The sequence below is a fragment of the Humulus lupulus genome, chromosome 8 (genome assembly GCF_963169125.1).
Source record: "Humulus lupulus chromosome 8, drHumLupu1.1, whole genome shotgun sequence".
NCBI lineage: Eukaryota > Viridiplantae > Streptophyta > Magnoliopsida > Rosales > Cannabaceae > Humulus > Humulus lupulus.
In genome coordinates this window covers 19222447-19294535 of record NC_084800.1, presented here as the reverse complement: position 1 = coordinate 19294535, position 72089 = coordinate 19222447, and the positions used below count along the sequence as shown (strand labels likewise).

The following is a 72089-nucleotide window of genomic DNA, read 5'->3' as shown; positions in this document are numbered from 1 at the left end:
CCAGTAGTTTCTGATCAGCTCTCCATTTAACCAAGCAAGCTTGTAGGTGCCAGGTGGCAAGACTTGCTCAATTTGATACGGTCCTTCCCAGTTTGGTCCTAGTACGCCAGCTGCCGAGTCTCTGACGAACACCTTCCTGAGGACCAAATCTCCAACCTGGAAATTTCGATCTCGAACTTTGGAATTGAAGTAGCGCGCCATTTTTTGCTGATGAGCAACAACTCTCAGGCTTGCCTTCTCTCATCTCTCCTCGAGGAAATCCAAAGATTCTGCTAGCAATTGATGATTCTCCTCCTGGTTGTACATGGTCCTTCGATGAGATGGTGGGTCTACTTCAACAGGTAACATGGCTTCATACCCATATGCCAAAGAAAATGGGGTATGGCTAGTTGCTGTCCGGGCAGTAGTCCTGTATGACCAAAGGACTTCTGGCAATTCTTCCGCCCAAGCACCCTTAGCTTGCTCCAGACGCTTTTTCAGAGTGTCCTTCAGAGTTTTGTTTACGGCTTCAACCTGCCCATTGGCTTGTGGATGGGCTACCAAGGACAAACTTTTTGTGATACCATGCCGAGTGCAAAAATCGGTAAATATGTCACTGTCAAATTGGGTGCCGTTATCAGACACTATCTTCTTGGGCAGACCATAGCGACATATTATATTCTTAACCACAAAGTCCAACACTTTCTTTGAGGTGAACGTGGCTAGTGGTTCGGCCTCAGTCCACTTAGTGAAATAATCCACTGCAACCACTGCAAACTGCACTCCTCTTTTCCCTTTGGGCAATTTCCCGATCAGATCAATGCCCCACACTACAAAAGGCCATGGGCTCGGCATTTGCTTTAAGACATTCGGAGGCGCCTTGGGCACTTTAGAAAATCTCTGGCACTTATCACACTTCTTCACATGCTCCATAGAATCCTCGTTCATTGTAGGCCAGAAAAATCCTTGCCGCAAAATCTTTTTGATAGACTCTGCCCCCCAGCATGATCTCCACAGAACCCTTCGTGCACTTTAGCTAATAAAATTTTTGACTGGTCGGGTGTTATGCACCTGAGTAGAGGTAGGGAGTACCCTCTTCTATATAACACTCCATCCATCATGGTGTACCTAGCAGCTTGCCTCATAATCTTCCTTGCTTCATTACGATTATCTGGGAGGGTTCCTTGCTCAAGGTAAGCAATGATGGGAGTCATCCAGGTGTCAGTTATCGTGATCGGCATGGCTTCTTGTTCATCAATGCTCGGCTCCGCCAAGTATTCCACCGGAACTATATTCAGAGTTTCGGCATCTTTTGCACTTGCTAGCTTTGCTATAGCATCCGCGTTAGAGTTCTGCTCTCGTGGTACTAACTTGATGGTGTACTCCTCAAATTGTGCTAGCAGATCCTTGGTCTTATTTAAGTATGCCATCATGCGTAGGCCCCTTGCTTGATATTCCCTCAAGACTTGGTAGACCACCAATTGGGAATCGTTGTTCACTTCCACTGAATGGGCATGCACATCTCTAGCCAGGCGCAAGCCTGCTAGGAGGGCTTCATACTCCGCCTCATTATTAGATGCATTAAATCCAAACCTTAATGCACAATGAATTCGGTGTTTCTCTAGCGTGACCAATATAATCCTAGCTCCTGAGTTATGCTCATTCGACGACCGATCAACAAAAAGTTGCCAAGTAGGAAGTTCATCTTTCTGCTCAATGACACGCTCTTGCTGGTCGGGAACATCAGTGATCCCGGTACATTCAGCAATGAAATATGCTAAAGCCTGACCCTTAATGGCAGATCTCGGTTGGTACTTGATTTCGAATTGGCCCAACTCAACTGCCCATTTAAGTAGCCGACTCCGGCTTCTGTAAGACTTGGCGTAGAGGCTGGTCAGTAAGGACTTTAATGGGGTGTGCCGGGAAATACGGCCGCAATTTTCGTGATGCAAGTACCAAGCAATAAGCCAACTTCTCGATCATGGGATACCGGGACTCTGCTCCTATCAACCGTTTACTAACATAGTATACCGGGTGCTGCACTCTATCCTCCTCTCGTACTAGGGCAGCACTAACAGCGTGCTCCGTGACTGCTAGGTATATAAAGAGGTCTTCTCCATCAACATGCTTCGAAAGAACAGGAGGTTGGGCCAAATGTTCCTTTATTGCTTGGAAAGCTTGCTCACATTCTACCGTCCACTCAAACTTCTTGCTCCCTCTAAGTAGGTTAAAAAATGGGACACACTTGTTCGTTGATTTAGAGACGAACCTGCTTAGAGCTGCAATCCGCCCAGTTAAGCTTTGCACATCCTTTATTCTGGCCGGAGACTTCATTTCTATGAGAGCCTTTATCTTTTCCGGGTTTGCTTCTATTCCTCAGGAGTTCACAATAAACCCAAGAAATTTTCCAAAACCCACTCCAAATGAGCACTTGAGGGGGTTTAACTTCATGATGTACTTTCTCAGTATTGCAAAGCACTCCTCCAAGTCTCGCACGTGCCCTTCAGCTTCCTTTTATTTCACCAGCATATCTTCTACGTACACCTCCATGCTATTGCCGATTAAGTCACGGAACATACCATTCACCAAACGCTGGTATGCTCTTCATCAGGAGGATGCATGCTGATCTGGTTGTACCCCGAATATGCATCCATGAAGGACAATGTTTCATGACCAGAGGTTGCATCTACCAACTGGTCTATTCTCGGTAAAGGAAAGCAATCCTTTGGGCATGCTTTGGTCAGGTCAGTAAAATCTACACAAGTCCTCCATTTTCCATTGGGTTTGGGCACCAACACTGGGTTTGAAACCCAGACAGGGTAATATGCTTCCCTTATAAACCCATTCTCCTTCAGCCGTTCTACCTCCTCCTTAAGAGCCTTTGCTCGATCTTTGTCAAGCAATCTCTTCTTCTGCTGCACCGCCGGATAGCTTTCATCCACGTTGAGCACGTGGCTGATCACAGTTGGTGAGATACCCACCATATCCTTGTGAGACCAGGCGAAGACATCTTGATTCCTTCGCAAGAATTCTACCAGTTGTGCTCTCACCTCTGTTTTCAAATTTTTTCCAATTTTGACCCCTCTGGTCGGGTCATTCTCATCTATCAGGACCTCCTCTAACTCCTTGGACGGTCCCACATCACTTTCATAATCCCCAAAGCGATGATCAAAGTCTCTTCCCTCGCTTTGGGCAACACCCTATTTGGTGACTTCATCACCGTATGGGGTTTTCTGCTCTTTTAAACCAAGAGTGCTCTCTTGGCCAAACTCCTCTAACATCTCTTCCTGATCGGTTACCACTGCAAAATTCAGGTTGACATCCATCTCGTCCACCTCCTCTCTCTCAGCACATACAATCATGTTGTTCTCCTTGGCCCCCTTCCTTTCTTTAGCTACCGAGGCATTATAGCACTCCCTAGCCTCCCTCTGGTCTCCTTGGATGCAGCCTATGCCCGCACTGGTCGGGAACTTCATGGAAAGGTGCCAGATTGAAACCACCGCATGTAAGTTTGTGAGCAGTGGTCGACCAATAACCACATTGTAGGCGGATGGGCAGTCAACAATCAAAAACTCGGTCATTACTGTCTCATGTTTGGGAGCCTCCCCCGTCGTAACTGGCAACTTGATAGTTCCAGCTGGTGACAATCCTTCTCCAGTGAACCCATAAATGACTTGAGAGCACGACTTCAAGTCATTGATAGATAACTTCATCCTCTCGAAGGATGACTTATAAATAATGTTCACAAAACTCCCTGTATCGACCAGACATCTCTTCACCGTCATATTTGCAATTTGGACTGTCACAACAAGAGGGTCATTGTGAGGATACCTCACGTGTCGAGCATCTTCTTCAGTGAAAGTGAGGGACTCACTTTCGTATCTTGGGTTCTTCGGTGGTTGTTCCTCCACTGTCATAACTTCGGAGGTTGATACTGCACCCAACTCATGACGAAGGGTGCGAGCATACCTCTCCCTCGCCTTATTGCTATCTCCAGCAAGATGTGGACCTCCACATATGGTATCTAGTGTGAAGTCCATAGGTTCAGGTTGCAAAGGTGGGGATCGTTGCCGCTTGAACCCAGGATTGTTGTTACTTCCCTCTCCCTGCGTCTTCTCTGCTCGATACTTCTTCAGCTTCCCCGACCGAAGGAGAAACTCTATCTCTTCTTTGAGATGATTGCACTCATTCGTGTCGTGACCATAGTCTCCATGGAAGCGACAGAACTTGTTCATATCACTTTTACTCATCTCCTTCTTGATAGGTGGGGGTTTCAGGTAAGGGACCTCTTGATGACTAGCCAAATAGATCTCCGCTCGGCTCGCCGAAAGAGTGGTGTAGTTGGTGAATCGAGGTTCATACTTCGTTGGCTTGTCGTTTGGTCCCGACTTGGCCTTCTTCTCATTGTGGCGGTCAGCCCCGTTATTCTCACGTTTCTTACCACCATTTTGATCATTTCCACCATTCTTGGGAGGATCCGTCGATCCACTCGGGTTGTTTAGGCCCTTCTCTCCCTTCTCAATCGCATCATCCAACTTCATGTATTTGTCCGCCTAGTCCAAAAATTGTTGTAATGTTGAAATTGGATTGCGATGAATGCTGTCCCACAAAGGACTCCGATAGATAATTCCAGAAGAAATTGCCACCATCTTCCCCTCATCTCCAACTGCAGTAGCTCGGTTAGCTTCTCTCATGAACCTTTGTATGTAGTTCTTGAGAGACTCATCTTTTCCTTGCTTAATATCTGCTAAGTGATTGGCATAAACAGGAGGGGTCCGAGCATCACTAAACTGCCTGCAAAACTCCTTTCTAAAACTTTCCCAAGAAGTGATGGAGTTAGGCTTAAACTTCCAATACCACTCCTGGGCAGTGTCGGACAATGTGGTGGGGAAGACTCTGCATCGATAGTCATCACTCACCCCGAGCAGCTCCATCTGATCTTTGAACTTCCCAACATGCCTTATTGGGTCTGCCTTTTCTGTATAAACTGGCAGTACCGGTGCTTTGTATTTCGCTGGTGGGTGAGCTGCTCTAATTCGAGCACAGAAAGGGTTGCCACTCCTGTGGTCTACCGGATCAATCGCAGATGGTCGTTTTGACAGACTCTGAATTGTTGCTGCAAAGCATCAAGCTGGGCTTGGATGGCTGGGGCCACTGCTAAGGACTCATTTTCGGGACCGCCTGGTCAGGCACTCCTATCCGGCAAACCAACATCGAGTATTTCTGTAATGCCCCGGATTCCCTATTATGGTTAATGGCTGGATTAGTACGCCGGGAGGGCCATAACTATTTAATTATGCCATTAAATGTGTTTATGCATGTTTATGAGAATTATATTATCATATGATGTTAAATGCATGCATGTGAGTCCACATGTGTTTACAGGGGTATTCTGGTAATTTGGCGCGTTGAGGGTATAATTGAATACTTGTTTGTATGATAATAATATATTGTGAGACCACATTATAATGTGGATTGGTTCGAGTATTCCGACATGAGACGATCTTTAAACATGATTTATCGGTTTGGTCATAACAGGTTTGAGCTCGGGGCTCGGGGTGAGTCTCGGGGTGATATTAAAGGTTATAGCGTTACCGAGGATTTTAGGGTAACGGGTTATGAAATATTGATGTTTGAGGATATTGAGATTAGCGGGAATTGGGAAGCGTTAATTATAATTAACGGGTTAAGCTAGAAGTACCAATTTTGCCCTTGGGGTGGCTTTGGAGGCTTAAGATGACATAAGGGGTATTTTGGTCTTTTTAGGGGTGGATATATATGATGTTTGATGGTTGAAGGCTGTAGAATAAAACAGAACAAAAACAGGGGTTTGCCTCTCCCTTACCCGTACCTCATCTCCTTCATTGCTCCTTTGGTGGTTTTGTGTTCTTGTTGATAATTCAAGCTAGGGAAACTTAAGGGCTGGGTTGGAGACTTGTGTTAGCTTGTGTGGAAGGTTCAAGACAAGTTTCAAGGTGAGTTTTTCCATTAATCACAGCTGGTACTCTATTTTTGTTTATAGTTTTCAATTCATGTTCTTGATGTGGGAAGTATGAATCAAATGAGGTTTTTGGTGTTAGTTGTTTGGGGTTTGGTGTGAGTGAGATAAGGTTGTTGTAAGGGGGTTTAATTTCATGTTTAGAGGAGGTTTTATGATGGTTTGAGAGGCTGGTTTGAGAGAAAAACGCACAGGGGGAAAATCTGGTTTGTGCGTGGGCTAGTTGCTGAACTGGGCTGGGTGCCGCGGCACAACTTTTGTGTGCCGTGGCCCATGCGCGTCTGGCAGATGGGGCTTGGGGGCGTGCCGCGGCACGGCTTTTTGGGGCCACGGCCCATAGGGCCAAATTTTGCTAAAAGTGGTTTTTAGCTTAGGGATTCAAACCATAGGCCTCGGGGTTGGACCTAGTACCCGGTTGGGTAGTATTTGAGGTCTCGGGGGCTGGGATTTGGTTTGGGAACCCTCAGTTATCATTTTTATTGATGAATCCTATATTTTTGGTTATGACCAGGTGACCGTCGAGGAATTTAAAGATTGATCGTTCTCAGGGGTCGTTCATATATTTATTCTCACTAAAACCAGAGGTAAGAAAACGGTGTTTTAGTACAGTTGCACCCTGTATAGATATATGACATGCGTGGTTTGATACTTGAGGCATGTTGGTTAATATATGTGGACATGGATTGCATATTAAATGATGTTGAACGTTGTTTACCTGTTTGAGACACTGACTAGTCAGGGACCGACTCTAAAGTCGAGAATCATGCATTGGATGGCTCTATAGCATTAATGCCAGACCGACCCTAGGGTCGAAAAACTTATAAGCGCTTGCCTGGCTTACAACCAGATGATTATAGCCAAGGTATATGACCCCGGTGACTGTTTGTCACATGGCTAAGGGACGTTGTCCATAGTTTCGACTCCAGATTCGTGAGGAAGGTTATGTTGGTGACTAATCACCATACACCTGTCCTAAACAACTTATGAAAGATTCATTTCTCAGTTAAGCCCTGGTGACCCTATCGTCACATGGCTAGAGGGAGCGATGCTCATTATTGTGACTTTTGGCTATTGTCACCTAGTTGTTGGACTGATAGTCCTGAATGGTTATTATGATCGTTGTTGATATTATATCATGTTTTATTATGTTTTCTTGCTGGGCCTTGGCTCATGGGAGCTATGTGGTGCAGGTAAAGGGAAGGAAAAGCTTGGCCAGCCTTGAGTGGAGAGCTTGGGCGGTGTGATGTACATACAGGGCCGCTTGACTGCCACGGTCAAGGAGTTCTCAGATGGACTAGGGGTTTACCCTATTTTTGCCGCTTAGGCCGGCGGGGATTGTATATTTGGAACTGTAGCAACTCTTTTGTAACATGAACTACTTGTAAACATTTCAAAAAGTCTCATGAGCAGTTTATTTACTTAATGAAAAGTACCCTTTCCTTTTTACTGGTTTTCCACCTTAACTTGTTAATAACACTTAGATCACGTTTTTTTAACCAAAGGACTCGGGTAGCGGGTCAAATTTCTGGTTCACCGTTCTCCGTAACTGTTCTGGGGTAGCCAGGGCGTTACAACTTGGTATCAGAGTAATGCCAAGGTTAGGGTTCCTGTAGACTGGCTGGGTATGTACACACATCGTCGAAGACAAGCTCGACTCACGGTTTGGTAACTATTTATGTGGTTACATGTATAATTGTGTAAATGTGATATATATGCTTTACCTGTGTGCATGAGATATTATGTTGAACCTGTGGCCTGAAATATCATATCTTCAGCAAATGTGTACTGATTAGTACTGAGATTGCTGGCACCTGCTTATTAGTATGGTTGTTTATGAGTTGTTATGTGATACATGCTGAGTGTTGAATGCCATGAACATGTATCTGATTGTGAATATTGAATGACTGTGGAATGTGATAAACGTCTGTTGTTCTTGGACCGTAAGGCGGCAAGAGGTTTAGTTATTACTACCTGACTGGCCGTATTGATTATTGTTTCAGTAAGGTATCAGTGACAGAATGAACCCAGAACAGATAGACACTGCAGCTGGCCAGAGTGGTTAGGGTCAGAGTAATGACAATAGTCAGGGTCTAGAGAATGACCAATCTCAGGTTCCACAGCCAGCACCTGCAAACTGGCAGCAGTTGTTTAATGATTTGCAGGCTATAGTGATAAAACAGGGAGAGGAGCTTCGTCTCCTAAGACAGCAACAAGTGCCAGTGGTAGCCAGTGTTGCAGAGGCACCTTCTGTGTCGTTGCCAGTTATTGGGTCACTGCCTGGGGTTGAAAACAGATTGAAACCTCTTTATGAGCGGTTCAGGAAACAACAACCTCCTGTGTTTGAAGGCAGTGCCGATCCTACCAAAGTTGAACAATGGATGAGCATGCTTACCACTATGCTTGACTTTATGAGGGTAGTTGGTAATGAGAGGGTGGCCTGTGCTGCCTATATGTTTCGGGAAGATGCCCGGATTTGGTGGGAAGTGATTGGCCAGACGAAGGATGTTAATCTCTTGAGCTGGGAGGAATTTCAGACCCTGTTCAATGAAAAGTATTACAATGACACCATTAGAGCGGTGAAGGCTGATGAATTTATGAGGCTACTTCAGGGAAACTTATCAGTGACCGAGTATGCCTTAAGGTTTGACCGTTTGGCTAAGTTTGCCAAGGAGTTGGTGCCCACTGATGGGACCAGGAGAGAGCGTTTCCTACAGGGGCTACAGCCTAGGTTAGCCCGAGATGTGCGCATCACCACTGTGGCAGGAGTGACTACTTATGCAAAGGTGGTGGAGAAGGCACTTACAGCTGAAACTGCAGAGATTAAGATCTGGCGTGAGAATGCGGCCAGAAGGGATTTCAGGAGGCCAGGTCCTCCATTTATGAGTTCTGGTAGGGGTGTTGGCCCCAGTGATCAGAAGAGGAAGGTTCCTGACACCTTCCCAGCTCCAGGTCCTGACAGGAGACCTCGTGGTGTTACCATAGGTCGTCCTGGGGGTAGTGAAGCCTGTAAGTCTTATCCTGAGTATCCTAGATGCAAGAGGCATCACTTGGGAGAGTGTAAAGCAAGGGCCTGCTTCTCTTGTGGAGCAGTGGGTCATCTGAAAAAGGATTGCCCTAAGGCAAGAAAGGAAGAGCCCAGGAGGGCAGACAGCTCGGCCCTAGCGCGAGTGTTTGCATTGACTCAGGCAGAAGCTGAGGCTTCCCCCTCAGTTGTTACAGGTCAGCTTCTTAGTGCAGGAACTTTTTATAATGTATTGATTGACTCAGGTGCTACGCATTCCTTTGTTGCTAGTAGCGTTATTGATAGATTGTGTAGACCTTGTGATTTCCATGCTGTGGGGTTTGGTACTTTGTTACCCACTGGGGAGCTGGTTGTATCCAGGAGGTGGGTCAGATCTTTGCCAGTGATAGTGGAGGGCAGAGAGTTGTCAGTGGATCTTATAGAGTTGGTTATGACTGACTTTGATATGATACTGGGTATGGACTGGTTAGCCAAGTATGGGGCAACCATTGATTGCAGAAGGAAGATGGTCACCTTTGAGCCTGAGGGTGAGGATCCTTTTGTATTTGTTGGTACTGTGCATGGACCCCGTATTCCTATGATTTCTGTATTGAGGGCTAGGGATTTATTGCAAGAAGGTTGCATTGGATTCTTAGCCAGTGTGGTTGATACCACTAAGGTTGTGCCAGTGAGACCAGAGGATACTAGACTTGTGTGTGAGTTTCTGGATGTGTTTCCAGAGGATTTGCCAGGGTTGCCACCACATAGAGAGATTGAGTTCGTTATAGAACTGGCCCCAGGGACGGAGCCAGTGTCTAGAGCACCATACAGGATGGCCCCAGCTGAGTTGAAAGAATTAAAGGTACAGCTGCAAGAGCTGTTGGATTTGGGTTTTATCAGACCTAGCTTTTCACCTTGGGGAGCGCCAGTTCTGTTCGTGAAGAAAAAAGATGGTTCTCTGAGGATGTGCATAGATTACAGGGAACTGAATAAGTTGACAATTAAGAACCAGTATCCTTTGCCAAGGATAGATGATCTGTTTGATCAGTTGCAGGGTAAGACGGTATTCTCTAAGATCGACCTTCGTTCTGGTTATCATCAGTTGAGGGTTAAGGAGGGAGACATACCGAAGACCGCTTTTCGCACTAGGTATGGGCATTATGAGTTTCTAGTTATGTCATTTGGATTGACTAATGCCCCTGCCGCTTTCATGGACATGATGAACAGGGTGTTCAAAGATTATTTGGACCAGTTTGTGATCGTCTTTATCGATGATATTCTGGTGTATTCTTGGACTGAGTCAGAGCATGAGCATCATCTGAGGTTGGTTCTATAGAGGTTGAGGGAACACAGATTGTTTGCAAAGTTCAAAAAATGTGAATTCTGGTTGTCTCAGGTGTCCTTCCTTGGGCACATTGTCAGTAAGGAGGGGATTAAAGTGGATCCATCAAAGATTGAAGCGGTCAGAGATTGGCCAAGGCCAAAGAATGCTTCTGAGGTTAGAAGTTTCCTTGGATTGGCAGGGTATTATAGGCGTTTTGTGGAGGGGTTCTCAAAGATTACTACTTCGTTGATTGAGCTGACACGCAAAGGTCAGAAGTTTGTGTGGTCAGACAAGTGTGAGAACAACTTCCAAGAGTTGAAACAGAGGTTGATTACAACTCCAGTTCTGAGTCTTCCAACGGACCAAGAGAAGTTTGTGATATACTGCGATGCTTCTCATCAGGGATTGGGCTGTGTCTTGATGCAATCAGAGAGAGTTATAGCTTATGCTTCTCGTCAGCTGAAGGAGTACGAGAAGAGGTATCCCACTCATGACTTAGAGTTGGCAGCGGTGGTTTTTGCTTTAAAGATATGGAGGCACTATCTCTATGGAGAGAAGTGTGAGATTTATACAGACCACAAAAGCCTGAAGTACTTCTTCACTCAGAAGGACTTGAACATGAGGCAAAGGCGTTGGCTGGAATTAGTGAAAGATTATGATTGTGAGATTCTGTATCACCCGGGGAAAGCCAACGTGGTAGCTGATGCTTTAAGCCGGAAGGGTCCGGGACAGGTTCATGGTATTAGACTGATAGCCAGAGAGTTAGCTGATGATATGACCAAAGCTGGTATAGAGTTGCTGGTGGGCCAGTTGGACAATGTTACTGTAACGCCCTGGCTACCCCAGAACAGTTACGGTGAACGGTGGACCGGAAATTTGACTCACTACCTGAGTCCTTTGGTCAAAAACGTGCTCTAAGTGTAATTAACGGGTTAAGGCATAAAACCAATAAAAAAGAAATGGAGATTTTTATTACAAACTGCTCTGCAGAGCTAAACGAAACGTTTACAAGCTGTTCTCAGTACAAAAAGGTCACTACTGTTGTAAAGTTACAATCCCGCCGACCTAAGCGGCAAAAATAGGGTAAACCCCCTAGTTCCTCTGAGAACACCTTGACCGTGGTGGTCAAGCGGCTGCATATGTACACACCACCACATCAGCTCTTCACTCAAGGCTAGGTGAGCTTCTCTTTCCCTTTACCTGCACCACATAGCACCCATGAGCCAAGGCCCAGCAAGAAAACACAATATAGCATTATCAAATGATTATCATTATAATCACACTGAGCGTAAAGCTTTCAAACAAATGGATAAACACCACATGAGGTTCTGACAAACCACATTGAGTGACTGCCATGCAAGTCACTAATTCAAGTGGGAGAGTGGCTGCTGAGTAAGCCACTAGCCTCCAAGCGCTTATTTCATTCATCGACCCCCGGGGTCGGTCTGGCATTAATGCTATTTGAGCCATTCAATGCTGATAATTGATTTGATCCAATCTTACTGACTTGCGTTACACACGCCAAAGCCGTCCTGACTAATAAGTCAGCTCATCGTGACCAATGCCCAATACCACTGCCGAACCTGACTAATAAGTCACAGCTTCACAGTGATACTAGCACCCTTGTCAAACCTGACTAATAAGTCAGTGCCATGCACAAATGAGCAACATATGCTAAGCATTCCATATATAATCCATGTCCATATTCTCACATTCAACATGCCTCAGGAATATCCACGCATGTCACACTTGGGGTGCAGTTTTCTTACCTCTGGTTCGAGCAAGAACGAATAAAAGAACAACCCTGAGAACGATCGACTTTTTGGTCCTTTAGCGGTTACCTGGTCATAACCAAATCATGGGATTCCATCAATAAAATGAATAATAAAAGGGTCCCAAACCAAAACCTAACCTCCGGGACCTCAAACACTACTCAACCGGGTAGTAGGTTCAATCCCGAGGCCTTAGGCTTGCATCCCCGAGCCAAAACACTCTCTTTGGCCAAAAATGCCTTAAGGGTCGCGGCCCTCCTTGGCCATGCCGCGGCCCGCCCCTCAAACAGAGGCGGCTAAACCCAGCAGCTCCCAAGGGCCGCGGCACACCCTGGCCATGCCGCGGCGCAACGCCCATTTCAGCCAAAACCCCTGTTTTTCTTCCTTTGCGTTTTCCCTTGAAACCAACCTTTCAAACCCAATTTAAACACCACCCAAACCTCTCTCAAACACCCATTAAAACCCCTAAACAACACTCAAACTCTCCCTCATCATAACCCAAGTAAAACACCTCAAGAACTCCCTTTGATTCCAATTTTCCACACCTAAATCAAGAGCTGAAATCCATGAACAAAAGCAGAGCAAAACCAGTAAAAATAAAGATCAAAGCTTACCTCAAGCTTGGTATTGAACCCTCTCCAATGGCTGAACTATGTCTACAACCTCAACCTCCAAGTTTCCTAGCTTATTTCCACACCTTGAGCTCAAAACTCCAAAGAGGAAGAAGAGAGAAATGAACCTACGGGAAGGAGAAGAAGCAAAACTCTGTTTTGGGTTCTGTTTCCCAGCCATCCATACATCATATATATCCTAAACACAAATGACCATTATACCCCTAGGTATAATAAAGCTTCTAAAACCAACTCAAGGGCATTTTTGACATTTTCCACCTACACCGTCAATGATAATTAACGCTTCCCAATTCCCGCTAATCTCAATATTCTCAAACACCAATATTTCACATTCCGTTACCCTTTGATACCCGGTAACACTCTAAACATTAAAAACACCCCGAGACTCACCCCGAGCCCCGAGCTTAAGCCCGTTATGACCAAACCGATAATTAACATTCCTTGATCGTCTCATGTAAAATAGCTCGAACAAACCCACATCATAATGTGGTCTCAAATTATATTACCAACATGTGAATAAATAATCAATTTACCCTCAACGGGTCAAATTACCATCACACCCCTATATAAAGAAATATGGACACATATGCATGCATTTCACATCATATCATAGTATAATCAACATATACATGCATTTAATCAATTAATAACATAATTAAGCAAGTACGGCCCTCCCGGCCTACTGTTCACGCCGTTAAATACATCGGAGAATTCGGGGCATTACAGTTACGCTACAGTCTACGCTGCTAGAAAGGATTAAAGAGGGTCAGTTGAGTGATCCACAGCTGATCAAGATTAGAGAGGATGTCTTGGCTGGAGTATCCAAGGATTATACAGTGTCTGATTTGGGGTTATTGAGATACAAGGGACGGATATGTGTTCCGTTAGACACTGCGTTGAGGCGGGAGATTCTGGACGAATCTCATACTACACCTTACTCTTTGCATCCAGGCACCACGAAGATGTACCAGGATGTAAGATCATTGTACTGGTGGCCAGGGATGAAGAGAGATGTGGTGGAATATGTGGCTAAGTGCTTGACATGTCAGCAGGTCAGGGTTGAGCATCAGAGGCCGGCAGGGTTACTGCAGCCTCTGGATATCCCAGAGTGGAAGTGGGAAGACATCACAATGGACTTTGTGGTGGGCTTGCCCAGGAAAGTTGGTCAGCACGATTCCATTTGTGTGATAGTGGATCGCTATACCAAGTCAGCTCACTTTCTACCAGTGAGGACTACTTATACTGTTGACCAGTATGCAGATCTCTATGTGAGAGAGATCGTGCGCCTCCATGGAGCTCCTAGGTCGATCGTGTCAGATCGGGACCCTACATTCACTTCCAAGTTCTGGAAGAGTTTACAGACAGCCATGGGTACATGACTGAAGTTCAGTACAGCTTATCATCCTCAGACAGATGGGCAATCTGAGAGGACGATCCAGATATTGGAAGACATGCTGCGGGCATGTGTGCTGGACTTTGGTGGATCGTGGAGTAAGTATCTGCCTTTGATAGAGTTCTCCTATAATAACAGTTATCAGTCTACCATTGGAGTTGCACCTTATGAGATGCTATATGGTAGGAAGTGTAGATCTCCAATTCATTGGGATGAGACAGGTGAAAGGAGATACTTAGGTCCTGAGGCAGTTCAGAGGACTAATGAGGCTATTGACAAGATTAGAGCTCGGATGCTTACTTCTCAGAGTAGACAGAAGAGCTATGCAGATCCCAAGCGCAGGAACGTGGAGTTCCAGGTAGGAGACTATGTCTTCCTTAGAGTCTCGCCATGGAAAGGGGTGAGAAGGTTTGGGAAGAAAGGCAAGCTGAGTCCCAGGTTTGTAGGTCCATTTGAGATCCTGGAGAGGATTGGTCAAGTGGCTTACAGGCTAGCTTTGCCTCCGGCGTTGTCGGCCGTGCATAATGTGTTTCATGTATCCGCCCTTCGGAGATATGTATCTGATGAGAGACATGTTTTGAGTTATGAAGATCTGGAGCTTGAACCAGATCTCTCCTTTGAGGAGCAGCCTGTTCGGATACTTGATCAGAAGGATAAAGTCCTCAGGAACAAGACAATACCTTTGGTTAAGGTGTTGTGGAGGAACAGCAAGGTCGAGGAGGCGACCTGGGAGCTGGAGTCTGATATGCAGAGTCAGTATCCCGAGCTGTTCAGGTAAATTTCGAGGACGAAATTTCTGTAAGGAGGGGATAGTTGTAATGCCCCGGATTCCCTATTATGGTTAATAGCTGGATTAGTAGGCCGGGAGGGCCATAACTGTTTAATTATGCCATTAAATGTGTTTATGCATGTTTATGAGAATTATATTATCATATGATGTTAAATACATGCATGTGAGTCCACATGTGTTTACAGGGGTATTCTGGTAATTTGGCCCGTTGAGGGTATAATTGAATACTTGTTTGTATGATAATGATATATTGTGAGACCACATTATAATGTGGATTGGTTCGAGTATTCCGACATGAGACGATCTTTAAACATGATTTATCGGTTTGGTCATAACAGGTTTGAGCTCAGGGCTCGGGGTGAGTCTCGGGGTGATATTAAAGGTTATAGCGTTACCGGGGATTTTAGGGTAACGGGTTATGAAATATTGATGTTTGAGGATATTGAGATTAGCGGGAATTGGGAAGCGTTAATTATAATTAACGGGTTAAGCTAGAAGTACCAATTTTGCCCTTGGGGTGGCTTTGGAGGCTTAAGATGACATAAGGGGTATTTTGGTCTTTTTAGGGGTGGATATATATGATGTTTGATGGTTGAAGGCTGTAGAATAAAACAGAACAAAAACAGGGGTTTGCCTCTCCCTTACCCATACCTCATCTCCTTCATTGCTCCTTTGGTGGTTTTGTGTTCTTGTTGATAATTCAAGCTAGGGAAACTTAAGGGCTGGGTTGGAGACTTGTGTTAGCTTGTGTGGAAGGTTCAAGACAAGTTTCAAGGTGAGTTTTGCCATTAATCACAGCTGGTACTCTGTTTTTGTTTATAGTTTTCAATTCATGTTCTTGATGTGGGAAGTATGAATCAAAGGAGGTTTTTGGTGTTAGTTGTTTGGGGTTTGGTGTGAGTGAGATAAGGTTGTTGTAAGGGGGTTTAATTTCATGTTTGGAGGAGGTTTTATGATGGTTTGAGAGGCTGGTTTGAGAGAAAAACGCACAGGGGGAAAATCTGGTTTGTGCGTGGGCTAGTTGCTGAACTGGGCTGGGTGCCGCGGCACAGCTTTTGTGTGCCGCGGCCCATGCGCGTCTGGCAGATGGGGCTTGGGGGCGTGCCGCGGCACGGCTTTTTGGGGCCGCGGCCCATAGGGCCAAATTTTTCTAAAAGTGGTTTTTAGCTTAGGGATTCAAACCATAGGCCTTGGGGTTGGACCTAGTACCCGGTTGGGTAGTATTTGAGGTCTCGGGGGCTGGGATTTGGTTTGGGAACCCTCAGTTATCATTTTTATTGATGAATCCTATATTTTTGGTTATGACCAGGTGACCGTCGAGGAATTTAAAGATTGATCGTTCTCAGGGGTCGTTCATATATTTATTCTCACTAAAACCAGAGGTAAGAAAACGGTGTTTTAGTACAGTTGCACCCTGTATAGATATATGACATGCGTGGTTTGATACTTGAGGCATGTTGGTTGATATATGTGGACATGGATTGCATATTAAATGCTGTTGAACGTTGTTTACCTGTTTGAGACACTGACTAGTCAGGGACCGACTCTAAAGTCGAGAATCATGCATTGAATGGCTCTATAGCATTTATGCCAGACCGACCCTAGGGTCGAGAAACTTATAAGCGCTTGCCTGGCTTACAACTAGATGATTATAGCCAAGGTATATGACCCCGGTGACTGTTTGTCACATGGCTAAGGGACGTTGTCCATAGTTTCGACTCCAGAGTCGTGAGGAAGGTTATGTTGGTGACTAATCACCATACACCTGTCCTAAACAACTTATGAAAGATTCATTTCTCAGTTAAGCCCTGGTGACCCTATCGTCACATGGCTAGAGGGAGCGATGCTCATTATTGTGACTTTTGGCTATTGTCACCTAGTTGTTGGATTGATAGTCCTGAATGGTTATTATGATCGTTGTTGATATTATATCATGTTTTATTATGTTTTCTTGCTGGGCCTTGGCTCGTGGGTGCTATGTGGTGCAGGTAAAGGGAAGGAAAAGCTTGGCCAGCCTTGAGTGGAGAGCTTGGGCGGTGTGATGTACATACGGGGCCGCTTGACTGCCACGGTCAAGGAGTTCTCAGAGGGACTAGGGGTTTACCCTATTTTTGCCGCTTAGGCCGGCGGGGATTGTATATTTGGAACTGTAGCAACTCTTTTGTAACATGAACTTCTTGTAAACATTTTAAAAAGGCTCATGAGCAGTTTATTTACTTAATGAAAAGTACCCTTTCCTTTTTACTGGTTTTCCACCTTAACCTGTTAATAACACTTAGATCACGTTTTTTAACCAAAGGACTCGGGTAGCGGGTCAAATTTCCGGTTCACCGTTCTCCGTAACTGTTCTGGGGTAGCTACAATTTCTACTCGACTGGTAGGTCGGATTGGCTCTTGCCCTTCGACCGGGACGGTCCTTCTTCTATCAGCAATGACGTCCCTTAGATCTTTCTGAGTAGTGTGCTTTCCCAATCGATCGAATACCGTACTCTGAGTCTTCTCAGAAGGTTTGCTGGGTGGAACATGCTCCTTGCTACTGCGCTGGTTGGGATGCAGTGGTGGCCTTCCTGTCTAAGCTGGGGGATCTTTTCCTCCTCAATGGTTGTCATTATTCTTCTCCTTCGACTGGTCAGTGTGATGACTGTCAACTTCATCACGCCCATGCCCATCTTTGAAGTAGGAAGTTTCTTTACCTCGAGGAGCTCTATTGTGCTCCTGCTCAGGAGGTGTTTTCTTGCTACCTGACTTATGACTTCCTGACCTGGAAGTCTCTGATCGGTGTGATAACTCTACAAAATAGAATTATTTTATCATATTTTACATGCTAATTGTTGCTTAGTTATTGAGTTTTTAATTAACTTATTAATTTTTTATGTAATTTTTAATTTATTAGTCTTATTGTAGTTTTCTAGATTTTTATATGTTTTTATAGATATTTTATTATAATATGTTGTAGTTTAATTATTTGAAATTTGTGTTGTTAGATTATAAGTTAAAAAGATGTGATGTTATTGAACTTAATTGTCAAAATAAATTAAATTTCAATTAGTATTTTCATGAACTTAATATGAGATATTTTATAATTGATATTTGATGCTAATTTAATATTTACTTATTTTGTAATATGTACTTTGCAATTTTTATGCTTGAAAAAGAAGAGAAAAGGAAATAAAAGTGGCATTTGTGAAGAGAAAATAGCAAATTTTGGCAAAAAGCCATCTCACTTCAGCCCCACGGATTGGGCCTCACAACCAGCCAGCAAGCTAGGCCCATGCCTGATACACGTCTGGCTATCTCCAGCCTCCACGCCACTGTCGACTCCAACATCGCACAATTCCAACTCTTCAGCAGCAACAACCTCATCCGTGTCCTCCAAGAAGTCGCCAGCTGTCCATTTCCTTCAACTTCCAAGCAAACCTCATCACTTCAGCAAAGCACCCAGCACGACCCAAGTCATCTCCCCAACATGCAATCAGCTGTGGCCCTTTTTTCTTCACCACAGCCAGCCCAATTGGGCCTCCTGCCCAGCGTGAAGCCCATTCGGCCCAGCCCCAAAGCCCAGCCGAAACCACCTGCCACCAACACCTTCAGCCACCTCTTGAGCCCATCATTTTGCATTTTGTCCCCTATGACAAAATTGCCAACTTTTTACCCTTTTGTCTGCACATTTTCACCACAACATCATCATTACACCCTATATTTTACCTCTACATACCATATTTATTTTATTTAATTAATTTAATCAATTTAATTAATTTAAATTGATTATTTTAATAATCTCATTTTGGCTATATATATGGAGTTTCAAGACTATTTTAGGGTGCTTAATTTTTTGTTACTATCTTCCTTTCTCCCATTTTCTCTCTACCATCCTCTCTTCCATTTTGGGTTTTTCAAGAGCATTTTGCAAGTATGTATGTCATTTATTTTATAATTTCTACTCTAGTTATGTGCTTCTAATTTTTTTCATAAGATTATTAAGATCATGATGAAGCAACTTGTAACTAGGTAATATTTATGTTGTATGTTGATTTCCCTTGTAATGCAACAAGTTTATGGATTTTTCTTCTTCATATATTTCTTTCATCTTAAATATCTTATATTTTAGATTGTTAGAACATATTTACACTCTGTTCTTCATTAGTGCATAAACATAATATTCTTTGTGTAAGATGTGTCATTAAATTGTACACATCCATGCTTAGAACAAAAATATTATGTTTTGCCTTATAAATAATGTTCATTGATTTATTTGTTATTTCATTAGATTGATTTACACTAAATGCTTTGAAATTATAATTTTTAAAAGTGAAGAAAAATCCTATCTTTTTATAAGAAATTTGTGCTTAAAATTATAAATCTTTTTGGAAAATGATAGTTTGAATTATTTTAACTATCACTAAAACTTGGGAATCAATATACTAATAAATATTATTAAACTTACATTTTGTGGATTCTAGTATCTTAATAATCGTTTCTTTTAACACTTATTTTCAAATCATTATTGCTCTATTTTTATTCTCTTAAATAGCTTTATTCTTCAATCTTTTATTTTATGTTCATAATATTAAAACTCATCAATCTTTGGAGCTAGGTTAGAATTTATTACTTTTGATTTAAAATAGTTTTCTCTTTTCGATTTTAGACAACTCCTTTGGGTTCGACATCCTTTCTTACACGATCACTATTCTATATGAACGATTCGTGCGCTTGCGATTTATAAATTTTTAAACATACCCGTTTTGGGTCCATTAGTGGCTCCTTGAGGGGATTCTGGAGTTCCCCCTTTGAGTTGAGGCAGTGTGCGACTTGACTCCATCTTCCTCGCGACTAGATGGGTTACTACCACCCCTGCTTGGTCCGCGAGAGTGGGGTCTATCAGTGTTCTTACGACCAGCTTCTGTGGTCCTTGCTCCTGGGGTGGCTGCCACTCTAGCTGCAGCTTGGGCATTGGCCCGGGTCAGCTGCGTAGCTGCCTCCAGAGCGAGTGCATCCTCGCGATGTCGCCTATCGGCCTCCTCCTGCTGTCGTCGGATCTCTTCACTCCTGGCGTCCATTTCCCGCCTTTGCTGCTCAAATGCAGCATTCTGCCTAGCCATTTCTTCAGCGAACGCCTCCTGTCTGGCATTGAACTGTGCCATCTCCTCCTAGAAGGCGCTCATGGCTTCCTGGAGCTCTTCAACCTCCGGGGTTACATCCTCGAGCACGACTCTAGGCTCAGTCTCACGATCTTGAAGGCTAGGACCTTCTGATCTGGCAGGCTCTTTAGAGGAGCTTGTCTTCTTGGAGGCTGCATTGGTGTTCTTAGGCGCCATAATATCTCAGGGACCGTCTGTCTTTCTCTTCAGGCTCTCAATGAAAGCACCAAAATGTTGACCGCGTTTTTGGCCAACGACGTGAGAACGTCAAAAACAATAAAACCTTCAAGAGAAATTAAACGACACAGACAATTTAATAGTGGTTCAGCCCCAATGTGATGATAATAGCCTAATCCACTTAGAGTTGTGATTATCTATCTACACTCAAGTTCAGATGAACCTGAATCAACTAAGTTTCTTCAGTGTAGATTACAAGAATACAGAAATTCTCTCAAATACAAGTACTTTCTCTCTCTAGAAAATTCAGATCAAAAGTCCAGAATTCCAAAAGTCCTCTTTATGATGCCATAAGCCTTGTATTTATAGGCTTAGGATCGCACAGATGATATCCCCCATAATCGGGATATTTTCTTATTCACATTTTATTTAAATTACAACAATATTCAAAATGTAACAGTACACTAAATTTGTGGGATAAATGAGAGATTCCCGCGCATGCCAAGACCGATTCTTATTGAAGCCGTTTCTGGGAATCTTGACGTAGTCCTGCTCTATCTAGTTGATCCATATCACCTTCAGTCTGGTTGGCCACACCTTTACTAGGCAGTCATGCAGTTGACTGGGCAGACATGCACTTAGCTGGGCAGACATGCACTTAGCTGGTCGGACATGGTAATGACCGATCGGCCAAGTTCATGCCTGGGCAGGCAAAGTCATGCATGGGGAGGCAAGGTCATTCCTGGGCAGACAAGGTCATTCCTAGGCAGACAAGCACGTGACTGGTCGGACAAGGTCATGCCTGGGCAGACAAGCACGTGACTGGTCGGACAAGGTCATGCCTGGTCGATCATGACACTTCTCAAACCAGTCTAAATTCTTCAATGGCCTACCGGGCTACTCTTAAGGCAGGTCACCCATCCATTCCTTGCCACTTGTCATTTTTATTGCCACATCATCATTTTCAAATTTTGGGGATAACAATCTATATAGAATTAGTCATGCTCTTTCTATGTATTTTATAAATAGTAAAAGTAATATTTGTGTTAGGTTTTATGTCCAATCTTTTATTGCATTATTGCCAATGGTATAATGTCATTTTTAGATTTCTCATAAGATTTATCTCATCTTTCCATGGTAAAGAATAATAATCACTTGAATATATTTTTGTAAAACATATTTGTGCTTCAATGTTAAATCTTCCCAATGAATAGTTGGGATGTGAACTTCTCATTTGTGTAACTTTTGTGAATCAAAGATCCAAATAAATAAGTATGCATATTGGTGACTCTTGATCCTTCCTACTTGTTACCTATTATTACATCACACTTTATTCGATCTTTATTTCTAATATTTAAATTTTAAAAACAACAAAAATATCACTTGTTCCATTTTCCTCACATTATTTATCTCTTAACTTTATTTCTTTGCCTCCTTGTGGAATCGACCGCCCGATCTATACTACAACCACCGCTTAGTGGATGCACGTTTTGGGCGTTAAACAACTATAGGTGTTCATATCTATGATTAACACTCCCACTCAATTATACTACCGAATTCCCAAGATGTAAGTATGGGGTAGTTCGCAGGGTAAGCTGGTAACAAACAAGTCAAAGAACTCAAATAATACACTCAGTTAGAATACTAACCATTCAGAATCGGGATTGAATTGACCTATGATCAACTATATGATATGATTAGAATATATAATAACGGTATGTTTACTTATCTCATCTATTGTAAATATTGGTTCAGTCCGATGTAACAAATACTTCTGATCTTATCTACTTTGTTAATATTATAGAAATAACATAACATTACAATGTGTAAGTATATCATATCATAGATTGACAAGTCAATGTAAATCATGTGCCCTAACTAGTTTTAGGACTAACTTATATTTGAACATATAATCATATTTATATTCCACTGTGATTATGTCACTATAAATACGATTAGCTACATGCTTGGTGTAACGTCCTTAATTTACTGTTAAGGCTAAGTGCCTGAATTACAGTGTCTGGAGGGCATAATGGGGTTTACATGTTGATTAATTGGTTAAATGTGTGACTACATGGCATACATGATCTATATATGATAATATGGATTTAAATGCATGTTTGCCTGTATTAAATATGCATGCGGGTCCATTCTTGATAATAAGGGCATATTTATAATTGATAACTCTACAAAATAGAGTTATTTTATCATTTTTTATGTGCTAATTGTTGTTTAATTCTTGAGTTTTTAATTAATTTATTAAGTTTTAAAGTAATTTTGAATTTATTAGTCTTATCATGATTTTATATATTTTTTTGTGTTTTTATAGTTATTTTGTTGTAGTTTAATTATTTAAATTATTGTTGTTTAGTTTGAGGTAAAAAAATGTTATATTATTGAACTTAAAATGTTAAATATAAATTAAGTTATAATTAATATTTTCAAATAATTAAATTGATTTATTTTATAGTTGAAAATATTTTATTATGATTTATTTTATATTTTGTAGGGAAATTATGGAATTTTGGGGCTTTGAAAAGTGAAGAAAGAAAGAAAAAATGGCATTTTTAAAAATGCCATAACCAAGCCCATGCTTCAGCCTCTGCCCAGGCCCGTGCCTTCCTTCAGCAGCTGCCTTCTCCACTTGGGCCGAACCAACAGCCAGGCCCGTGCCCCCTCTTGCCCAGCTCCTCCATTCTGCCTGGCTTCCCTTGCACCAACAGAACCCTCAGCCCGAAGACCACAGCAGCTCCATGTGCCAGCGAGACCCCAGCTGCCTGCCTCCATGTGCCAACGCCAACTGACCACTCAGCTCCTCACCAGCCAACCGTTTGCCTCCACCAAAGCTCCTAGCCGTCCCTTCCTCACTCAGCCAACACGCCCAGGCCCACACCCAGCTTTCCAACTGCCAGCCTAAGCCCATCAGTCACCCAACCAGCACTCCACCAAGCCCACCTGCACCAACCGAGACACACCCAGCACAATGCCATCAGCCTTCATTGCCCCCTTGCACCCCAAGTGCCACAAAGCTGCCATTTTCTATTTTTGAGCACAACAAAAGCACCTTGTCCCCTTGTCCCTTTTGTTTAAAAATACCACATTTTTACCCAACTTTTTCTACACATTTTACCCCATAACATCATCATTACACCCTATAATTTACTCCCATTTGCCATATTATAATTAATTCAATTAATTTAATCAATTTAATTAAATAAGGGAGTTTGAGTGCTCATTTGAGGAGAGAGGTTACACTACAATTTCTACACATTTCAAACCTCTCTATTCTCTTCATCTTCTTCTTCTTTTTGGTTAATTTTCTATGTATTTTTAGAGGAACAATTTGGGGGTTCATCCTCCAAATTTTCCTATTTATCTTTGTAATATTTAGTTTATATTTGCTATTCTAGTTATGAGTTTCTAATATTTTTAAGATTATGAAGGTGATGATGAAACAATATGTAACTAGATAATATTTATTTTGTATGTTGATTTCCCATTTTGTGCAACAAAGTTTATAGATTTTTCTTGTTCAAATATATTCTTTCATCTTAAATATCATGTATTTTGGATTGTTAGCACATATTTACACTTTGTTCTTCATTAGTGCAAAAACATAATATTCTTTGTGTAAGATATGTCATTAAATTGTACACATCCAATGCTTAGAACAAAAATATTATGTTTTGCCTTATAAATAATGATCATTGATTTATTTGTTATTTCATTAGATTGATTTACACTAAATGCTTTGAAGTTATAATTTTAAAAGTGAAGATAACTCCTATATTTTTATAAAAACTCGTGCTTAAATAGAATATCTAATTTGAATAAGTGATGGTTTGATTAATTTCTACTATTACTAGAACTTGGGAATCAATGTATTTTTAAATATTATTGAACTTATATTTTGTGGATTCTATTATCTTAATAATATTTCTTTTACTATCTTGTTTAAAATTATTAATTTAGTTATATATATTGTCTTCAATATCTTTATTATTATCTTTTATTTTATTTTTATTATACAAAAATCTCATCAATTTTTGGAACTAGGTTATAATTTATTAATTTTGGTTTAAAATAGTTTTCTTTTCGATTTTAGACAACTCCTGTAACGCCCTAGATAGCCAAGATCGCTACACTGTGTACTTATAAAGGTGTAAGGCTTGCTAATCAAGTCATTAACTTAAAAACGTATCACTAAACATGTGTGAGCTAGGGTTAAAAAGGTTTTGGTCTCAAAAGTTTCATTTCATATAATTAAGCAGTTATATACATGGGATCTCAAAAGAAATAGAGTTTAAAAGTTGGATTACAGACTCCCCAAAATACAGACAATTTTCAGCCATATTAAGGCAAAAAGAACAATTTTTGGGTCTCGCGTCCCTGCTTAAATCTCAACCGTGGCGGCTGAGCAGCTGGCCATGTACATTCCGCTCGCAGAGCTCTCCAAATCAAGGCTGATCAAGTTTACCCTTGCCTTTACCTGCACCATGTAGCACCCGTGAGCCAAGGCCCAACAAGAAAACATAATGTGCAACACATACAATAATAACAAATAATAAACTCACTAGGCATGAACTCTCATCATATAATCCACATTAATCATTCAACATATTTTCAGAATCAAGGATGCAATCAATCACTTATAACATTCATATCACATAATAATCAAGGCCGACAACTTAGGTCGCACCCTCTGTTTATCCCACTGACTCCGGCCTGTTTAAACCGAGCTCAGTGCATATTAAGCTGTCCTCGGCTATCAGTGGCCAAGTCGTGCCCTGTGCGCTAGTGTAACCTTTGGCACCCTTAGGCCGTTGGTTCACTAAATATCTTGCATGGCATAATACCATCTTTTCAAGCATACACAATAGGGAACCCATAGTCCCATTACATATATTCAACCAGGTGTAGTTTTCTTACCTTTGATCTTTGCGGTTTTGGATTACGAGCAACGCTCCTCAAGCACGATCCGTTCCCGAGCCTAAGCTTTTGTCACCTAGTCACAACCAAGGTGTAGGGTTCCATTAATATTCAAATAAGGGTTTCCAGATACAAAACTAACTTCTGGGAATTCGAATTCCACCAAGCATGGTGGTGAAATCGATCCCGAGCACTCTAGGCTAGATTCCCGTGCTTTAAAACCCTAAACGTTCAAGTGTGCACCTAAGGGCTGTGGCCCTTGAAGCTTAGCCGCGGCCCTGCCCTCAAAACAGAACCTAAGGCATCCCTGGAAGAAGACACGCGCCGCGACCCTTGCTTTGGGCGCCGCGGTGCTCACCCCTGGCCGAGCCCTCCTGGCTCATCTTTGTTGTAGGGCCGCGACGCTCTAGAACAGAGTCGCGGCCCTTCCCTTCGAACCCAGAAATCCCTCCATTTCCAAGCTTAAAACCTTACCCAAAATCATCCCAAAGTTCCCTGTTTCAACAACAATCAATCCCAACATTTTTACAACAACTCTACCAGCACAATTCAACATAAAAACCCAGCCTAAACTCATAGAAATCTCATCTTCGATTTCTGAAACTCAAGAACTTCAAACACTAAAACCAGCCATGCAAGACTCGAATTTAAACCTCTAAATCATGAATTATAACTTACCTCTTCAGCTGAACTCCTTTTCTAAGCAGAATCCCTGTTAATTCCCAAGTTTTCCAGCTCCAATTCAACCTTAAACATCAATATCACAATCACCTCATTACTCAGCCAAAAGCTCAAAGTTCTAACTTCAAAACACAGTTAATTCTTACCTTAGCCTTGAATCAATGTTCCCTGACTAATCCTTGAGCTAGCCTCTAATCCCCCCTTGAATTCCTCTGAGATCCCAGCTTAAATTCTAGCAAATTCATGTGTGTTTCTTCTTATGTTTTTTCCTTGAGAGAGAATAGAGCTGAGAAGGAGAAAGGGTCGGTTTAATTTTCTGTCTACTGTTTTCCTTAAGCTTTAGCCTAATCTTATCCCATTAAGTCAATCCCTAGGCTCGGGGTGCCGGAAACGTCCCCGAGGGCAAAATGGTAATATCCCCCAATATTCCCACCTAGACTTCCTAATCTCAAATATATCTCCATATATCTATTTTCATAACCCGATAGTCTAAATAACTACCCGATACCTAAAATACCCTTGACTTATCCAAAGTCAACTGCTAAGCCCCATTGTGACTTTTCCCCGCTATCTAGCCCTAGGATCGCCTCGAGTCGTGCTCTGCAAGCCTACCCACATAATAATGTGGTTCTCACAAATATCATATATATATATATATCACATAAACATCAATATAGTCATACAAGCATTATTAATCATGTAATTATGCATTTAAGTTAATAAAGTCATTCCAATCACATTTAACCCAATAATGTTCTCCCAGCACACTAATCAAGGCCCTCAAGCCTCATTAGCGAATTTGGGATCGTTACAACTCCTTTGGGTTCGATCTCGTGCTTACACGAACACTATATTCCATATACGATTCGTGCGCTTGCAAGTATAAATTTTTAAAACATACCCGTTTTGGGTCCATCAATAATATTGGCCCATTGCAGGCATAGATGTTATTATATATTGATGCGTGTCGTATGCCATATCAAATTTAAATATGTATTTTTTTATTCACTTACACCAACTACTTCAGTATAGCGGTAAATAAGGGTCGAACCCACGAGGACTATGGTCAAATTATTATTCAAAATAATACTAGATTGAAATTAAAAATGGGTTTTAGTTTTAATAGCCAAAAACATAAAATGAAATAAATATTAACAATTGAATAACTAAGGATATAACGGTATTAAAGAAATAGTCAAGAATTACTCTCCACCTTCAACAATCAATCTATCAACAATGATGAATAATATTCCCTATTCCCGATTAAACTATTAACCCCGCAGATAACACTTAAGCAGTCAATTATCCCAGTTTTCCTAATATAATTAATTAAAGTTAAGCGCTCTTAATTAACCATTTTTACCCAGCAATAAACCCATTAAGCATGCAATCTATTTAACCTAGTAAAAGCATTACACTTTGTAGAAACAGATTAATCTAGGCAACAAATTCATTAAGCATGCAATTCATTTAACCTAGGTTCTATTTCTCATCACAATTAAAATACCCGTCACAATACCTTAATTGCAATTTATCACTTTACTTAGAATCCTAAACTATTAGGTGAATAGAAATCCTAAGATGATAGTAGAACAATGCAAAACCTTAATTAGTGGCCATCTAATCAAGATTTTACAAGATCCATGACATTTAAATAGAAAAATAGAAGCAATTTAATACAAGGGAATAAAATGAATAAAATTCATCAATGTATTCAAGATATCATGTCTAAGATTTTGAAATAACCCTTAACTATAAAGAAAACTACTCCGTAATCATATTCATATTCATAAACATAAATATTCAATGAAAATAAAAGAGTTTTGAGAAAAAAGAAAAACTAGATTGAAGAATATAGATGATGATATTTTTTCCTCCTCCTCTGCTGTTCTAGCCTCTAAAAATCACAATACAAAGTTATAATAAAAGTTAACCCTAATCCTTTTTATAGCCCCCAAAAATTACATTTAAAAATTAAAAATTATTAAAAAATCGAATGCCGGCCGCAGCCACTAAAAAAATGTATTTTCCAGAAAATCGGGTTGCGGCTGCGGCCTGGGACATTGCTGGCCACGGCCACTATGTTTTGTCCCCCAGGCCGTGGCCGTAGCAAGTTTTCCCGTTTTCGGCTTTTTTCTACTGCAGTGACCGAAAGTATTTTAAGCATAACTTCCTCGATATAACTTGGAATTGGACGATTTAAAAAGCTATAGAAAGCCAAGAAAAAGAGCTAAAAATTGTATTTCTAGGTATATTTCCAAAAAAGTATTGGAAAATTATTAAAATTAAGTATGAAGTTTCAGATTTGTAATTTCGAGCTTAACCATTGCTTGTAAAACATCACAAATTTATTCATTTTCACTCAAATGTCTTGTAAATACTAAAAATACAAAATAAACTAATTAAACATATATAAATAAATAATTAAGTGCATAATAATAGAAGAATAATGGATTAAAAATAAATAAATAGATTATTAATTATAATTATTTTCATACAGCACGTGAAAGGTGGGAGGCGGCTCCTCGCACGTGTCACATTGGTTCATGTAGCGTAGTAAGTTAAGTAGTATAGTCCCGCCTTCGCTCCCTCAATTTAAAATTTAAACAAAACCCCCTTTTGCCTTTGCTTTGCTTGGGATTACTGTTGTGCTGTTGGCTTTCTCAGACAAAGAAAACTCTGAAAAAAAAAACTTTGAAGTTTCTCTCTCACTCACTAACAATGGAAATGGAAGTTGAAGAAGAACTTCCATGTCCGTCTCCATCACCCTACAAGTTTTCCTCTTCGCTTTTCAAAGACATTTCGAATTTCAAAACCCCAAAACGCCCTTCTCATAAACCCAACTTCCATTCCCCTTGCACTCAATTCTTCACCGCTTCCAAACAGACCCCCCGGACTTGTTCGTCGTCGTCTTTTCGCCGCCGGCCTTCTTTGGCTCCACCGTCGACCCGGATCAATACCGCTCGTAAACTCAAAGCCCTCGAAATTGAGCAGTCACAATCCTCTCGTAAGACCCAGATTGAGAATGAACGCTCGCTGAAATCGCTAGCCAAGTCGCTTAACGTCTGGCTTAATTTTCTGTTTGAAAACCCGGCTTCGTGCGGCTGTTATTTGTCGACCAATGGCGGGAATGGAGATCAAATTGACCAGGTATCGGCTCAGGGGAAGAGGGATAGTTATCCGGGCATTGGGGTCCGGGTTGACGCTGCCTGGCGGAACCCGAAGCGTCAGAGAGATTTGTCATGGCGAGCAGTGGAGGGTGAGGATAAGGATAATGGGGTGAGGTTTTCGATGTTTGGGTATTCGAGTCTGCAATCTTCGTTGAAAGATGTTTGTAGTTTCGAAGATTTGAAGCAGCGAATGCGGGTTTATTTAAGCTTGGGCGGTTGCAAGGAGATTTTTGATGTTATGACTCGAGTGTCTAAGGTTTGGTTTCTCAATTATCTAATGATGGGATGTACATTTCAATGTTTGCGGAAAAAAACTGTGCTAGTATTATTAACTATGTGATGCTCTTTAAATGAATGCCTCAGCTTGCTTGGATATTTGTTGAGTTTAAGGAATGAACTGAAATGTGTGTGCTTGGATGTTTGTTTTTTGCATCAGCATATTGATGAAGGGAGGTTGAAAATGAAGGCACACTGCCCTTTAGTAACTGATGTTGGTCTAAGGGATAAAGCCATCAGAACCCTTATGTGTTACAATCCTATTTGGCTTCGTATTGGCTTATACATTATTCTCGGTGGCGAGTCTTTGTTGTCTGATGGAGATGTTAGTTTTGATGAAGAAATGGCATTTTTGAGGATGATTATTGAGAAACAGTTCTTTATGCATGCTGGCCTAGCAAAATCGTATGCTTATAACAAGATGGTTGAGGGTGTATACAGACCGGGGTATTATGAAACTTTAGGGAATGTTGTATTGAAGAGATTTTTGTTGCTTGTTCTTGTTCTTGATAGAACTAAATGTCAGAGCAGTCTGTCTCTTGAGTATGGTATTGATGGAGTGGATGGAGGTTCCCCTTTATTGTTTACAGTTCAATCCACTTGTAAATCAAGTCGTCAGGTGATCCATGGTAATTACCTTTTTGTTCTCATATAAAAACTTAAATATTTTTCCATCTTTATTAATGTTACTTTATCCTCTGTAGGTTGACATTGTTCTCTTTTCTGTTCCAAATTAGATTTTTTGTCATCAGATATTATGCTTGGAGAAGGTAATATTCTAGCACATCTGATGATAGTAGGGTACAAAGTATCTTATCAGCAGGTATGTGATTTTCAATGAACTATGTTTATATTTGCTTTTATCTTCTTATATTTTTAGGTCTGAGATCATTGACTTCTAATATTCATTTAGTTAATTCTAATTGATGATGGGCATAGGCCTGGGGTCAATTCAAATATTATGCTGTCAACTGGATGGTTATGAATAATGCATACTTTGTTTTTCAGAGTCCCCTTGTTGAGTATGATTTTCAAGTGAAAGATTTATTTGTTGATCTTCAAGATGGTGTCCGCCTCTGTAGAGCTACTCAGCTCTTGCTGGACGACTCCTCCATACTAACGGTTGTTCCCTTTTCTTTTCTGGAAGTAAACAAATGATTTTTGCTATTTTTAGTATATTTTAATTTTATTGTTTTGAAATTTCAAGCTTAATTGTGTGAGCAGAGATTGGTAGTTCCATCAGATACTCGCAAGAAGTCATTGGCAAATTGTAGAGTTGTGCTGCAGTATCTTAAGCAGGCTGGTGTAGCTTTATGCGATGATGATGGAGTGGAGATTATGGTAGATGATGTTACTGATGGGGATAAGGAGTTAACTCTTGCCTTGCTCTGGAACATGTTTGTTCATCTGCAGGTCTGAGCTTACATTTATAATCGTGTAATATTTAGGTGTTTATGTTATCTAACTATTATTTATCACTTTTGTAAAACCTGCAGCTACCTCTTTTGATGAAGAAAGGAGTGTTAATTGAGGAAATTTACAAAATTCGTGGACCTAATATGGTACCTATGAAAATAAAATCCTTATAAAAAAATTATTTTTGCGTTGTGTGGTGAATTATAGTTGAGCTCTAATATTTTTTTCCACTCAACAGGAACATTTGAACACTTCCAATACCACTCCTTTGGAATTGCTATTAAGTTGGATCCAGGTATTGGTCTTTCCCCCTCCATTTGACAAGTTTTGCCTGTCAGGAAAGCGGCCAATGAAAATGTTTGAAGTGCTGTTTAATGTTTTCTATTTTTTTATTTACTGGACTTTTATAACTCGTATTGATTTCAGGCTATCTGTCAGAAGTATGATTGCAAGATTGACAATTTTTCAACTTTAGTTGATGGGAAAGCCATATGGTGCCTACTTGATTATTATTTTCGCAAGGAACTTTCTTGCTCTTGTTCATTAAAGGTGTTGTATTATATTCTATTGGTCTTCGCTGATTTATACTTGGACAAATGAAATTTCCTTTGTTCTATACTTATTTTGATAATTTGTTTCAGGATTCTTGTAGATCAAATGCTGAAGAATCTATTGTTTTAGTTGTTGATTACCCAGATGCAGTCCACAATTTTTTATTATCGCAGAAACTGACTACTTTGTTGGGAAATTTTCCGGAGGTAAGTGTTTAGTGGATACTAGATGTACATATCTTTAAGCTCAACATCTAGCATAGTACATATGGCGAAATTAGTCTTATAATGTTGAAGCGTGTGAGATTTCTATGAACAAGTAAACTGGTGTGGGGAAATAATGCACTGAAAGCTTTCAGTAGTTGGACATGCTCCTTATCATAACTGGAATTTAATACTATTGTTTTTAACATTCTAGTGATGTTGACTGAGAAACAAATGAATGCTTGTTGCTTTTAGTGAATATTGTAGATTAATGTTGGATTGTTCAATAATACTTATGATTGGTTTTGTTCAACAGGTTCTACAAATCAGTGACATACTTGAATTTAATGGTGCATGTAATGATAGGAGTGTCGTGGTCCTATTGGTGTTCCTAGCATCACAATTAATTGTCAAGAAAAATATGGTAACGCTGAAGTGCTAGTTTTGTGATTTCAGTTTCTTTGTCTCGTGCTTGAGATAATTAAAAATATTGTTTCATTGCCAGGATCAATTGAATTTTCATAAATTCTTGGGTTGTCACTGTCAAGGTCCAGGGAGAAAGTATTCTAGTGTGGAGCAATATAGTCCAGAAGTAATGCAAACCAAAGACAATACTCATGGCCAAAGTACTGAAGGTTATATCATTTTTTTATAACCAGTGGTTTCTCTTTTAGAAGTGTATCTCATTATTATGTAGTATCTTTCTTACCCTTTTTACAGTTGCATTTTTTTTTGTTGCTGAAAACATGATAGTGTCTTATGAAGTAGTTGTTTTCAATACTTTTTAATCAAGTAGTACTAACTTCCTCAGTAATATTCATCTTTTACTCCTTGAAGAGCCACTAGGCCCAGTACCATTTCCCTTTCTTCTGTGTTTTTTTGTTTTGTCAAGCCATGGTATGAGGTTTATTATTGGTTTGGATTTTATATGCCCGCACTTCTAACTTTTTATTGAGAATTGTTTCATAGGATGTATCAGTGTGAAAAAATTAGTTCTTTGTTTCATAAGCCATAAATTTTTATTTAGTTGTTTAAAACTTGTTTAGGCTTTCTTAAATCTTTTCTTTTTCCTACATACAGATGCTGCAAGAAAGTTTAAAGCCATCCAGGCTTGGTGGCAAGATATGACAGAAAGGAATTATCCTTCAGTTGCAAAACCAGCTGTATCTAATTTTCAGCATTTATCTGTAAACATAGACAACGCCAACTCTCAGAGAGGTAATAATTTTAGTTGTAAGCTAAGCCGAAGGCCTCAATTTTTGTGTTTTAAACTACATGCCAATTGTCATGGATCAGTTTGTCATTGAGTTTTTTTTTTTTTTTTGTTGTAATTTGTCTTTAACTAGTATTTTTTTTTGCCTTGTTATATGTTCTCAAGTGTAGAATCTTAAGGGCTATTTTGTTACCCGCTTTCATTTTCACGTCTAGGGACAAATGCTTACTAAATACTATTTTTTATTTTCTTATTATTATATTTATAAGCTCTATTCATTTTAATTTCTTATTTGGAATCTTGACTTTTGTGTTCACATTTAAGTTGATTTTCCTATATTTTGGGTTATGATCTATAATTCTCTCCTTCTGACTGAGCAATCCATGTGATGCCAATAGAAAATGCTGCCAAAATCATACAATCTCACTTCAAGCGGGTGATTGAACGCCGCAAATTTTTGAAGATGTTAAATGCTGCTTCAATTTTGCAAATTGTTTTTCGGGCTCTGTTAATTGCAAGGAATAAACCATCATATACAAATTTTATTGCTATTCAAGTACAAGAATCTCCGTGTGGTACTTTCTTATTTCCATTGGTTCATTATTAACAATAAGCATATTTAATAAAGTATCTTACTAACTTAGGCCATTTGGTTGATTAGAAAGATGGAAGCAGTCTGAACACTGGAAGAGATATGCCCCATTCATTATTGACAGGCATGGTTTTGTCAAGCTAAGGAAGTCAGCATTGTTTATACAGCAAGCGGCCAGGAATTGGATTACTCGGAGACACTATAGTCGTGATATTATAACTAGTGATGTACCAGATAGTAATTTAGTCAATGCTTCTATGATCATTCAAAAATACATTCGAGGGTGGTTAGCAAGGTCTAGGTACATTCGTGAGGTTGTTCAAATAGAGAAACCTTTATATTTACATCAAGAAAAGGGTGCACATGATCTTCAGATGGTTTCACCTGCTGAAGTTCACTTTGCTTTGGAGGATTCTATTTTTTGCAACTCTTTCCAAAATCAACACTTCGCAGCAACAAAAATCCAGTGTCATTTCCGTAGTTGGTTGTTGAGAAGAAGTTTTCAAAGTCAAAGGCTAGCAATACTAAAAATCCAAAGTACTTTTCGAATGTTCAGATGTTTGAAGGCTTATTTACAAAACAGAATTTTAATTAAGTCAACAACTATTGTTCAATCTTTTGTGCGTCAATGGATTTCCCATAGAGAAGCTTGTAGACGTAGGCATCTCATTGTTACAATTCAGGTAACTATGCTTTGCTAGTGTAACTGTGGAGCTCTTACTGACTTCAATCTTGAATGTTGTTAGCTAAACCTTTTGTGTGCAATTGTATTCCTCATTTCTGATATTTATACCCATTTATAAAGTAATAGTTGTAACATGTAATGTGTCTTTACATTGCTTGAATAATTTCAGAGACATTGTCGAGGTTGGTTGGTAAGACGGAACTTCTTGTCCCAAAGGAGGGCTGTGTTAATGATTCAAAGTGTTGTTCGAGGTTTGAAATGTCGGAAGGAATTTTATTGCCACAAAGAAGCTTGTAGACGTAGGCATCTTATTGTTACAATTCAGGTAACTATGCTTTGCTAGTGTAATTGTGGAGCTCTTATTGACTTCAATCTTGAATATTGTAAGCCTAACCTTTTGTGTGCAATTGTATTCCATGTTTCTGGTATTTCTACCCCTCTATAAAGTAATTGTTGTATGTAATGTCTCTACATTGCTTATACAATTTCAGAGACATTGTCGAGGTTGGTTGGTAAGAAGGAATTTTTTGTCCCAAAGAAGGGCTGTAATAATGATTCAAAGTGCTATTCGAGGTCTGAAATGCCGGAAGGTATTTTATTGCCATAGAGAAGCTTGTAGACGTAGGCATCTCATTGTTACAATTCAGGTAATTATGCTTTGCTAGTGTAACTGTGGAGCTCTTATTGACTTCTTTCTTCAATGTTGTTAGCCTAACCTTTTGAGTGCAATTGTGTTCCTTGTTTTTGGTATTTATATGATTATATTAGAGACATTGTCGAGGTTGGTTGGTAAGAAAGAACTTCTTGTCCCAAATAAGGGCTGTATTAATGATTCAAAGTGCTATTCGAGGTCTGAAATGCCGGAAGGTATTTTATTGCCATAGAGAAGCTTGTAGACGTAGGCATCTCATTGTTACAATTCAGGTAACTATGCTTTGCTAGTGTAACTGTGGAGCTCTTACTGACTTCAATCTTGAATGTTGTCAGCTTAACCTTTTGTGTGCAATTGTATTCCTCGTTTCTAATATTTATACCCATTTATAAAGTAATAGTTGTAACATGTAATGTGTCTCTACATTGCTTGAATAATTTCAGAGACATTGTCGAGGTTGGTTGGTAAGACGGAACTTCTTGTCCCGAAGGAGGGCTGTGTTAATGATTCAAAGTGCTATTCGAGGTCTGAAATGCCGGAAGGAATTTTATTGCCATAAAGAAGCTTGTAGACGTAGGCATCTTATTGTTACAATTCAGGTAACTATGCTTTGCTAGTGTAATTGTGGAGCTCTTATTGACTTCAATCTTGAATGTTGTAAGCCTAACCTTTTGTGTGCAATTGTATTCCCTGTTTCTGATATTTCTACCCCTCTATGAAGTAATAGTTTTATGTAATGTCTCTACATTGCTTATACAATTTCAGAGACATTGTCGAGGTTGGTTGGTAAGAAGGAACTTTTTGTCCCAAAGAAGGGCTGTGATAATGATTCAAAGTGCTATTCGAGGTCTGAAATGCCGGAAGGTATTTTATTGCCTTAGAGAAGCTTGTAGACGTAGGCATCTCATTGTTACAATTCAGGTAATTATGCTTTGCTAGTGTAACTGTGGAGCTCTTATTGAATTCTTTCTTGAATGTTGTTAGCCTAACCTTTTAAGTGTAATTGTGTTCCTTGTTTCTGGTATTTATATGATTATATCAGAGACATTGTCGAGGTTGGTTGGTAAGAAGGAACTTCTTGTCCCAAATAAGGGCTGTCTTAATGATTCAAAGTGCTATTCGAGGTCTGAAATGCCGGAAGGTATTTTATTGCCATAGAGAAGCTTGTAGACGTAGGCATCTCATTGTTACAATTCAGGTAACTATGCTTTCCTAGTGTAACTGTGGAGCTCTTACTGACTTCAATCTTGAATGTTGTTAACTTAACCTTTTTTTGTGCAATTGTATTTCTCGTTTTTGGTATTTATACTCATTTATAAAGTAATATGTAATGTCTCTACATTGCTTGAATAATTTCAGAGACATTGCCGAGGTTGGTTGGTAAGACGGAACTTCTTGTCCCAAAGGAGGGCTGTGTTAATGATTCAAAGTGCTATTCGAGGTCTGAAATGCCGGAAGGAATTTTATTGCCATAGAGAAGCTTGTAGACGTAGGCATCTTATTGTTACAATTCAGGTAGGAATTTTATTGAATGTTGTATGCCTAACATTTTGTGTGCAATTGTATTCCCTGTTTCTGGTATTTCTACCCCTTTATAAAGTAATAGTTGTATGTAATGTCTCTACATTGCTTATACAATTTCAGAAACATTGTCGAGGTTGGTTGGTAAGAAGGAACTTCTTGTCCCAAAGAAGTGCTGTAATAATGATTCAAAGTGCTATTCGAGGTCTTATTTGCCGGAAGGTATTTTATTGTCGAATTCAGGCAACATCTGAAATTCAACGTTTTGTCAGGGGGCACATAACTCAGAAGAAGCTCATAGGTAATCTGGCTCTCTTTTTTTCGTCCTTTATTAGTCCTGGTTTCCTTACAATTGGAAATAATATCAATTTTGGGTTGTTGTAGGTGTTTCTTCCAAATATGCAGTCCTCCCTAGTGCTCATCAGAATTGTGAAGTAAACTTTGCTCTTCGTTCTGTTTTAAAATTACAAAGGTGGTGGAGGGGTGTTTTGTCACTTAATCAGAAAACAAAGTCTGCCATAATAATTCAATCGCATGTTCGTGGTTGGATTGCTAGAAGGAATGCTACTAGAGAGAGGCAACACATCATTGTGATACAAGTAAGATGTTTCTTTTTTTCTTGTTTCCTTATGTTGCTTGCTCTGCTACATTCATGCTATTTACTTTTCATGATGACTTTTGAATGGATATTTTGGTTTCATTGTTAAGGTAGATGGTTGTGCAAATTTAAGTCCTTGCATTTCTTTTTTAAGTCAGTTGGCTGAATTTGATAATTGTCCTTTTGACTTTATAAATAATAGTCCTACTGGAAGGGTTACCTTGCACGGAAAGATTCAAGAGGACAGCTACTGGATTTGCGCTTGAGAATGCAAAACACAGCTGCAAATGTGGATGATGGCATGCGCATCATAAACCGACTTATAGCAGCACTCTCAGAATTACTGAGCAAGAAAAGCATTAGTGGCATTCTTCATACTTGTGCAACTTTAGGTGAGAAGAGAAAAGAATAGAAACTTTGCGTGATTTTTTAAAATTGATTGCATGATTTCTCTCTGTTTCATATTTTAGAGTTTCGGTGCGATTTGGCTGATATGTTTTTATGTTATATACTAGGCTGTTGAAATTCCTGATCAGTTATATGATTTTGCGTTTTACTTATAAACAGATCCATGCATCATCTCATGTCTTTCAGTTTTAAGATTTCATTCATCTCTAAGGCCAGTCCTTGATCATGTGTAGTTGTTATATGAGGTTCTCAGATCATTGGCATTTATTCTTATGTCAATCTTTGTGTCTGTGCAGATATGGCTACACAGTACTCTCAAAAATGCTGTGAGAAGCTTGTGGATGCAGGAGCCATTAACACTTTGCTGAAGCTTATTCAATCTGTCAGTCGAAGCATACCCGATCAGGAGGTTTTAAAGCATGCACTCTCTACTCTTAGGAACCTTGCCCGCTATCCCCATCTGGTTGAAGTGATAGTTGACTGTCATGGATTCATAGAAACTATTCTATTGGAGATGCTAAGGTGAATATATCAGTTCCCTTGATAATTGAGAACAGTAGTCTTCTTTCATCTATGAAAAAATTACCAACAACCCTTTTGCTTTTTCAGGAACAAAGAGGAAGGATATTTTATTGCTTCTGAACTCTTGAGGAAAGTATGCTCAACTCGTAAAGGAATTGAAATCATACGTAAGAAACCTGCCTTCTTGAAAAGGCTACGCAATCTTGTTGAGGAACTTACCAGGAAGGCAATTAAGGAGAAGAGGTATGTATATATTTATTTGGGTCTAATTATTCATCTTAGGACACTCAAATTTTTTGAAGACTTTTTGAAATAAACATGTCATCGAAAACTGAAAGATTGATCACTTTTGTTTAATACAGGAACGTTCGAGGACCAAATACGAAAGAACAAACAGATAGAAGATTAAAAGAGGCTGTTCATCTTCTTAAAATGGCAACTTAAAGTGACGAGTGAATGGTGGTGGTGGTGTTGTATATGATGCTGTGGGACACGGTCTTTGATTGTTCAAAATTGAACATGCACGTTCAATTGAAAGGTAGTGTTTTTACTTTTTTAGTTAGAAACTGAGTGATGCTGCAGTTAGTCAGGTTTAGAATGTTGTTTATGATACTGTAGGATTTTTTTTTAATTGTTATTATTTTGGTTGATCGAAGTGATCATGTAGAAATTGTTAAGTCATGTAACATAATACAGTGTTATTACTTATTCTGCATGGAGTACCTTAAGATCCTAATTTGCCAAGTATGTAATTTATGTATGCCTTTGTTTTCCTTTGGAAGTTTTAGGTCACATCATCCAAATGGCTTCCACAATTTTCAGATATTTAACTAAGATAATTGAGCAAGTTGGGATTTTTTTTCCTGTTATCAATGAATAGTTTAATTAGACAGTGTGGTCCCCACCACGGCTGCCCCCAAAAACAAATTATCTTCTTGAATACCGGGGAGATTCAGATTCTGCCTCCAAAAATATCTGCTGCGCTCACTTGAATTAGAATAAAATGGTCCCACCAATCAACATTATCTTATTATATATAGAAATGCATGTATAAATGTTAATAGTCTACATGGCAGACATCAAATTATGCAATCATATTTTTCTAAATAATCACAACACTTTCACAATGGAAACAACAGAATTAGCTAAAGTACATGAAATGTCTAAGCAGCCCTTGCCAGAGTTTCTAGGCGTTCAGGCACATCTGCTGGATCAATAAAGAAACCCCTTCTCCTAAAAGATCTTGGAACTGTGACTGTCAAAACTCCATCTTCATATCCAGCTGATATTCCATCAATATCCACTCTACCCGGAAGCCTAAACTTCCTCATGAAGGTCCTTGCAGGTTCTGTTGACTCATTAATGGCCTCAGTTCGAATTATGAGGTACCTCGAGTCCTCAACTTCCACTTTTATCTCTTCTTTTCTTACACCTGCGCACACAGACATATTACAAAATACAAATCATCGCTGAACTCTCTCAAGGAAAGGGAAAAAAAAAGATTAAAAGTTATTAAGATAGGCTAATTACCAGGGAGATCTATTAAGAAAATGTGAGAATCGGGAGTTTCTGACCAGTGAACATGGTTTTCTGGGACAAAATTGTATGGAAAAAGGAGATGAGAGGGAAAGAGATATTGGTTTGATGCAGCAGTTGCAGGGTGTACCACTGGAAGCTCCATTGCTTGTGCAATATTGATGATGGTGATGATTGATTGATTGTGGTTCAAGAGGAGGGCAGTTGGTGGACTTTATAGGCCCAACAAGTTGTCAAGTTGGTTGTGGGCCCTTGAGGCTTTGGGCTGAGGTTTATGAGTGAGATTGATTACCATTATCATTTGAAAAAGAAAGAAAAAAAGGGAAAATAGAAATTTAGGTAGTTGATGAAGCTCATGGAACTGAAAATTAAAATAATGATTGGATAGTGTTAAAACCTAAATACAAAACAGAATTGCATTTTTCTTATATCCCATATTACTCTTTAGTAAACCCAAATAAGTGAATAGTTACTCAATTTGAATGCTATTTGCCAAAAAAAAAATGTAGACGCATATGTTTTTTACCCACAAATTGCATACACTATTTTATCAGTTTTTCATCCACATATTTATTTAGGATGAGACCATATCACTTTTTATGGGTGATTAACAATGCTGTCAAAAAAAAAATTACTACACATCTGTGTGTACATTTTGAGTAAAAAAATGTCTCAAACATCATGTATATATTGAATATTTGTATGTTGAACCTCCAAATTAGGCTGCGATGATTTTGAAGAAACACTCTTTGAAATCCATTGTGTGAAAATAAAGGGAAAAAAAACACATAAATAAAACTGTCACCGGAAACATTCATATGGCTATTGGTTGGTAAACTATGAAGTACAAAACAAGCATGATGTAGAAAGAAAAAATCAATATTTTTTAATAGCAGAGCACAATACTTTACGTCTGGGAAAAGTTTTCCAGATTTTCTTGAGGTTTAGGTGCCTTTCACAATCACAAGTGAAACTCAATTTTATTTATTTAGTTAGTTATACTTACTAGCCAAAGATATTACTCGGTCAACAAAAATTTGATCTTTTACTGATAGAAAAATTTCTCTTTTATCTTTTAAAAAGCTAGAAATTGGGAATGACTGCTCAGCTTTATTAATCTTTATTAATCACGAGGTGGAAGAACACAATAGAAATGAAGTCGTTATATGCCCTTCTAATCATATTATAAGCATCAATGGAGAAAAAATTGGAAACGGGTAAATCTTATTTCAATGGACAGAAGACAAAAAAATACACACAAAAAAGGTTTACTTGATGTTGAAATTCACTGAGATCAATCAAATTTCACTACTTTAAAAATCCACACTAGAGGTTTCCTCCTGATACCCATCTCACAAGATTCACCCTCACTCACTCTGCTACCTATTTCTGAATGATGGTGGAAAAGGTGTTGCAGGAGGATACTCTTCACCTTCAAACGCCACCCAAAGGGGCCAAACGGGCAGTGAGAATAGCCACTACACTTCCCCAAATGACCTTTTGAGTTTTGATTAAGCTGCCTACTTTCTATGAAACTCTTTTGTCACAGGTTGCACCCTTCTGCAAGCTGCCATTCAAGCAATTCTACATCAGCATAAGAATCCTCCTTAGGTGGTTCTGCATATTTGGTTGGGGTTGAGCTTGCTGTAGAGCAACTCTTGTCTTCATAAGCCTGACCAGGCGGGTACGAAATCGTCATTGCAACTAGGTCATGGCCGCCTTTGGCCATTTCTGGAGGCCATTGAACATCAACTGTTTCAATAAATGGTTCAAAGTACATTAGCCTTGACCACTTTGGTCCGCTATCTCTATCAACCTGAAGCAAAGGATGCACCAAAGCCATGCCTTTCATGACAGCACACACAAACCTAAGCTCCTCAAGAGTTAGACTCCTAAACTGCAGAGACCCAGATGGTGTGCAACAGGCAACATCCATTACAGGATAGCGATCTGTCCCTGATTCTTCTAATGACAAGGTTTTGATCATCTTGCGATTTGAAGGGAACATCAATGACTCAGGTTCATATGTGACCCTCAAAATCTCTATATTAGAAACTCGAATAGTTTCTCTTCTGCCAGTCACCTTCCTAGCATCATTTACAGATCGAAACATGTGAAAACCAACATCCCCACCATCTCCTCCGATGAATTGTAGACATGGGAAAGGCTGCTTCTTGCCAGACCAATCTGAATCCTTCCCAACCATGACACCAAAAAGATGTATTGGACGCAACCTCTTCCATGGATCAGTCCTATATAGAGCTGTCGACGCTTTAAACACATATTTAATAAAACCAGGAGTAATGCCTTCTACTTTCATGAGACATGTCCCAAATCCAGGACCAAACCCAGGACCTGAACCAAATTGCTCTTGGAATCTATCAAACAGGTTCTTCAGATAAAAGTCCATCTAGGCTGTTCTACCAGATCTGATCTGAACAATTCTTTGACAATACCCAAAACCCAGATGAAATATCACTATACTCAATAATATAAATAATATAAATATATAATCCTTACTGTTTCTAAACAGAACAACAAAGAACTGCAGTGCTTGTTGTACAAATCGAACACCCACAAATGCTAGACTAAGTGGATTTACTAAAGTGTAAAAGTATAGGGGTGGGAGGAAGATTAATACGGCATACCAGCTTTGAAGCCCAACTTTGGTTGTTCCAGACACAGAGATATGAGGAAGCGAAGTGAAGAGTTGAAAAGCGAGTCACATTCCAAGTAAGGTTGTTGGACTATTGACTTCTGTAGTACGAAAACTACACCAGTTTCGACAGAAAAAATGTTTCGACGCGACGAGTGGGCTGGGCTAGATGTAAAACAAAGGAAATGCTGGCCCAATCTTTTTCTGCCATATTCGAATAGTCTTGCAGATTTATACCTATATATTTTGCATTCCATTAATATTTAATGTCATTATTAATACAAATTAAGATATTTACATTATAATATATTTTTTATAAATAGAATGTAAAATATTATTAATTTATTTTCTTTATATTATTTGACTGTATGGTTTGTTTTTAATTAATTAGTTTATTCTTTTAATGGAGTTTCAGATAAAATGCTAATTAAATGGGTTGTAATCTAGAAGTTACCCTATTTGAGCCCAATATTCATTCCTGTACTAGATATTGTTTACTTTTTTTATTTTTTGTTGTGTTTTGAAAGGTAAATATAACAAAAGTATACAAGTCTGTTTACTATCCATCTATAAAAAAAATTGTGCATTCATAGTTGAAAGCTTTAAGATTTAATTTTACGTAGATTTTTATTTTATGATACAAAATGTTTGCTAATTATTGATTTACTTTTTTTTTATATATTGCTCTCTTTTTATGGTTTTTTTAATAGTAGATATTTCAAAATTCAACTTTTTTGTTTATTAACTTTTGTTTTTTAATTGTAAATGTTGAAGTGTTGTTTACTTTATAGTACATTTTGGTTGAATGTCTAATAAAAGTAAATAGTTTTGTTTAGTAATTTGTTATTGCTATTTTTGTACATTATATAGTGGCATGAGTATGATTTATTTTGTACACGGTTTTTTTTGTCATATGTAATGTTTACTAATTATTGATATATATTTTTATTTCAAAAATATGTTTATTTTACATTTTTGTTTATCTTTTATCTTGATCTGTTTGTATAGTTTTTTTTGTAATTATTTATCTTTTATTTTTAAAAAATAAATAAATTGGCTAGTCAAATGAAGTTGTTTAAAATTTAAATTATTTTATAAATATATGATTATTAAATAGTTGATTTGATTTTTCAAAATTAATCCATATATTTTTTTAAAAAATTAAATATATATACATAGAAAGTTACTTTTATTTTCTTGATATGTGTCATTTGTTACTAGATAGAAGCAATGTGTAATCTACGTTTGCTTAGTTTTAAAGTTGTAAATATTATTTATAATTTTAATAAAAATTGGTTCACTGTTTTTTTTTTAAATATATATTATATATATAATCAAATGAATTATAATTTTATAGTATATATAAATATTTATATTAATAATTTCTACATATATGATATCTAAACACAACGTTGATATAGATATATATGTACATGGATACATGACATATATATAAAATACAATAATATTTAGAAATAAATTAATAATAGAAATAAAATAAGAATAGAAAAAGTCATAGCTTACGTAGACAATAATTCATGCATCAACTATTTTTAGTTTCTAATAAATCTCACAATGTCCTTTGGTGAATTTGATGAAGAAAATGAGCTTTAATCATTTGATAAAAAACAAATTATCACACAAATTTATAAGATAAACAAAATTATGTATGTTTTTATTATTTTTAAATAAATATGATTTAATTATTATAAAATATCTCAAAAATAGCATTTTTCAATTAATTAATTAATTTATTTTTGTTTAAGTTTATATTTGTTATATTTTTTTAATTTAGCAGTGACAATAAAAGATTATATATTATATATTTAATATAATATTAAGTTTAAGTTTTACTAAATTTATTTAAGTTATAAAATATATGGTTTTATTATTTTTAAATAATCATTATTGTAAAATATCTCAAAAATATGCTACTTTAATTTGTTTAATTATTTATTTATTTTATTTTATTTAAGTTTAAATCATGTTTACTATCTAACGTTAAATATAAGAATATTCTGTTAAAATTAACGGAAAAAAAAAATAAAAACCCGTTAAAACTAAAAATATCTGTTATCTACACATTTATTATATAGAAGAAATATAAATTGTATATTATTATATATTTTTCAATTGTTATATAAATTGTATATTGTTATGTTATATTATATTAATAGTGTAGTTTCTTTGTTTTTATTGTATATACATAAAAAAATCATATTCATTTATTCAACCAATCAAATCCAATTCAATTATCTTTTGCTAATCTATTTTATAGGAATCTAAGATAGTGTTTGGTTGACAGGAATCCATTGGAATATAATGGCAAGGGAAAGCTTTTCTATGTTTGGTTCACTTTTTCATAATGGAATCACTTTTCCATTGCAATTGCTTTTCACTTATCTATAAGAATTCAGATTCCATTAAAAATGGATGGACTTGTCATTCAAATGTAAAATGTGTTTTGTCCTTTTTGGTGCATCAATTATTTTTAAAATTTTCAATGCATTATATTTTGTTGTTACTTTGTTTAAAAGAAAAATAGTTTATTTTTTTTAATGTGCAGTACTAATGATATTTTATTGTACTTCATTTTACAAAATATTTATATTTATGTATAAAATATATTATTTATTTGTTTAATTTATATATAAGGGTAAAAAAACATTTAAAAATAATGATAATTTGATTAAAAAAATCATATATAAAAGTAAAAAAATATTTTAGTCAAAATAATATAAATTTCATCTCATTCCATTCCATTTCATACTATAACAAATATAATAATCCTTATTCAATTATCAATTCTAAAATATCTAACAAACAAAAAAATTAAAATTCCATTTCAATTACATACCATTCCATTTTTATTTTGCAGCCATATGTCACCTAATATTAACACTAATTAGTTCAAAATAATAAAAATATTTTAAATTTGTTTATAATATAATTAATTTGGAACACGGACATACCATCCAACAACCCTAGTCGGTCCAATTACAATTAGATATCCAATTTTTTTATTTAATTAGAATGGTCGGTTTTTGCAATTATACATGAAAATAGTTGAAATTTCATCATCACTTTATCTAACACGACATTAATAATAGATCATTCAAACAATAATTAAACACACCAAAAGTCCTCTCTAGACAATTATTACGAAGTGCAACACTTCTGGTCTTTCAATTCATAGAAAGAAGGTAAGATAAAACTGCTTTCTCAACATCTCTCTAATAAACTAGAAGCCGGGCACTAAAATAATTTGTTGCTGGCCAAGACCACATGGGGGCTCTCAAAAATACTTGGGATGTACATATCAAATCCACATCCAAAAGCACATATAAATTAAACATAATTTGGAGTAGCAAAACTTGTTATGTTTTTCAGCAAAATACAAAATCACAGCCTAAAATGCATAATCCAGAAACGAAATAGAAATTATCTAAACATTATTGAGTTCTTTTGACACAAGCCCACGGACAGGCTAATATTCCTCAACTGTAGCCCACTTGTTGTTGCTGCTGCTGTGGCTGCTGGTAGTTCCCATAACCCGGGTACCCTCCATAGTACAAGTTGGGGTCTTGAGAAACCGGGGCGTAACCATAGCCCTCGTGTCCTGGTGCATATCCATAATAGCCACCGCCATTCCATTGATTTCCTTCTTGCTGGGTCTGAGAAAACATCACAAAATATAATACATCAGTATGGTACAGACTACAGGGGCAACATATCAAATGAATTTTAGAGAAAAAAGAAGTCATTCAACACAATAATCTGATATTAAGACATAGACTAGACAATAACCTGTTTATTTGGACTGCGGCCCCAAGACAGTCTAATATTTTGCCCTCCCAATTGGGTTCCATTGAGTAACCGGAGGGCTTCTTCAGCTGAGCTCCTGATGACCATAAAAATAGAACAGAACAATCAAGAATGCAGTTCACGAATGCATGTCATTGATAAAACTACTAGAAATAAATATACCTCTCAGCAAATTGAACAAACCCACAGCGCTTGCCAGTTGGTATCTTCACGTGCACAAGCTCACCATATTGGGAGAAAACTTGTCTCAAGTGATCATCCGTAACATTAGAATCCAGATTACCAACAAATATCTACAAGAAGTTTCTAGTCAGAAGCATGTCTCAAAAAGTAGAACTTATAAAGAAGGAAATATATTTATATGGTACCCACAGTAGTATTATTTGGATCGTTCTCATTCTGTCCCCCTTGAGAATTCTGGTATGAGGCTGAGATTGAAAATAAGTTAAAAAAAATAATTAAAGTAACATAGCAGAAAAAACCGTCTACAACGGAATGCACTTACCTCAAATAAGAATCTATTTTATTTTATTTTTTTTCAAAAAAAAAGGTGCCATCCAAATGAACCTAAGTGTAACTTACAATTCACTACACTTCATTACCCTAAAAAATAAACCATCCATAAATATGATACCAACAACAATACTCCAGGATTTTACACATCTTCAAAGATAATTTGGCCGTGAGTAAGGAAAAAAATATAAGAACTATTATATCGCATATTGGCTGGTATCAATCAAACAGAAAGTCATGAAAACAACTAATCAGGAATGAGAACAAGGCATATGAACCCATAAAGCCTTGCTGCTATCATCATAAACAACATCGACATGTCAGCAGCAGCAGACAACTAACCAAAAAGATGGAGAAAAACTGTGCAGCCTTCTTAACTGTCATAGTAGAATTACACTTCCACATAAAACACATTGACAAGTCAGATTACAGACAACAATGGATGGATAAAATCTGCACAGCCATCTGGCATGGGTCGATAAGAATAGTGATTTACATATAACAGCACTCTATGTTTTAGAAATAGTTATCACATCATCAAGATAATAAGCTTCAGTAGATTGTAATGTTGTAACAAATTGACAAACCGAAATCCAAAAGCATATCCAAGCCAACAGGACAAGTCATTTCTTTAAAAGCCTACACGTATTTAGCATTTAAACTGACACAAATATCCCCAACTGAAATTTGAACATTAAAATTAATATTTCATAAAAATATAAATAAAGAAGATATAAAATAAGGACTGGAATTAATTGCATGTAAGAAACTGAAGTAGAAGGTGACAGTCACAATGATTACTATCCGGCAACACAGTATCTGGCAATTCCAACTAGATGCCACCAGCCCTGCTAAAAAAGCCTGTCACATGGACTGGTCGCTAATTAGATAGTGAGAATTGCAAATTGCACTTGGGAGAAACAGACTAATTTTTATAAGAAATCAGGAAATGCGGGAATGAAGGAAAACAGAAACTAGGACCTCCTATAACAAAACCCTGGACTTCAAACTTTAAGCAACAAAGAACAGTCACGAGTTGTAACTTTACGGAAAGCTCAACCAATAGAACGAGCTGGAAAAAAAATTAAGCAATGTAGCATAACAAATGCCACATGAATAAAGGGCAACGCATACATAAATGGGAAACTGACCTAAGCGAGGCCACGCCCTAAGGGAATACCATTTCAGCTGAAATCAGTAGCAGGCCCCTAGATGACAGAGCCTCTTGACACCCCTGCTTTGAGACAACATGAGTTCTAATAAGTTCCCAAGATTTTAATAGCATGTACGCTGCCCAAATTTTTTAAGGAAATTATAGGAAGTAAATGACAATGGAAATTTGCTGCTTATCTTCGAGAGCATAACCGAAAGGAACTTCAAAAAACAAAATGTTCAACATACTTCTGCGCATCAAATAGAACTCGGAAATAATAATTAAAGGTAGCAATCTAGCCAAGTACCCAAAAAAAATGCAAATAGAACAATAAAAGTGAGCCAAAAAGAACAAGCATGAAGTAACACCATCATTAAACTAAATCATAATATTGTCTCATAATGCAACATAGAACAAAGATTGCCTTGAGACAGCACCATATGAAAGGTAAATGGCAAACCTTTTGCAAATTGCTGACCACCAACAGCATTCTTGTTTGCAGCTGGGCCAATTCTCATAGGTCTTGAAGAGCAGAGAACACCATTCATCTCAGTCATAGCCCGCAACTGTTCAGTTTCATCACCAAATCTAACAAACCCATAACCCTTGGTGCGGCCTGTAAGCCTGTCAATCACAACCTTAGCACCCTTAACTGAAGGGAATCGGCCCCTGAAAACCTCTTGTAGAGTGTAATCTGTAACATCAGCAGCTAAATCTCCTACAAAAATTGTAAAATCAGGTGTTTCTTCGGTGGAGCGTTTCTCTCCTGCAGAAGCCCAGTTTAATCTGAAATTCTGAGCACCATTTGGCATAGGGGTGCCATTATAGGTTTGAAGTGATCTTTCTGCAGCCTGGCGGTTAACAAATTCAATAAAACCATAACCCTCTGATTGACTAGTTTGCTTATTACGGATGACCTTAACAGAAACAACCTGCAATAAAAAACACGTCTTTACTAACAAAATTCACCAAAACTACCAGTTCAACTCATCTATTCGTGCTTGTGAATATACGTTTCATTCTACAACTATCTCGATAGTCGAAACAAAAGCTAGTTCAACTACTAACCCAACATCGAATACGAACTCTTTCTTGAACACGACCCTCGCACAAAGAACGCGTTACTTATATAAAACAAAAATTCAATACAAATCTCATATTAAAACAAACCCCTGGTAATATTAATAATAAAAATATATTATAAAATCCCTTATACTACAAATCGTGTACAAGATCCACACTTACGCGACAAAAGATAACAAAGTTGGTAATAAAACCTGAAGTACAGTGTAAAGACAGATCAAGAGATAAGAATTTATTATCAAGAAACAAACCTCTCCGGTGTGAGCGAAGCAACCATAGAGATAGTTCTCTTCCATCCAATACTGCAAGTCGCCGATCCAAAGCGTCCGGACCTCGTCGGAGCTTGTAGGTTGAGCCTGCTGGGTAGGCTGAGGCTGCTGCGGTGCAATCTGGGGCTGACCAGCCCACATGGGAGGCGCCTGACCAGCTTGTGGCGGCGGCGGAGGCATCATCATATAGGGCTGGTGAGGTTGCTGAGAGTATTGCTGAGCCTGCTGGCCCATGGCTGGCGGAGCCACACCTGACCCGGGTTGCATCATAGTGAGAAACTGAGATTAGAGAGAACGAGAGATAGAGGAATGGGACCGAGAGGGTTTTCTTTGGGAGCGAGAGAAACCCTAACCCTAGATAGGAGAGGTCCCAAAAGAAAGAGAGAGGGGAATGAGAAATCGGTAGCGACTGTATATGAATGATTGTAAAAGGGTTGGGGCTAAGATTTCGAAAAAAAATGCACGTAATCTTTACACGTGTCATATTACTAGTAATAGAAGAGAATGTCGACAATTTTTATTTAGTTCTATCTATTTACTACAAGCAATGGACTCAAATATTATATTGAAAATTTTACTTTCTATGCCTAATGGCCACGGGCTTAAAATTAATGAGTTTGGGTTTATCTAAAATATGTTTAAGTTATTTTTTAGTTGACTTGTTTAATCTGTTTGATAAACCGGTTGGGTTCGGATTGACATGTTTAACATGAAACTCACTCATTCGAACATGTTTAACATGAAATTGACTCATTTATGATTTATTTAAAATTATATGTTTTATCTATCATATTTTTGTATTTAAAATAAGTACATAATTTATAAATATGTTAATTTGTTTATATTAAACTTGTTAAATGAGTCATAAATGTATCATAAATAGGTTAATGGGTTGACCCAAATTTAACACGATTTTTATACAAATGAGTTACACAGGTCATGTTGGGTGTAACGCCCTGGTTACCCCAGAACAGTTACGGTGAACCGGAAAATTGACTCATTGCCTGAGTCATTTGGTTAAAAACGTGTTCTAAGTGTTATTAACAGGTTAAGGTGAAAACCAATAAAAAGGAAATGATATGTTTTATTTGATACATAAAACTGTTTATAGGCCAACTAGAACATTTACAAGTTATTTACAACTCAAAAAGGTCATTACTGTTCCAAAAGTTCAAACCCCGCCGACCTAAGCGGCAAAAATAGGGTAAACCCCTAGTTCCTCTGAGAACTCATTGGCCGTGGTGGACAAGCGGCCGCATATGTACACATCACCACCTAAGCTCTCCACTCAAGGCTGGGTGAGCTTTTCTTTTCCTTTACCTGCACCACATAGCACCCATGAGCCAAAGCCCAGCAAGAAAACACAGTATTATATGTAAACATCATCACATGATTATCATTATAATCACACTGAGCTCATAGCTTTCAAACAGATGAGTGAATATCACTTGAGGTTCTGGTAAACCATACTGAGTGACTGACAAGCAGGTCACCAATTCAAATGGAAGAGTGGCTGCTGGGTAAGCCACTAGCCTTCAACAATTGAGAGACTGATGGGTAAGTCTCTACTTTAACAAATGAGTGACTGATGAGTAAGCCAAACAAGCGCTTATAATATTCATCGAACTTGAGATCGGTCCGGCATTAATGCTTTTTGAGTCATTCAATGCAGAAAGTCGATTAGATCTAATCTTTGTTGGCTTGAGTTAAACACGCTAAGGCCGTCCTGACTAATGAGTCAGCGCAATGTGACCAGTGCCCAGTACCACTGCCGAACCTGACTAATGAGTCACAACTTCACAGTTGATACCAGCACCTTTGCCAAATCTGACTAATGAGTCAATACCACGCACAAGTGAGCAACATTTTCTAAGTATTCCACAATCAATTCATGTCCACATTTATACAACCAACATGCTTCATGAGTATCCATGCATGTCACATATGGGGTGCAGTTTTCTTACCTCTGATTCGAGTTAGAATGAACAAAAGAACGACCCTTGAGAACAGTTTAGCCTTTAGTCCTTTAGCGGTTACCTAATCATAATACATTATAGGATTCCATCAATAACATGATAATCAAGGGTTCTCAAACCAATATTTAGCCTCTGAGACATCAATCCTCACTAATCTGGGTAGTAGGAGTGATCCCAAGGCCTAAAACCATGATCCCGGGGTCAAAACATGCAAATGGGCTCAACCCTGCACATGAACCGCGGCCCTGGCAGCTTGTGCCGCGGCCCCCAGAAATTCCAGCGGCAAGCGCCGCGGCGCCCAGCGCAAACAGAACCTCCTCCTTCAACCTCGAGCTAGGGCCGCGGCGCCAAGAACAGGCCGCGGCCCCCAACCCTGGGCCATTCCCAAACGCGTTTTCAACTTCTCAAAACCTCCAAAATCATACCTAAACATTCCCCAATCATCAAAACAAGGTTCCCAAGCTTCCCAATGCACCAAAACCCTCAAAACCCAAGGTTCAAATGAATCGAAAACTCAACAATTCACAAAGTTCAATTCAAAGCTTAGAAACTCTAAAAACTCAAAACTTTAAACTTAGATTACCTTTGATTAGGTTGTTTTCTGTCAAATCCTTCGGTCAAGAAGCTTCTAATCTTTCCTAGGATCGCTATGCCTCGATCCTCGCTCGATTCCGACTCCTAGAACTCAAGATTTCTTCAAATACGCTTCGGGTGGCAAAAATGAACTAACGAAGGAGAACGAGAGGTTTTCTAATCGTACGTTCTATCTGACAGCTACTTCCAGCTTAAGTAACCTAAAATAAAACATAATGCTCGGGGTCCCGAAAATACCCCCGGGGACATTATAGTCAAAACTTCCAGAATTTCACCCTAATCTCAAATATTCCCAATTTATCATCAAAGAAGCATTTCTATTACCCAAAATTGACCCCGTTATGACAAAACCGCTAATCCACTAAACATGACCGTCTCATGCCGAATAGCTCGAATGTATCTCCATAATAATGGAATCTCATTCACAAATCACATCATGCACCCAAATACACAAATTACCCTTAATGGGCCAAATTACCAAAACATCATAATATTTCAAATGTGGACCCACATGCATGCATATATCATCATATTATAATATAATTCACATAAACATGCATATATTCATTTAATGGCGTAATTAAGCAATTACGGCCCTCCCGGCCTACTAAACCGCCACTAAACCATATCGGAGAATTCGGGGCATTACAACTATCCCCCCCTTACTGAAATTTCGTCCTCGAAATTTACCTGAACAGCTTGGGATACTTACTCTGCATATCTGACTCCAGCTCCCAGGTCGCTTCCTCGACCTTGCTGTTCCTCTACAATACCTTAACCAAAGGTATCGTTTTATTCCTGAGGACCTTGTCTTTCCTGTCAAGTATCTGAACTGGCTGCTCCTCAAAGGAGAGATCTGGCTCAAGCTCCAGATCCTCATAACTCAGAATATGGCTCACATCAGATACATACCTCTGAAGAGCTGATACATGGAACACATTATGCACGGCAGATAATGCCGGAGGCAAGGCCAATCTGTAAGCCACCTGACCAACCCTCTCCAGGATCTCAAATGGACCTACAAATCTAGGACTTAGCTTGCCTTTCTTCCCAAACCTTCTCACCCCTTTCCATGGTGAGACTCTGAGGAAAACATAGCCCCTACCTGGAACTCCACGTTCCTGCGCTTGGGATCTGCATAGCTCTTCTGCCTACTCTGAGAGGCAAGCATTCTTGCCCTAATCTTCTCAATAGCCTCACTGGTCCTCTGAACTACTTCAGGACCTAAGTATCTCCTTTCACCTGTCTCATCCCAATGAATGAGAGATCTGCACTTCCTACCATACAACATCTCATAAGGTGCTACTCCAATGGTAGATTGATAACTGTTATTATAGGAGAATTTTATCAAAGGCAAATACTTACTCCAAGACCCACCGAAGTCCAGCACACATGCTCTCAGCATGTCTTACAGAATCTGGATCGTCCTCTCAGATTGCCCATCTGTTTGAGGATGATAAGTTGTACTGAACTTCAACCGTGTCCCCATGGCTTTCTGCAAACTCCCCCAAAACTTAGAAGTAAAAGTGGGGTCTCGATCTGACACGATCAACCTAGGTGCTCCATGGAGGTGCACGATCTCTCTCACATAGAGATCTGCATACTGATAAACTGTATAAGTGGTCCTCACTGGCAAAAAGTGAGCTGATTTGGTGTAGCGATCCACTATCACCCAAATAGAATCATGCTGACCAGTAGTCCTGGGTAAGCCCACCACAAAATCCATTGTGATGTCTTCCCACTTCCACTCTGGGATATCCAGAGGCTTCAATAACCCTGCCGGCCTCTGATGCTCAGCCTTGACCTATTGACATGTCAAGCACTTAGCCACATACTCTACTACATCTCTCTTCATCCCTGGCCACCAATACAACGATCTCACATCCTGGTAGATCTTCGTGGTGCCTGGATGCAAATAATACGGTGTAGTATGAGATTCATCCAGAATCTCTCGCCTCAATGCAGTGTCTAACGGAACACATATCCGCCCTTTGTTTCTCAACAAGCTTGTCTCAGACACTGAATAATATTTGGACGCTCCAACCAAAACATCCTCTTTGATTTTGATCAGCTGTGGATCACTCAACTGACCCTCTTTGATTCTCTCCAACAGCGTAGACTGTAGCGTAATGTTAGCTAACTGGCCCACCATCAACTCTATACCGGCTCTGGTCATATCATCTGCTAACTCTCTGGCTATCAGCCTCATACCATGAATCTGTCCCGGACCCTTCCGGCTTAAAGCATCTGCAACCACGTTGGCCTTTCCTGGATGATATAGAATCTCACAGTCATAATCTTTTACTAACTCTAGCCAACGCCTTTGCCTCATATTCAAGTCTTTCTGGGTGAAGAAGTATTTCAGGCTCTTGTGGTCTATATAGATCTCGCACTTTTCTCCATAGAGATAATGCCTCCATATCTTCAAAGCAAAAACCACAGCTGCCAACTCTAAATCATGAGTGAGATATCTCTTTTCATACTCCTTCAGCTGACGAGAAGCATAAGCTATTACCTTCTCTGATTGCATCAAAACATAGCCCAAACCCTGATGAGAAGCATCACAGTAAATCATAAACTTCTCCTGATCTGTTGGAAGACTCAGAATCAGAGCTGTAATCAATCTCTGCTTCAGTTCCTGGAAGTTGTTCTCACATTTATCTGACCACACAAATTTCTTATTCTTGCATGTCAACTCAGTCAAAGCACTAGCAATCTTCGAGAACCCTTCTACGAAACGCCTGTAATAACCTGTCAATCCAAGGAAACTTCTAACCTCAGAAGCATTCTTTGGCCTTGGCCAATCTCTGACCGCTTCGATCTTTGCTGGATCTACCTTAATCCCTTCCTTTTGGACAATGTGTCCAAGAAAGGATACCTGAGACAACCAGAATTCACACTTCTTGAATTTAGCAAACAACCTGTGTTCTCTCAGTCTCTGTAGAACCAACCTCAGATGCTGCTCATGCTCGAACTCAGTCTGAAAATATACCAAAATATCATCGATGAAGACGATCACAAACTGGTCTAAGTAATCCTTGAACACTCTGTTCATCAGATCCATAAAAGAAGCAGGGGCATTAGTCAATCCAAATAACATAACTAGAAACTCATAATGCCCATACCTGGTACGAAAGGCAGTCTTCGGTATGTCTCCCTCCTTGACCCTCAACTGATGATAACCAGAACGAAGGTCAATCTTTGAGAATACCTTCTTACCTTGCAACTGATCGAACATGTCATCTATCCTTGGCAAAGGATACTTATTCTTAATTGTCAATTTATTCAGTTCTCTGTAATCTATACACATTCTCAGAGAACCATCCTTCTTTTTCACAAACAGAACTGGCGCACCCCAAGGTGAGAAACTAGGTCTGATAAAACCCAAATCTAACAGCTCTTGCAACTGTACCTTTAATTCTTTCAACTCAGCTGGGGCCATTTTGTAAGGCGCTCTAGACACTGGCTCCGTCCCTGGTGCCAGTTCTATAACGAACTCAATTTCCCCGTGTGGTGGCAATCCTGAAAAATCTTCTGGAAACACATCCAGGAATTCACATACAAGTCTAGTATCCTCTGGTCTCACTGGCATGACCTGAGTGGTATCAACCACACTGGCTAAGAATCCAATGCAACCTCTTTGCAATAGATCCCTGGCCCTCAACACAGAAATCATAGGAATGTGAGGTCCATGCACAGCACCAAAAAACATAAAAAGATCCTCACCTTCAGGCTCAAAGGTGACCATTTTCCTTCTGCAATCAATAGTTGCCCCATACTTTGCCAACCAATCCATACCCAATATCATATCAAAGTCAGTCATAACTAACTCTATCAAGTCCACTGACAACTCTCTGCCCTCCACTGTCACTGGCAAAGATCTGACCCATCTCCTGGATATCACTAACTCTCCAGTTGGTAACAAGGTACCAAATCCCATAGCATTGAAATCACAAGGTCTACATAATCTATCAATAATGCTACTAGCAACAAAGGAATGTGTAGCACCAGAATCAATCAACACATTATAAGGGGTTCCAGCACTAAGAAGCTGACTTGTAACAACTGAGGGGGAAGCCTCAGCTTCTGCTTGTGTCAACGTGAACACTCGAGCTGGGGCTAAGCTGTCCACCTTCCTAGGTTCTTCTTTCCCTACCTGAGGGCAATCTTTCTTAAGATGACCCACTGCTCCACACAAGTAGCAGGCCTTTGCCCTACACTCTCCCAAATGACGCCTCTTGCATCTAGGGCATTCAGGACGAGTCTTCCAGGCTTCACTACCTCCAGGACAACCCATTGTAATACCACGAGGCCTCTTGTCAGGACCTGGAACTGGGAAGGTATCAGGAACCTTCCTCTTCTGATCACTGGGGCCAACACCCTTACCAGAACCCACAAATGGAGGAATTATCCTCCTGAAATCCTTTCTAGCTGCACTGTCACGCCAGATCTTGATCTCTGCACTCTCAGCTGTGAGTGCCTTCTCAACCACCTGTGCATAAGTAGTAACCCCTGCCACAGTGGTGATACGTACATCGCGGGCTAGTCTGGGCTGTAGCCCTTAGAGGAATCTCTCTCTCCTGGTTCTATCAGTGGGCACCAGTTCCTCGGCAAACTTTACCAAATGGTCAAACTTTAAGGCATATTCAGTAAGTGATAAACTTCCCTGAAGTAGCCTAATGAATTCCTCAGCTTTAGCTGCCCTGATGGCATCATTGTAATACTTTTCATTAAACAAAGTCTGGAACTCCTCCCAACTCAGAGCATTAACATTTTTGGTCTGGGTAATCACTTCCCACCAAATTCGGGCATCCTCCCGAAACATATAGGTAGCACAGGCCACCCTCTCATTACCAGTTACCCTCATAAAGTCAAGGATAGTGGTAATCATGCTCATCCATTGTTCTGCCTTGGCAAGATCTGCACTGCCCTAAAAAACAGGAGGTTGTTGCTTTCTGAACCTTTCATAAAGAGGTTCCCATTTATTTCCTACCTCAGGCAGATGCCCAACTACTGGCACCGACAGAGGAGGTGCCTCTGATACACCAACCACTGCAGGCACTTGTTGCTGTCTCAGGAGATGAAGCTCCTCTCCTTGTTTCAGCACTGTTGCCTGTAACTCATTAAACAACTGCTGCCAGTTTGCAGGAGCTGGCTGTGGAATCTAAGACTGGTCATTCTCCTAACCCCGACTGTTATTGTTATTCTGGCCCTAATCACTTTGACCAGCTGTAGTATCTGTTTGTTCTGGATTCATTCTTATCTGATACCTTGCTGAAACATTGATCAATACGGCCAGTCAGATAGTAATAATTAAACCTCTTGCCACCTCATGGTCCAAGAACAAGCAGACAATTATCATATTCCACAGTCATTCAACATTCACAAGCAGATACATGTTTATGGCACTCAGCACTCAGCATGTATCACATAACAATTCATAATATTTCAGGGGCACAGGTTCAACACAGTGTCTCATGCACACAGGTAAAGCATATGCACCACATTTAGGAAGTTATGCACATAACTACATAAATAGTTACCAAACCATGAGTCGAGCTTGACTTCAGTGATGTGTGTATATGCCCAGCCAGTCTACAGGAACCTTAACCTTGGCATTGCTCTGATACCAAGTTGTACCGCCCTGGTTACCCCAGAACAGTTACGGTGAACGGTGAACTGGAAATTTGACTCCTTGCCTGAGTCCTTTGGTTAAAAACGTGTTCTAAGTGTTATTAACAGGTTAAGGTGAAAACCAATAAAAAGGAAAGGATATGTTTTATTTGATACATAAAACTGTTCATGGGCCCACAAGAATATTTACAAGTTCTTTACAACTCAAAAAGGTCATTACTGTTCCAAAAGTTCAAACCCCGCCGACCTAAGCGGCAAAAATAGGGTAAACCCCTAGTTCCTCTGAGAACTCCTTGGCCGTGGTGGTCAAGCGGCCGCATATGTACACATCACCACCTAAGCTCTCCACTCAAGGCTGGGCGAGCTTTTCTTTTCCTTTACCTGCACCACATAGCACCCATGAGCCAAAGCCCAGCAAGAAAACACAGTATTATATGTAAACATCATCACATGATTATCATTATAATCACACTGAGCTCATAGCTTTCAAACAGATGAGTGAATATCACTTGAGGTTCTGGTAAACCATACTAAGTGACTGACAAGCAGGTCACCAATTCAAATGGAAGAGTGGCTGCTGGGTAAGCCACTAGCCTTCAACAATTGAGAAACTGATGGGTACGTCTCTACTTTAACAAATGAGTGACTGATGAGTAAACCAAACAAGCGCTTATAATATTCATCGAACTTGAGGTCGGTCCGGCATTAATGCTCTTTGAGTCATTCAATGCAGAAAGTCGATTAGATCTAATTTTTGTTGGCTTGCGTTAAACATGCTAAGGCCGTCCTGACTAATGAGTCAGCGCAATGTGACCAGTGCCCAGTACCACTGCCGAACCTGACTAATGAGTCACAGCTTCACAGTTGATACCAGCACCTTTGCCAAATCTGACTAATGAGTCAGTACCATGCACAAGTGAGAAACATTTTCTAAGTATTCCACAATCAATTCATGTCCACATTTATACAACCAACATGCTTCATGAGTATCCATGCATGTCACATATGGGGTGCAGTTTTCTTACCTCTGATTCGAGTTAGAATGAACAAAAGAACGACCCTTGAGAACGGTTTAGCCTTTAGTCCTTTAGCGGTTACCTAATCATAACACATTATAGGATTCCATCAATAACATGATAATCAAGGGTTCTCAAACCAAGATTTAGGCTCCGAGACATCAATCCTCACTAATCCGGGTAGTAGGAATGATCCCAAGGCCTAAAACCATGATCCCGGGGTCAAAACATGCAAATGGGCTCAACCCTGCACATGAGCCGCAGCCCCCAGAAATTCCAGAGGCAAGCGCCGCGGCGCCCAACCCAAGGGCCGCGTCGCCCAGTGCAAACAGAACCTCCTCCTTCAACCTTGAGCTAGGGCCGCGGCGCCCAAGAACAGGGTCGCGGCCCCCAACCCTGGCCCATTCCCAAACGCGTTTTCAACTTCTCAAAACCTCCAAAATCATACCTAAACATTCCCCAATCATCAAAACAAGGTTCCCAAGCTTCCCAATGCACCAAAACCCTCAAAACCCAAGGTTCAAATGAATCGAAAACTCAACAATTCACAAAGTCCAATTCAAAGCTTAGAAACTCTAAAAACTCAAAACTTTAAACTTAGATTACCTTCGATTAGGTTGTTTTCTGTCAAATCCTTAGGTCAAGAAGCTTCTAATCTTTCCTAGGATCGCTATGCCTCGATCCTCGCTCGATTCCGATTCCTAGAACTCAAGATTTCTTCAAATACGCTTCGGGTGGCAAAAATGAACTAACGAAGGAGAACGAGAGGTTTTCTAATCGTACGTTCTATCTGACAGCTACTTCAAGCTTAAGTAACCTAAAATAAAACCTAATGCTCGGGGTCCCGAAAATACCCTCGGGGACATTATAGTCAAAACTTCCAGAATTTCACCCTGTTCTCAAATATTCCCAATTTATCATCAAATAAGCATTTCTATTACCCCAAAATTGACCTCGTTATGACAAAACCGCTAATCCACTAAACATGACCGTCTCATGCCGAATAACTCGAATATATCTCCATAATAATGGAATCTCATTCACAAATCACATCATGCACCCAAATACACAAATTACCCTCAATGGGCCAAATTACCAAAGCAGCATAATATTTCAAATGTGGACCCACATGCATGCATATATCATCATATTATAATATAATTCGCATAAACATGCATATATTCATTTAATGGCGTAATTAAGCAATTACGACCCTCCCGGCCTACTAAACCGCCACTAAACCACATCAGAGAATTCGGGGCATTACATTGGGTCAACCCATTTATAAACAGGTCAGGTTTGTGTTTTAGTTTTCGACATGATTAATGGGTCGAGTTTGGGTTCATTATTTTCTTATAATACAGGGGCACCGACACGACACGAACACAAATTGTCACACCTACTAATGACTCTTGCTAATAAAAATTATACTGGGTGATGAGTCTAGTTTTTATGATGTCTTGGTGATGTTTTTAGTAGTCTTTTATTTTGTTTTTCCTTGTTTTAGTGCGGGTTTACGCTTTGTTTGGTTGTTTTTGTGAATATCAGGAAGAATTGAGCATGTGGAAGGAAATGCCAAAGAAAGGGAAGAAATAATCGAGTTTTTCATCATATTTTGATCAAGAATGGTTCTCAATACCATTTGGAAGTGTTGGTGAAATTTTGGGATGAAAACTTGAAGAATTGAAGAATTCCTTAAGAGCCACGGCATGATCAATGTAGGGCCGCGGCTAGGGGGAGAAACAGAAGCATGGTTTTTGAGGACATCTTCGGGCCGCGGCATGGCTAGGTAGAGCCGCGGCATGGATGGGCATTCTGCCCAGAAGACAATGATGCGGGCCGCGGCATGGCTTCAGAGAGCCGCGGCATTGAAAGGATAGTCTGCCCAGAAATTTTGACACGGGCCGCGGCATAGTGTATGTAGAGCCGCGGCCCGCCTCTCTAAAATCTAAAAAATCCTAGGTTTTAAAGGACGAAAAAGAAGAGAGAAAGGGGTACGGACGAAGGGAGGAGTTCTGGTGTTGAAGGCTCAAGCTTAGAGTATTTTTACATGTTTTTCTTCTTGATGTTATCTTTAAATTCTGTTGTGATTAGCACTATGACTATGAACTAATTTTCTGTTTAGGATGTTCAATTGAATCACTTGAATTTCTATTATGACCTAATGCAATTTTAATTTCCTCTTCTCCAATCTTCTTCAATTCCTTATAACCTGTTCTTATAGATTGATTATTGATTGGCCATCTTTAGTCATATATATATATATATGTTTTTAAGTCAAAATCTGAGAAGTGAGATTTAATTATGCTGTGGTTATATTGGACATAATTCTAATTTAGAACGAAAGTATCTGAATTAATTGTGTAACTGTTATTAAGTTGTGGAATTTAATGCTACCTTTGTGGTTCAATTTACCATAGAAATATAGGAAATTGTCACCTAGGTTGAGTTTATAATTCATAGAATGATTATAGGCTGCTGTCTCAACTTGTTAATTGAATTAGGTTAAAATAAGAAGAATTCATACTTGGCATTAGGGAATAATAGGAAGGATAGTTGATGAGATTGAATATCCTAATTGTTTCTCAGTGATTGAATTACGAGTTTTTTTTTACTATTAGTTATTATTCTATTTAATTGTCGATTATTATTTCTGCACTCTATCGATTCTTTTGCTGTATTTTACAAAAAAAAAATCAAGAAATTTTAATTCATCAAATAGAACAAGAGATTAATTGACTGGTAATTGATAATTCAGTCCTTGAGGACGATACTTGGTTTTACCATTTTATTACAAATTTGCGACTGTGTGCACTTGCATAGCAAAATTATCGCAACAAGTTTTTGGCGCCGTTGCCGGGGACTGAAAATTATCAATATCAGTCTAATTAATTTTTATTCTAATTTGATTTTAATTTCTCTCGTTTCTAATCTGTTTAGTTGCTTAATTTGTCTATCTCAGGTGAATTTTGGTATATGCGTGGCAGAAAAGGAAAAGCCACACTTGTTCCTCTGAATCCCGAGATCGAAAAGTCTTGCAATCAAATCAGAAAGAATAAGAGAGAGACCCAGAATTCTGTGAAGATGGCACAGAATGATGGGGATGGTAGGAATGGTCTAAATCCAGGAGTTGTCCAAGGGGTTCAGGCTCAGACCAACGCTGAGAGGAGTCTGAGAGATTATGTGCTACCCACTCTGACGGGAGTACAAAATAGTATACGCCCACCAACTGTAGAGGCCAACAACTTCGAAATCAAGCCTGCTATTTTACAAATGGTGCAGTCCTCTGTGCAATTCAATGGGTTGCCCTTTGAAGATCCTCACACCCATTTGTCCAACTTCCTGGAATTGTGTGGAACCTTCAAATATAATGGGGTGAGTGATGACGCAATCAAGCTTAGGCTCTTCCCATTTTCTCTAAGGGACAGAGCTAAAAGTTGGCTGAATTCTCTGCAGCCAAACTCCATTGTCACTTGGCAAGATCTGGCTCAGAAATTTTTATCCAAATTTTTCCCTCCGTCAAAGGCTGCTAAATTGAGGGGAGAGATAAATAACTTTTGCCAGAATGACGGAGAGTCACTGTATGAAGCTTGGGAACGGTTTAAGGAACTCCTGAGAAGATGTCCTCATCATGGCATAGAACAGTGGATGCTAGTACAGAATTTCTACAATGGTTTATGTCCGACAACCAGAACCATTATTGATGCTGCAGCGGGTGGCACTTTTATGAGCAAGAGCGCAGCTGGTGCTTATGAACTGCTGGAGGACATGGCTACAAACAACCATCAGTGGTCTGAGGAAAGATCATCAGGAGTCAGAAAGGTAGTTGGGGTGCATGAGCTAGATGCAATCACTGCCTTAACAGCGCAAGTAGCCTCTTTGACCAAGCAGTTGCAACAGAGTAGTGTGTCTGCTAATGCGGTTCAGATGGCAGTGAGATGTGAAATGTGTGGTGGTGCTCATTCTGTCGATCAGTGCCCTATCTGTATGAATAACACCCCCATGGATCATGCTCAAGTTCAGGCGGTGGGAAATTTTCAGAGGCCACTCAATAATCCATTCTCCAACAACTACAATCCTGGGTGGCGAAATCATCCCAATTTTTCGTGGAAGAATAATCAAGGCCAACAACCTCAGTTTCAGGGTCAATTTCAGAATAACATGCCTCAGCCACCTATGAATCAAGCTTCGTCATCAATGCAGCCTAGGCCTCAACAATCAATGCCTCAACCTGAGAGACCTAATGAACTGCAAGCAGCCCTGTTGACTCTTACTAACACTCAGACTCAATTTATGACTGAGACAAGATCCTCCATTCGAAACCTTGAGACACAGGTTGGGCAGTTGGCAAATATGCTCAATAACAGACCCCAGGGAAACTTGCCAAGTAATACTGAAGTCAACCCCAAGGAGCAAGTTCAAGCAATCACTTTGCGGAGTGGGAAGCAAACAGAGCAACCTAGACCTCCACAGGCAGTGGTTCAGAAAAAAGAGATGGGTGCACAGTCTGATTTAGAAAGGGTTACTGAAGACCATCAGAAGTCAGAACAGAGTCCCCCAGTTGTCATTGAGCAGCCAGTTAGAGTTCCATACCCTCAGAGGCTTAGAAAGACTACCCTTGATAAACAGTTTTCTAAGTTTCTTGAGGTGTTTAAAAAGCTGCACATAAACATTCCTTTTGCGGAGGCCTTGGAGCAGATGCCCAGTTATGTTAAGTTCATGAAGGAGATTCTGTCAAAGAAAAGGAGAATGGAGGACTATGAGACTGTAGCACTCACTGAAGAGTGCAGCGCTATTTTACAAAGGAAGTTACCCCAAAAGTTGAGAGATCCGGGGAGTTTCACCATACCTTGCACCATTGGCAAGTTTGAATGTAAGCACGCCTTATGTGATCTGGGGGCAAGTATCAATTTGATGCCCTTATCAGTGTTTAAAAGACTTGGTTTGGGGGAGGCAAAACCAACAACTGTCACTTTACAGCTCGCAGACCGATCGTTAACACATCCACGAGGTATTATTGAGGATGTTCTTGTGAAAGTTGATAAGTTCATATTTCCCGCTGACTTTATTGTTCTGGACATGGAGGAGGACACAGATGTTCCTATTATTCTTGGTAGACCATTTTTAGCCACAGGCCAAGCTCTTATTGATGTTCAAAAAGGAGAGCTTAAGCTGAGAGTTCAAGGAGATGAGGTGGTCTTTAATGTCTTCAAGTCTATGAAGTATCCGGTGGCTAGTGACAGTTGCTTTAGTGTGGATATGATAGAAAAGGCAGTCTCCAAGAGAAGGATGAGCAGTGATGCCTTAGAGGCAGTATTATTGGGTGATGAGGGCGATGATGATGAGGATGCTGAGATCAGAGAATGTGTAAACTGGATCAACTCTTTCTTACCATATTGGAAAAAGTTCCAAGAATTAGCGGATGCGACTGATAAACCGCTAACCTCCATTCAGAAGCCACCACCGTTGGAATTAAAGGTCCTCCCAGATCACTTGCAATATGCTTATTTGGGAGAGAATGAAACTTTACCGGTCATTGTGTCAGCTGACTTGTCAAAGGTAGAATTGGAGAAACTGTTGAGGGTTCTACGGGAGCATAAATTGGCCATTGGGTGGACATTGGCAGATATTAGAGGAATAAGCCCAGCGACAGTGATGCATAAAATTTTATTGGAGGAGAATAGCAAGCCATCCATAGAGGCCCAGAGAAGACTCAATCCAGCCATGAAGGATGTAGTATTGGATCAGATTCTTAAATGGTTGGATGTTGGGGTGATCTACCCAATTTCTGATAGTGCATGGGTGAGCCCTGTGCAAGTGGTACCTAAGAAGGGTGGAATGACTGTGGTGAAAAATGAGAACAATGAACTCATTCCAACAAGGACTGTAACGGGGTGGCGGATTTGTATAGACTACCGCAAGCTCAATAAGGCAACAAGGAAGGATCATTTTCCTTTGCCTTTTCTTGATCAGATGCTTGACAGATTGGCAGGCCACAGCTACTACTGTTTCTTGGATGGGTATTCTGGGTATCATCAGATCGCTATTGCACCAGAGGATCAAGAGAAAACAACCTTCACATGTCCTTATGGCACATTTGCTTTCAGGAGAATGCCATTTGGACTATGCAATGCCCCTACAACATTTCAACGGTGCATGATGGCCATATTTTCAGACATGGTAGACCGGTGTATTGAGATTTTCATGGATGACTTCTCTGTTTTTGGCTCATCATTCGACCTCTGTTTGGGTAATTTAAAGAACGTGCTGCGTCGTTGTGAGATGGCTAATCTGGTGTTGAATTGGGAGAAATGCCATTTTATGGTGAAAGAGGGGATTGTCCTTGGCCATAAAATTTCAAGTGAGGGAATTGAGGTAGATAGAGCGAAAATTTCTACCATTGAAAGGCTGCCTCCACCAGTTTCAGTCAAAGGAGTTAGAAGTTTTCTTGGTCACGCTGGGTTCTATCGAAGATTCATCAAAGATTTCTCGAAGGTGTCTAAGCCTCTCTCGAATCTGCTTATGAATGGAGTTGTCTTTGATTTTAATGACGAATGTTTGAGGGCGTTCAATTTCTTGAAAGAAAAGCTTATTTCTGCTCCAATTGTGATAGCTCCGAGATGGGAATTGCCTTTTGAGTTGATGTGTGATGCCAGTGATTACGCAGTGGGGGCAGTTCTGGGACAGCGGATTGATAAGGTATTCAGGTCTATTTACTATGCTAGTCGGACTCTAAATGATGCTCAGCTTAATTATGCCACTACAGAAAAAGAGTTGCTAGCTATTGTGTTTGCTTGCGATAAATTCAGACCATATCTGATTGGTAACAAGGTGATTGTCTACACTGATCACTCTGCCATTAAATACTTGATGTCAAAGAAAGATTCCAAGCCCCGCTTGATTAGATGGATTCTGTTGCTTCAAGAATTTGACATGGAGATTCGTGACAAAAAGGGCAGCGAGAATGTGGTAGCTGATCATCTCTCTAGACTTGAGGTGGAGGAGACTGAAAATAAGAAAGCAGTGCAAATCAATGATCATTTTCCTGATGAGCAGTTGTTTGGGGTAAGTGAGACTTTAGCTGTCCCGTGGTTTGCAGACATAGTGAACTTTTTGGTTGCAAAAATTGTGCCTTCTGAAATGTCAAAGCAGCAATTAAAGAAATTCTTTTCTGAGGTGAAACACTACTATTGGGAGGAACCTATTCTCTATAGGCACTGTGTTGATCAGATTATCAGAATGTGCGTTCCTGAAGAAGAGACGCAGTCCATTCTTAATCACTGTCATACTCAACAATGCGGAGGGCATTTTGGTGCATCAAGAACGGCGGCTAAGGTATTACAAAGTGGTTTCTATTGGCCTTCATTATTCAAGGATGCAAATGTGTTTGTCAAGGCCTGTGATAGATGTCAGAGAACTGGCAATATCTCGAGGAGAAACGAAATGCCTCTACAAGGGATTCTTGAGGTGGAAATGTTTGACATATGGGGCATCGATTTCATGGGGCCTTTTCCACCGTCTTACAACAATGAATATATTCTCTTGGCAGTGGACTATGTATCCAAATGGGTGGAGGCTGCAGCAACTAGAGCCAATGACGGTAAAACTGTGCTTAATTTTCTGCATAAACATATTTTTACTAGATTTGGCACTCCCCGAGCTCTGATCAGTGATGAAGGGAAACACTTTGTGAATAAGCAACTGGATGCACTGCTGGCTCGTTATGGAGTTTATCACCGAAAAGCTTTGCCTTATCATCCTCAATCAAATGGGCAAGCTGAAGTTTCGAACAGAGAAATCAAGAGCATCCTTGAGAAGACTGTTGACAGTTCGCGGAAAAATTGGTCGAAAAAGTTAGATGATGAGATTTGGGCATACAGAACTGCATTCAAAACACCAATAGGCATGTCTCCTTATAGGTTGGTGTTTGGTAAAGCGTGTCATCTACCAGTTGAATTGGAGCATAGGGCATTTTGGGCTATGAAAAAGTTAAATTATGATTGGAGTGCCGCTAGTGAAAGAAGACTGTTGCAACTGAATGAACTTGACGAGTTCAGAAATGAGGCTTATGAGAATGCTAAGATTTATAAAGAAAGAACAAAGGCTTGGCATGACAAGAACTTAATCAGAAGGGAGTTCCAACCAGGGCAGCAAGTACTTCTATTCAATTCAAGACTTCGACTGTTTCCTGGCAAATTGAAGTCAAGATGGTCCGGACCATTCACTGTAGTTCAAGTTTTTCCTTATGGTTCTGTAGAAGTTCGGGGCAACTCAGGTGATTCATTTAAAGTCAATGGCCAGAGATTGAAGCCCTACTTGGGTGGTAGTTTTGATCAAGCGAAGTCTATCCTCCTTCTGAAGCCTCTCTGAAGAGGGTTCCGCGTCTGGCTAAATGACGTTAACGACAGCGCTTGTAGGAGGCACCCTATATTTTACTTGTTATTTTTTTACTTTTGTATTTGTAAACAATGGATATTTGGTTTATTTTTGGACTTTTAGAATCGTGAAAAACGTGAAAAATGAAAAAAAATTTAAAAAATCAAAAAAATTAAAAATTCCTTAAGGGCCGCGGCATAGCCCTATGATGCCGCGGCATTGGGGGGTTCCAGAGGCTCACGGATTTGGCATAGATGAGGAGGGCCGCGGCATAGATGAGGAGGGCCGCGGCATTGATCCCAAGTTTTCCCAGAATCACAAGGCGGGCCGCGGCATATGTCTGAGAGGGCCGCGGCATTCCAGTGTGGAAATTTGATGCGGGCCGCGGCATAGTCAAGGTAATGCCGCGGCCCTAGTCCGAAAATTGGGATAAAAAGCCCTAAATCAGCCATTATCCCATTCATTCACTCTCACAATCTTACTCACACTCAAAACTTCTTTTCTCTCTAATTTTGTTTGAGACTTCCATCAGTCAAGGAGACCACAAGAAGGATTTTTGTGCCATTCAAGTAAGTGTATCTTCTCTAATCTAATACTTTTGATTAGAGATTAGATTGCATTGTGGTGTTGTGGATTGTTCTTTGTTGTTCTTGTGAGAAGATTAAGGGTTTTGTCAATTTTTGATTGTGGGAATTATTGTTAAAGGCTATTGATTGTGGGAATTATTGTTAAAGGCTATTGATTGTGGGCATTATTGTTAAAGGCTATTGATTGTGGGAATTAGTGTTTGGGGTGTTGATTGTGGTAATTAGTAAGTTTGGGGGGGAGTGACACCAAAAAAAAAAAAGGAAAGTATACTCAAGTTCTTGAGAGCATATTTGGGGGTTTAGTTGGTTCTTTTTGAGAGATATTATGGGTCCTAAGAGAAATCCCCCTAGAGGCACCTCCTCCAAGAAAGCATCCTCATCACGCACTCAACCACCACCAACACCACCTACCCCAGCTGAGTATGACACGAATCTTTTTGTGAGTAAGGATGCTGCCGATTTGTTTAAAAAGATTTATAAAAGATCGGTGGTAAGGGAAAGGGGGTTTGACTTTGATGAGGCCCCTGCTGTACAGCACCCTGGTTATGAACTTATAAAAGCTGAAATAGTGCGTCGAAGATGGAATTTGTTTTGTGACTCGAACCATGTGGATTCAGCCAACTGCTCTATTATATATGAATTTTTCGCCAATTTCTCCTATCAAGATGCAGAGCAGAATAATTTTGTCAGAGGCAAATTGGTGCCTACATCAGCCTATGCATTCAACCAATTACTGGGTCTTCCCTCTTTTTCTGCACAAGAGGATGAATACTGGCAGTTGGCCCATTTCGAGGAGCCAGACTATGATGCGGTGGCTGAGGTCTTAAGTATGGAAGGGGCACGTTTCAGTTATCATAATGGGAGGCCCAAAGAGTTGTTCAGGTGGCAGCTAAACCCAATTGCGAAGGCGTGGTTTTATTTTGTGTGTGCACGTTTACTGCCGACGTCTCACCTGTCCTCTGTTGATCGAGAGCGTTGTTTGTTAGTGTACGCTATCATGACTCAAAAGAAGGTCGATGTGGGTCGCATTATTCGATATAGCATACGCAACATCAGTCGATTCAACACTACCGCTGGTGTCGCCCATGGTACCTTCCTTTCGACTTTATGTAGCACTTATGAGGTACCAACCTTTTTCAGCGATCTAGTCCGGAGGCCAATGGGGGCCATCAATCAGACCTTGTTTACGGCCTTTCCTCCAGCCTGTCTTACGCAGCCTGACTCTACTCAGCCAAATAAGCGCAGCCGGGCTGATGAAACAGGGGGCCCTGATCGCGCTGAGGAGGAGGAAGTAGAAGAAGCGGGTCCCAGCAACCCACATGAAAATTTGGCAATTGGAGGACCGATTGACAAGCACACGCAGAGTACGCATGCTCGATTGGATTACATTATTCAACAAAATCAATATTTAATCCAATCGCAGCAGGCGCAAAATCAGCACTATAATGACTTTATGGTGCAACAAAATGACTATGGCCGGGCTCATATTGAGGAGTTGAATACTTTGGTCACAAGGTGGACTATGAGTTCAGCCGATGAGAATTATTTCACTCCACCGCCACAGTACACTCCATATCAGTGGCCACCTCCACCACCTCCACCGCCATACTGATGTGGCGTCAGGTAAGTTTTCTTCCCTTGTTTTTTTTTCTTTATCACATTGGGGACAATGTGCGTCTTAAGTTTGGGGGGGAGCTTATTTTGTTTTATTTTTGTTTTCTGCGTTGTTTAGTTTAGTTTAGTTTTCTGTAGTGTAAAAGTTAAACCATCATTCTTGTCTGTACTTGCTTTGTCTTTGCTCGTGAAAAGGAAATTGAATTCAACTGTGTGCTTGGTTCAATTGTTTTAGAGTTGAATTTAAAAAGTTCTGTGGGAAATTTTTAATATGTTTTGAAAAGACAACATTTTGGATTGTATTATATGAGTTTGACTAGGGTTGGTGGAATGACAATTTGAATCTAATAGAACTTGCATTATTTGGCTTTTGAGGCGAAATTCTTGATGACATGTGTTTAGAAAAGTGATTTAGGCAATTTTTTTTGGATCGATTGTGCCTTTCAAGCCGACCTTGAGTTAATTATCCTTAGTTACCCTTTTGAGCCTTGAATTTGGTTTTTGTTCTTGATCATACTATTTGAGCCTAAATTTCTTAACTTCTTTATTTTTGTTTTCCTTTCCTTTTGTTATCATAAGCATATAATCTGTGGGAAAGAAGAAGGAAAAATAGTAAGAGGTTGTTATGATTGGAATACAGTATGATTGTACAAAAAGAAGAGAGAGAGAAGTCTTTGAAAAAAAAAAAAAAAAAGAATAATATCACTTTGTCACACTCCTTGATCATATATATATATAGAAAATAATAAGTTTGGGGGAGTGTGATTTGAAAAAAAAGAAAAAAAAAAAAAGTGATAAGTCTAGAAAAAGAAAAGAAGAAAATAATGAAAAGTGTTGTCATCTCTCTCTCTAATTGTATAAAAGGGTGATTGTTGGTGTGGTAAAGAAAAATTTGGTTGGTTTTAAGGTTTTATGCTTATGGTAACGATTGAGCTTAAATGAGAATTTCATCTACCCTTACCTAAGCCTAACACTATAACCTGTGAAAGTCCTGTTGATTTCAAAACATGTGTTGTTGACATTAGTGGAGAAGGTCGAGTAATGCAAGCATATTGTAGATGTGGTTTGTGGAATTGTATGGAATGAGTTGAGCATATATGATCGAATGCAAGTGTTGTAGTCATTTTCATGATATATTATTGATTTCCCTAATTGAACTGTATAAGTTGGACTTTAAGGCAATTGAGCTGAAATTCTGGTTATAAATATTGCAATTGAGGTTTCATGAGTGTTGGCAAAGCAGTGTAGATGGTAATGATGGTTTAGCTTGTTCGTTTTTGTGTTTGTTTCTTTTTGTTAGTGTAACTTGGTCTTTACTCGAGGGCGAGTAAAGGTTAAGTTTGGGGGAGTTTGATGAGTCTAGTTTTTATGATGTCTTGGTGATGTTTTTAGTAGTCTTTTATTTTGTTTTTCCTTGTTTTAGTGCGGGTTTACGCTTTGTTTGGTTGTTTTTGTGAATATCAGGAAGAATTGAGCATGTGGAAGGAAATGCCAAAGAAAGGGAAGAAATAATCGAGTTTTTCATCATATTTTGATCAAGAATGGTTCTCAATACCATTTGGAAGTGTTGGTGAAATTTTGGGATGAAAACTTGAAGAATTGAAGAATTCCTTAAGAGCCACGGCATGATCAATGTAGGGCCGCGGCTAGGGGGAGAAACAGAAGCATGGTTTTTGAGGACATCTTCGGGCCGCGGCATGGCTAGGTAGAGCCGCGGCATGGATGGGCATTCTGCCCAGAAGACAATGATGCGGGCCGCGGCATGGCTTCAGAGAGCCGCGGCATTGAAAGGATAGTCTGCCCAGAAATTTTGACACGGGCCGCGGCATAGTGTATGTAGAGCCGCGGCCCGCCTCTCTAAAATCTAAAAAATCCTAGGTTTTAAAGGACGAAAAAGAAGAGAGAAAGGGGTACGGACGAAGGGAGGAGTTCTGGTGTTGAAGGCTCAAGCTTAGAGTATTTTTACATGTTTTTCTTCTTGATGTTATCTTTAAATTCTGTTGTGATTAGCACTATGACTATGAACTAATTTTCTGTTTAGGATGTTCAATTGAATCACTTGAATTTCTATTATGACCTAATGCAATTTTAATTTCCTCTTCTCCAATCTTCTTCAATTCCTTATAACCTGTTCTTATAGATTGATTATTGATTGGCCATCTTTAGTCATATATATATATATATATGTTTTTAAGTCAAAATCTGAGAAGTGAGATTTAATTATGCTGTGGTTATATTGGACATAATTCTAATTTAGAACGAAAGTATCTGAATTAATTGTGTAACTGTTATTAAGTTGTGGAATTTAATGCTACCTTTGTGGTTCAATTTACCATAGAAATATAGGAAATTGTCACCTAGGTTGAGTTTATAATTCATAGAATGATTATAGGCTGCTGTCTCAACTTGTTAATTGAATTAGGTTAAAATAAGAAGAATTCATACTTGGCATTAGGGAATAATAGGAAGGATAGTTGATGAGATTGAATATCCTAATTGTTTCTCAGTGATTGAATTACGAGTTTTTTTTTACTATTAGTTATTATTCTATTTAATTGTCGATTATTATTTCTGCACTCTATCGATTCTTTTGCTGTATTTTACAAAAAAAAAATCAAGAAATTTTAATTCATCAAATAGAACAAGAGATTAATTGACTGGTAATTGATAATTCAGTCCTTGAGGACGATACTTGGTTTTACCATTTTATTACAAATTTGCGACTGTGTGCACTTGCATAGCAAAATTATCGCAACACTGGGCATTATGTAAATTAAAAAATGATGTTAAACTTTCCCAACTTTCCCAAAATACCCTTTTTATTTCTTATTCTATCTTCTCTCTCTTGGTTCACTCTCGCGGCAACCACCATCACACCTCTCTTCTCCCACAGCAGCCACCACCACGCCATCCCCATGCCTCCATAACTTCGGCCATCTTGTAGAAATCAACACAATACCCAAAGCAACTTATATTTGAGAATTCTTGGAGTATAAATATATTTTACCTACACCATATAGCACCCATGAGTCAAGGCTCAGCAAGAAAACTTACTACTGCATGTATACAAATAATAATAACAATCATTAAATTGTTCTGGGGCTCGCAGCCCTAATCAGATGATGTCTATTAAGTCATTCTGGGGTCCTGTGCCATGAATAGATAACTAATAGGACATCATGGGGTCCTGTGCCCTGAATAGATGACTAATAAGACATCCTGGGGTCCTGTGCCCTAAACCATGTGATTATCAAGTCACTTGAGCCTTTTGGCCTTGGCTCTAAGTAACTAGCCATAGACTAGTCAAGCGCTTTAGTTTTCTTCGACCAATAGGTCAATCAAGCATTTAATGCTCATGTTGATTATATCTAAACATTTTGGTTCACGTTCAATACATTATTGCCGTTCTTGACTCATAAGTCAATTCCATACGATCAGCGCTTAGTACTATTGTCGATCATGACTGATAAGTCAGAGCTTCACAACCAGTACTAAACACCATTGTTGTTTCTAACTAACAAGTCATTGCCATTCACAAGTAAGTAATGCTGCCAGGCATTTACAATGCAACTAATGTCCATATATAGAGCACTCAACATGCCTCATCAATAACCATGTATGTCACATACTGGGTG

The 72089-nt window shown here is 39.5% G+C and overlaps 4 protein-coding genes and 1 non-coding gene across 5 annotated transcripts; 1 reads left to right on the top strand and 4 right to left on the bottom strand.

The window, feature by feature from the left end:
* The first annotated feature begins 28435 nt into the window (after positions 1-28435).
* On the top strand, positions 28436-38395 carry LOC133795266 (uncharacterized). Its single transcript, XM_062232721.1, has 27 exons — positions 28436-29240; positions 29421-29889; positions 29998-30083; positions 30269-30382; positions 30485-30673; positions 30757-30822; positions 30915-30971; positions 31103-31225; positions 31318-31434; positions 31748-31855; positions 31937-32066; positions 32512-32649; positions 33043-33219; positions 33306-33919; positions 34091-34246; positions 34413-34568; positions 34690-34845; positions 35017-35172; positions 35339-35494; positions 35616-35771; positions 35933-36088; positions 36218-36395; positions 36479-36693; positions 36895-37084; positions 37397-37622; positions 37710-37865; positions 37985-38395. Exons 1-27 carry the CDS (start codon positions 28536-28538, stop codon positions 38064-38066), a joined length of 5232 nt encoding a protein of 1743 aa, XP_062088705.1. The 5' UTR covers positions 28436-28535; the 3' UTR covers positions 38067-38395.
* A 231-nt stretch (positions 38396-38626) lies between these two features.
* LOC133795267 (15.4 kDa class V heat shock protein) lies at positions 38627-39356 on the bottom strand. The gene is made up of 2 exons (XM_062232722.1): positions 39153-39356; positions 38627-39054 (listed from the first exon to the last, which is right to left on the bottom strand). Exons 1-2 carry the CDS (start codon positions 39301-39303, stop codon positions 38786-38788), a joined length of 420 nt encoding a protein of 139 aa, XP_062088706.1. The 5' UTR covers positions 39304-39356; the 3' UTR covers positions 38627-38785.
* A 1009-nt stretch (positions 39357-40365) lies between these two features.
* Positions 40366-41951, bottom strand: LOC133795265 (uncharacterized). Its single transcript, XM_062232720.1, is given in 2 exon segments — positions 40366-40734; positions 40736-41951. Coding segments are annotated over 2 exon segments (882 nt in total). The 5' UTR covers positions 41569-41951; the 3' UTR covers positions 40366-40685.
* Positions 41952-45116: 3165 nt separating this feature from the next.
* On the bottom strand, positions 45117-49050 carry LOC133795263 (polyadenylate-binding protein RBP45). The gene is made up of 6 exons (XM_062232718.1): positions 48640-49050; positions 47766-48237; positions 46012-46067; positions 45802-45932; positions 45622-45715; positions 45117-45488 (listed from the first exon to the last, which is right to left on the bottom strand). The coding sequence occupies exons 1-6, from the start codon at positions 48925-48927 to the stop codon at positions 45312-45314; spliced, it is 1218 nt and encodes a 405-aa protein (XP_062088702.1). The 5' UTR covers positions 48928-49050; the 3' UTR covers positions 45117-45311.
* A 12358-nt stretch (positions 49051-61408) lies between these two features.
* On the bottom strand, positions 61409-61515 carry LOC133798928 (small nucleolar RNA R71). The gene has a single exon (XR_009876144.1). It is a non-coding gene; the product is annotated as a small nucleolar RNA R71 (small nucleolar RNA).
* Between the last annotated feature and the right edge of the window lie 10574 nt (positions 61516-72089).

Coding starts and splice junctions, on each gene's coding strand:
- LOC133795266 (XM_062232721.1), top strand. CDS start 28,536: ATGGAAATGGAAGTTGAAGAAGAACTTCCATGTCCGTCTCCATCACCC. Junction 31,435..31,747: donor TGTTGGGAAATTTTCCGGAG/GTAAGTGTTTAG, acceptor TTTGTTCAACAG/GTTCTACAAATCAGTGACAT. Junction 32,650..33,042: donor CAACGCCAACTCTCAGAGAG/GTAATAATTTTA, acceptor TGATGCCAATAG/AAAATGCTGCCAAAATCATA.
- LOC133795263 (XM_062232718.1), bottom strand. CDS start 48,927: ATGATGCAACCCGGGTCAGGTGTGGCTCCGCCAGCCATGGGCCAGCAG. Junction 48,238..48,639: donor GCTTCGCTCACACCGGAGAG/GTTTGTTTCTTG, acceptor TTTTTATTGCAG/GTTGTTTCTGTTAAGGTCAT. Junction 45,933..46,011: donor ACGATCCAAATAATACTACT/GTGGGTACCATA, acceptor AACTTCTTGTAG/ATATTTGTTGGTAATCTGGA.
- LOC133795267 (XM_062232722.1), bottom strand. CDS start 39,303: ATGGAGCTTCCAGTGGTACACCCTGCAACTGCTGCATCAAACCAATAT. Junction 39,055..39,152: donor TTTCTTAATAGATCTCCCTG/GTAATTAGCCTA, acceptor CTGTGTGCGCAG/GTGTAAGAAAAGAAGAGATA.